Raw genomic sequence first — 72,089 nt, forward strand, 5'->3', positions numbered from 1 at the left:
CTCTCTCTCTCCCTCTCTCTCTCTATATATATATACACACACACACACAAACACACACACAATGGAATACCACTCAGCCATAAAAAAGAATGAAATAATGCCTTTTGCGGCAACATGGATAGAACTGGAGGCCGTCATCCTAAGTGAAGTAACTCAGGAATAGAAAACTAAACACTGCATGTTCTCACTTATAAATGGAAGCTAAGCATAGGGCACACACAGGCATACAGAGTGGCATAGTGAACATTGGAGATGCAGAAGTGGGGAGGGTGGGAGGAGTGTGAAGGATTAAAAAAATCACCTATTGGCTACAACGTACACTATTCAGGTGATGGGTACAATAGAAGCCCAGACTTCACACTATACAATTTGTCCATGTAAACAAAAACCGCTTGTACCCCTAAAGCTACTGAATTTTTTTAAAAGAAAAGACAAGACGGGAGAGGGTAAATACAATTGCTCTGGGAGCATTTGTACAAAAAAATTATGTAGAGACCTACATACAAACAGGTTGTATAATCATCCTGACCCTGAAAGGCTCTGTTCAAATAATTTATAAAGATTTAAGTCAAAGAAGTTAACACCTAAGACCCAATAGGATATTCAGAATAAGAACATTCCATTATTAAACCCATATTTATCAAATTGCTAACAGGCACTGAATACTATAGTTTATAGGAAGACTAAACAGCTTACAGACATACAGGTATCCTCAAAGTTAGTTTCTTAATTGCTGTTTCTAGTTATGCTAAGGTTTTCTGCAGAGTTATGATGAAGAATATGAATTAAAGCATAAATCAGACACCCCAAGGAGCTTGCCTGGTTGGCCAAATACAGATATCATGCACATAAAAGTTGAGCTATAGAATGTGTTTTATTGTGATTATTGTCAAAAAAATCCTCATTAACCAGAATAGAATATATGTTTCCTAATAATCTCAACACAATGCATAACATTTATTGAGCAATTACTAAGAGAAAGGCAGTGCTAATTGCTTTAGCTGCATAATGTAATTCACTCCTCACAAGATATTTGCTACAGAGGTGGAAACAGGACAGGAACTACTTGAATGTCTGTCAATTCCACTAGAAAGAATGAAATAAAACCAATCAATTTCCAATTTTGCATAACCCCATTGTTTCACCAGAATGAGATTCTGATTAGCCAAGCCTAGGGGTATATTCCTGTTCCTTGACTATGCTCTGGTGGGGAGAAGGATCTGGTAGGAGCCTCCAGGGACACAGTTGTCTTCCTAGCAAGAGGGCTATGCCATTGATCTGTTTCACAAAAGCTTCTCTCAGAGTAAAAAGGGAACTCCCTTGCAGCAACTCAGAGCACCATTGAAAAGGCAAAATGCTGGGTGCTTAGGAAAAATGCGAAACACACCCAGAGAGGTTAAATAAGTTATTATCCAAGTTCACATAACTACAAAATGTTCATCTGTAGACAAGAAGACAGGATGCCTCAAGCTCAGTGTATGTTCTGTTACAACTTGAACTACTGTGCAGAAACCAAAAGACACACACACAAGGTCAATGTGTTTTAAGATGTGAACTGGGCTGGGCGCGGTGGCTCTTGCCTGTAATCCCAGCGCTTTGGGTGGCTGAGGTGGGCGGATCACCTGAGGTCAGGAGTTCAAGACCAGCCTGGTCAACATGATGAAACCCCGTCTCTACTAAAAATACAAAATTAGCCAGGCATGGTGGCACACACCTGTAATCCCAGGGACTTGGGAGGCTGAGGCAGGAGAACCGCTTGAATCCAAGAGGTGGAGGTTGCGTGAGCTGAGATTGCGCCATTGCACTCCAGCCTGGGCAACAGGAACCGGACTCCATCTCAAAAAAAAAAAAAAAAAAGATGTGAACTGATCAGTTTTATCCTTCCTTCTCCCCACTAAGCCAGAAAGTACTTCAGAGAAGCCAGGACTTCAAAATGACAAACTTGTGTCAAGAGAGTATTAAGTAAATAAATAACAAATGGTAAAGATTTTAACGGACTCATACAGGTCTGGTTTTAAACCCCCTCCTTCTGCTACATAGAACCTGTGAGGACTGAATTATACTATGCAGCCAAAGCAACTAGCTTGGTGCTTTTCCCTTAGTAATTGCTCAATAAATGTTATGCATTATAATGTGATTATTAGGAAACATTCTGTTTTGATGGATGGGTTTTTCTTTTGAAAATATAGCAATTGAAGATAACTTTTTCAATTGAAGCAATTGAAGACAAAGACTCTAGAATAAGGAAGGGTTTCTTAAAATTTCTTAAACAGATAACATCAGCACTTACCATAAAACAAAACCATAATAAATTGAAATACATCAAAAAGTAAGAACTTTTGTTTATTAAAGAAATCAAGAATGGGAAGGAAAGCCAAGAGTGGGGGAAGATATTTGCAAGACATATAAATGCCAAAGGACTCTTATCCAGCATCTACAAAGAACACCTCATCTATTGCTTGCTGTAGGACAAGTTATCCCAACATTTAGGGGCTTAAAACAACAAATATGTATTATCTCACAGTTTCTGTGGGTCAGGAACCTGAGCATGACTTAGTTGAGTGCCTATGACTTAGAGTCTCCCGTGAGATTGGAGTTGAGCTGTCAGCGGGGGCTCTGGTCATCTCAAGGCCTCACTCAGAGAGGAGCTGCTGTGGGCAGGAACCAGGTGCTTTCTGGCTCTTGGCTGGAGACATCAGTTTCTTGCCATGTGGCCCACTCCATAGGTCAGCTCACAAGGCAGTTGGCTTCTCCTAGAGCAAAGGATCCAAGATAGATAGATAGATAGATAGACAGATAGGTGATAGAGAATAGATAAATAGATAATAGATAGGTAGATAATAGATGATAGACAGACAAATGATAGATAATAGATAGATAGATGATAGATTATAGATGACTGATTGATAAAGATAGCTAGACAGACAGAGAACCAGCAAGACAGAAGTCACCACCTTCTTGTAACTGGATGTCAGAAGTGATGTCTTTCTCACCTTTGCTGTATTCTACTCATCAGAAGTGAATCATAGTTGGGCATGGTGGCTCACCCCTGTAATCCCAGCACTTTGGGAGGCCAAGGGCAGATTGCATGAGGTCATGAGTTCGAGACCAGCCTGGCCAACATGGTGAAACTCCATCTCTACTAAAAATACAAAAATTAGCTGGGTGTGGTGGTGGGCGCCTGTAATCCCAGCTAAGCAGGAGGCTGAGGCACGAGAATACGAGAATTGCTTAAACTGGACGTGGGTTGGGGTGCAGAGGTTGCAGTGAGCTGAGCTCACACCACTCACTCGAGCCTGGGCAACAGAGCAAGACTCCATCTCAAAAAAAAAAAAAAAAAGAAAGAAAAAAAAAAGAAAGAAGTGAGTCATTAGATTTGGTCCACACTCAAGGGAGAGGTACACAAGGGTGTGAAAACAACAGGGGACGGTCCCTGGAAGCCGTTTTAGAGGCTTCCTACCACATTCTCACAAATCAATGAGAAGAAACAAACAGCACAATAGAAAAACAGGCAAATAATTCAGCCCACACTTTATGAAATAAAATATCGCAATTGTCAATAAACAGAGGAAATAGTACTCATTAGTCATGGTGGAAATAAAAATGAAAACCAAGATGAAATACTTCCAAGTAACAAACAGACTAGCTAACAATAAAAAGGCAAAACGTACACCAAGTGTGGGCAAGGATGTGGGACAACTGGAATTCTCATACACAGCTGGTGGGAGTATAAATTTGTATGATCTCCTTATAAAACAATTTGGCAGTATTTATTAAAGCTAAACACATATATTCTATGACCCAGCACTTCCATTCCTAGAAAAGTGCCTAACAAAATTGCATGTATGTGTACACTCAAAAGGTGTGTGTAAGAAGATTCATAGCAGCTTTACTTATAATAACCAAAAACCTGAAAACCTCCCAAATGTCTGTCAACAATAGAATAGATGAATAAATTGCAAATAATCATGCAATCAATTACAATAAGGCAACAAAAAGCGATAAACTACTGCTATATGTTAATAATATGAATGGATCTCATGAAATAACATTAAATAAAGAAATGAGCCAGAAAAATACACATCCTGTACAATTGTATTTATATAAAACTCAGGAACTGGCCAAACTAATCCATGATGAGGGGAGTGAGCAGAGCGGTCTCTTTTTGTAGGACTCAATGACTGTGAGGGATCAAGGTGGAAGGGACTAGGGACCCGGTAATGTCCTGTTTACTTGATACATTGATATGGGCCATTAACTTTGTGAAAATTCAATGTGCTATATACACTTATGATTCATGCACTCTTCTGTATGCATATATTTCAATAAAATTTTTCCTAAAAAAAAAACTTTGTGACAAACTTTCTTCTGCTGTGCTATTCAGAATGTCACCTGTGAATAAACTTACTAATAAATAAATTTATTTAAAACTGAAAATCTATCCATTGATGCTATGTCCTAAGTTCTAGTTCCTAAGGCCCTAAGTATCAAGATTTATCTTTTAACTGAATTCTTGGAAAGAAAAATTCACCGATTTTTTTTTAACCTTTTGGTTTTCTTTTCTCCCCCAAAGGAGCATTAGAAATGTTCTCCACTTTGGGCCAGGCACGGTGACTCACGTCTGTAATCCCAGCACTTTGGGAGGCTGAGGCTGGTGGATCACCTGAGGTCAGGAGTTCGAGACCAGCCTGGCCAACATGGTGAAACCCTGTCTCTACTAAAAACACAAAAATTAGTCGGGCGTGGGTGTGCGTGCCTGTAGTCCCAGCTACTCAGGAGGCTGAGGCAGGAGAACTGCTAGAACCCGGGAGACAGAGGTTGCAGTGAGCTGAGATTACGCTCCAGCCTGGGCAACAGAGTGAGACTCCGTCTCAAAAAAAAAACAAGTTCTCCACATTGGAGGACACCAAAAGTTGATCTGTCGTTCCCATCTTTAATGAGCCCACAGATTCTTCTTGCTAAAACATCTCAGTCTTAATATGAGAAAAAAGGTTTATAAAAGATTTAGATGTTTTATTTTCTCCATTGACATTTATTACGTACAAATTTTTTGACACCCAATAGTTTGTAGCTCTTTATCCAGGACCCATATTCTCAAATCTGCAGAATCAGGACACCGGTGTTTTGCATGGTGGTATCATGAGATATCACCATGTGTGTGTATGTGTGTAGATGTGTGTATATATGTATGTGTACATGTGTGTATGTGTGAATACATGTGTGTATGTGTATGTGCATGTGTATGTGTGTGTGTGTTGATGGGGTTCAGAAGAAACTGGTGCTGGGAGGGTTTTATGGAAATAGGTACAGATGGGGAAAAAGACAAGGAGACCCAGAAAAGGAGAGATTTAGGAGAGAAGGAAGACTTGAGAGATTTCTTAGCCATATATTGAAATTTCAAATACACTATCATGTTGGTACTCGCATGCAAAACGCATGTCCTGATTCTGCAGGTTTGGGAATATGGGTCCTGGATAAGGAGCTACAAACTATTCGGTGTCACATAACTTGTAGGTAATAAATATTAATGGAGAAAATAAAACATCTAAATCTTTTATAAACCTTTTTTTTTCTGTGAAAAAGTGAGAGGGGCATAAAAGGACTATGGCAGCAAGAAGTATAACCAAAATGTGGCCACAAGCATCATTTTTGTGGCTTCATAGAACCTTGGGTTTGAAACAGATCTTTTTTTTTTTTTTTTTGAGTTAGGGTCTTGCTCTGTTGCCCAGACTGGAGTGCATTGGCACAATCTCGGCTCGCTGCAACCTCCGCCTCCCAGGTTCAAGCGATTCTCCTGCCTCAGCCTCCTGAGTAGCTGAAATGATAGGCACGTGCCACCACGACCGGCTAATTTTTGTATTTTTGGTAGAGATGAGGTTTCACCATGTTGGTCAGGCTAGTCTCAAATGTGTGACCTCATGATCCACCCACCTCGGTCACCCAAAGTGCTGGGATTACAGGCTTGAGCCACCGCACCCGGCCCTGAAATGGATCTTAAGAGTCGTGTAATCTTACTCCAAAGTTGAATCTTAAATTCCTCTTTCATAAACTTCTGAAAGGGAGGTTTTATGAAGAAACAATGAGAGTAATAGACGGCATAGATTCATACATGTGTGATAGGACACTTGGTCCCTCAAGAGTCCCTAATTTAACCATTTGCATCCACTCTCTTTTTTCTCTAACATGGTATTAGACTGGTTTTTCCACGAGATTTGAGGGTCCATATTGTTTTATAACCTCAGCACTGAAGAACTGTAAACAAATGTGCATGCATACTGAATAGCTGTATTCAATACTTTAGGAGCAGTAAATCTTGTGTTTTTAAGCACTTTAAGTTATAGCTACTGAACAGCAAACACCCCATTGGCCATGCCAGGGAAGCTAGCGCTCTTCCAGAAAGCAAACTTTGAAAAGGCCTTCTTACTCTATACCACCACCAACTCTCTGCTAACCTCCTAGCCTCCTTTTCATACTAAATGTGTATCCCTCTCTCCAAAGCCATGGTGACACACAAATGATGAGAGTTGCTAAGTGGATATCTTCATCTTTGTTCTTCTTTTTCCAACTTCACTGAAAACTCTGCTTCAGAATGAAAGCTTTCTACATGCATCCAATATAGAAATCTGAAAAAAAAAAAAAAACCTACTCTTTCTTTGTGCGTCACTTAAAGATCTATGTAAATGCCTCCTAGTGAGGAATACCTACTTTTGTTTAAGATTTGAAATCATTAGTTTTAAATTAGAATTAATGTTTGACATCAAGCAGTAGGCATTGATGGTAGAAAATTGATCAGTCTCAGGAAACTACTAAATGGTGGATTAAATACATACATGGTACAGAGTATATCCTGTGTACTGTCTAGTACATTAAATGTATGTTTCTTGGGCATTGCACATAGATATTTAAAAACAATGATTTTCTCATAAACTCTCCTATACCGGGACTTGCTTTCTTCAAAGGTGAAAAATAGATGCATGAGTGCCATATTTGAATGCAAACCTCATAGACTAGTAGACTGTGATGGAGTCACAGTGTCATATCCAGTTGGATAGACCTTTTCTAATAGTTTCCATTTTTATCAAAAGCAAAATGAAAGCTATTTTCTATGCAGAGGCAAATTCTAAACAACACCCACCAGAATTAGCGAAGCAACATTTCATCAGAAAATCACCTGCAGAATTTAGAATGCAATTTAGAATGACTAATTAGTGTGTTAAATTGATATATTCAGAAAGTGTGGAGGGGATGAGTCAACACTTCAGAAAGAACCTTAATTTCAGAATTTCCTGAGTGAGCGCCCCAAATTATAAGCCTACCCACACATTAGTACATGGGTTAGAGAAGTCGGCTCACCCAGACATTTGTTTTGTGCATAATTTTAAAAAGAATAAATACTACTTTGGAAACTGCTCTGCTTCATTTTGCCAAAAGTAACACCCTTTCTGGGCACAATGCCACTAGATACTCACCCTACTTTCTTTGTGTCTGCGGGACCCTGAAACATTGTTTGCAATTTTATCAAAGGATTCATTGGATCAGAGGAAAATCAGAGCGAACGTATTGTCCATTAAAATGTAGAAAGGTGGGCCTAAGATGCCTTAGAAGAAAGCAAGCTTTTATCATAACACATTGTTTACCTTTTCGTTATTTTAAACTTGAATCCTATTATTTCACCATCTCTACTGTCACCCAGCCATCATTTCTTATCAACTCTTAACTGGGCTATTGTAGTAGCTCCTTCCATGGCCTCCTGGTCTTTAACCTGGCTCAATACAGCCCAGTTTCCATTCAACAGCCTGCATGAGCTTTCTAGAGCTGCCTGGACAGCTGAGGCTCTGCAAGTGGGAGAGGTGATCCCATACCCAGAGGAGGTGCCCATCCCTATGAGGACAAACCTCCAGCCCCTCCAAGACGGGAAGAACCAATAGAATCAACTCACTGCTACAGCATCTGTTGGTCCCCTTGGGGAACGGTGCTCAGTGGTAAGGGCTCAGTGCTGGTGTCTGTTGCCGACAAGCTGGGCATTCCCTCCGAAACAGCAGTAGTGAAACAGACCTTGGTGAGTGAAGCACATGCTGCTGGGCTCATTGGTAACCTCTGTCTTTGCCACCAAGGCCATGATGCTCATGGGCTTATCATGGCAGCTCTGGGTGGCTGGTGATAAAGCTGACGAATGTCAACCAGTCAAGTCATTTTATCTACATGGTTACTCAGTGCCGTTTCCATGGTGGGTGGATGCTTTCTGGGCATTCATACATGATACCAACATCTTCATGCTTTGTGCCCACTCCCATTTTCTCATGCATATGTCCCTCCTCCAGAACCCCTTGTCCCAATCATTTAGCGCACTTCCTTCTGTGCCACCGTCCAGAGATCTGAATGTATTCTCACCTCTGGGAACTTCAGGTGTGCTGCTGAAAGCTTTGCCCATTGGGAGAACATTTTTTTTCCACCATCCAATCACCCATGAATGTGGCTATAATGCAACTCCTGTTCATTTTTGGCTTGCCCCCACATAGTGAACCAAGTCATCTATAGACCAGCTTTGAAATTTTCTCTTTTCTTTCTTTCTTACTTTTCTTTTCTTTTTTTTTTTTTCTTTTTTTTTTTTTTTTGATGGAGTCTCACTCTGTCGCCAGGCTGGAGTGCAGTGGCATGATCTCAGCTTACTGCAACCTCTGCCTCCCGGGTTGAAGTGATTCTCCTGACTCAGCTTCCCAAGTAGCTGGGACTGCAGGTGCATGCCCCCACACCCAGCTAATTTTTGTATTTTTAGTAGCGACTGGGTTTCACCATGTTGGCCAGGATGGTCTCCATCACTTGACATTGTGATCCACTGGCCTCGGCCCCCAAAGTCCTGGGATTACAGGTGTGAGCCACCGCGCCCAGCTGAAACTTTCTCTTTTCTTAAGAGACAGAGTCTCTCTGTTGCCCAGACTAAAGTGCAGAAATGCAATCACAGCTCACTGCAGCCTCCAACTCCTGGGCTCAGGCAATCTTCGCTCCTCAGCCTCCTGAGTAGCTAGGACTGTAGATATGCACCACCATGCCCAGTTAATTAAAAAAAAATTATTTTTTTGTAGAGATCGGGTCTTGCTATGTTGCTCAGGCTGGTCATCAACCTTGAAAGTTTAAACATTTTCCTCCTCCTCGAGCTGGTCATAGGGAGTAAGTGCACTAGTGCAACTGCAGTGAGTGACATGGGGGTTTGGGCTACCTGTTCGTGCAACTGACATGTGCCTGCTGGCCCTGCTCTAGTTTGATCCCAAATGCCCTGTTTTCATCTTAGAGTGGACTTTCTGAGCTCATTGGCTTTAGGACTTGGAAGGTTCAATGGAACGCAGTTCATAAATGGAAGTTCTAAACACATGGTCACCCGCTGTCCCATAGCTAAGTGTTCCAATTCTATCAGGGCCCAGTGATGCACAGGGACTGTTTCCCAAGGCACGTCACTCTCTGCTGAGGATGACCTGGCTTCACTTTAGAATCACAGGGGCCTGTGTTGTGATTCTCCTACCAGAGCTTGTCATAAGTTTCATACTGCATCATGCCTTCCCCACTGTCACTTCCCAAACCATAGGATCTGCCTGATCAGATGATTCCAAAAGCAGGGCTGATTGCTTCACGGCCCGGACCCGATGCAGTGCTCTTTTCCACTCTGAGTGCTGCGCAAACTGGCAGCCTTCTTTGTTACCTGGTACATGGGCTGGAGCAGTTTTCCCAGGGTGGAATATGTGGCCACCGGATTCTAAAGCGGCTCACTAGGTACCACACTTCTTTTCCTGCGTGAAGAAATCAAGATGTTGAAATGTGCTTTTTTTTTTTTTGAAAAGTATATCCCAGCATGACCCTGACCAGAGGACCCCCTAAAAACTTCACTGAATTGTCCAGTGATCTTCATAGGATTTCTCTCCCACCGTCTAGAGCACAGGTGACTTTTCAAGGCCTCCAGGGCACTGCTGTTTCTTGCTCATCCTGTCCAAGCAGCATGATGTTGATAAGATGGTTTGTGTGACTGGGGAATGGTCCATACCTCTTCACCCTGTGTTATGACAGAGCAGGAGGACTAATACAGCCCTCGGGAAAAACTATAAGTGAACGTTGTCCTTTTCACATCAACATTAAGTGTTTCTCATCCTTTTTCTCTTCTTCTCTTCTCTTCTTCCTCTTCTTCTCTTTCTTCTTCTTCTTGTTTTTGTTGTTGTTGTTGTTGTTTTTGATTTTTTTGTGACAGGGTGTCACTCTGAAGTGCAGTGGCTCAATCATACCTCACTGCAGCCTCAACCTCCTGGACTCAAGCAATCCTCTCACCTCAGCCTCCCCATTAGCTGGGACTACAGGTGGGTGCCACAACTCCCGGCTATTTTTTTTGTAAATTTTTTGTAGAGACAGGGTCCCACTATGTTGTCCAGGCTGGTCTCGAACTCCTGGGCTCCAGCAATCCTCCCAACTCAACCTCCCAAAGTGTTGGGATTACAGGCATGAACCACTGCACCTAGCCTCTGATACTTTTTCCTAATTGAAGTGAAGAAGAATACACTTTGCCAACTGATGACTTTATCCCATGTAGCTGAGATTAATCTGCTTTTTCAGTAACACCAGAATTGGCAAGCAACTTCCAGGATGGCTATAGCTTGGTTAAGCCTGTGGTACTCTTAAGTCATTCCCCAGGACCAATATGGTTTCTCCAGGGACAAGCCTGGTAAATTAAACTGAGACATGACAGAAACCAATGCTCCTACATCTTTCAGGTCACTAATCTGTGTCATCTGCTCACGGTATTGGTGAATTCCATTTAGCCTTCTTAATTATAAAAAAATCTTACTCTACAGACCAGGGACACAACGTGGGATTACTCCAATAGTCAAATGTATCGATTACACTTATATGCTTAGGAATTGGAAAATGGCAACAGGCAAGTCCATGGACCTAGGGGCCCACTGTGAGCTGAACTTTAGCCAGGACCGTGGTTATTACTACCTAGTTCCTGCAGGCCCCATGCTGACCAACAGCCACAATGATGCCTTGGGTCTCTGAGTACCAATGTCAACTCAGACTCTGTAGCCAATTAGTTCTTCAAATATCTCCTTTTTTCTCCCTTTCCACAGGGTATGGTCACCTAAATAAATGGCTATAGGTCACTTTGCAGAAGAACTAGAGAAGTGTCACAGGATCTACTTGTCATGATGTTACAGGATCCTGTAGGACCTGGCTACCTCTTAGTCAAAGGGCTCCAGGTCTGAAAATTGGCTCCGGCATGGGGACCAACCACCAAATGGTAACTTGTTATTGGGGCAACTGCTTTCAGACTTTGACTCCTCCATTCTAACTTTGTTCTTCTTTTTAAATTAGAGATATCAGGTGGCACCTTGGTTGGCTGCTGTCAAGGGCAGTGTTCAGTAAACTACAGTCGGATCCAGCCCATCGTGAGTTTTTGCAAATAATGTTTTATTGGAACACATTCATGCTTATTAGGCTCTTCATTCTTTCCCTTGCTGTCTATGAAGGAAGCTTAGACATCTCTCCTTTGCTGAGGCTTGCCCATCATTTTTTCCTGGCTTGTAGGAGCCACTCCCATCAAATTAGTTTGTCCTATCCCCTGGGGCTTTGCTGGAGTGATAAAAACTATATCCTGAGAAAATGCTCCCAAATCAATGAATTCTTGGTTATCCAGCTTAACATTCTAGCATCCTCAACCAAAAACCCTCAAGTCTAACCCCAGGAGTATTTCCATGGTACTGCCAGTACATACCGGATAGTTGTCGCCTTTCTTTTTTCTTTTTCAACAGGGTGTCACTCTATTGCCCAGGCTGGAGTGCAGTGGCATGATCAGAACTCACTGCAGCCTCTACTTCCTGACAGAGCAGGAGTATCACCATCTTGGACAAGCATTGTCATTTTTAAATTCACCTGAATCAAAAACCGCCTAAATCCAAAGGCATCAACCTAATAGCTAAGGTCAGCATGACCATAAACCACAAACAACATCTCTGACCAGAAACATTCCAAACTCCTCCCCAACCAGAAACATGCTAGCCCTAAGATAACTCACCTCCGGCTGGGAAGATGCTAGCCCTGAGATAACCCACTTCCTGCTGGAAAGATGTCAGCCCCAAGATAACCTCCCCTCCACCCAGAGACATTCCAACCCTGTCATAAACATCTTCCCCACACAGAAACATTCCAAGCTTGTAATAAGCCCCTCACCCTAAAACCAATATATACTCTTAGTCTGTAAGAGAAAGCGCTCCTGACCAAAATTGTCCAGAAGCCCCTCTCGGGTTTTTCTCTAAAATAAACCTCTCTTTGACTGTTAAGCTGCATTCTGTGTTTCTTTCCTCTTTCTTTAACTCTTACACTTCCCAGGCTCAAATGAACCTCCTGCCTCAACCCCCAAGTAGCTGCACCATCATGCCCAGCTAATTTTTTTGAATTTTAGTAGAGACGAGGTCTCCCTATGTTGCCCAGGATTATCTCAAACTCCTGAGCTCAAGGGATCCTCCTGCCTCAGTCTCCCAAATTGCTGCAATTACAGGCATGAGCCACCATGCCCCACCACGTCTTATTTCTTTCTGTGTAGATCTCTTTCTTGCCTTACAGGGCACACCCTGACTATATATGTGTTATCTTAGAATTTCACTCTATCAGTCTGGGAGCAGGAATGGAGATGGAGACAGGTCTCAAGGGCTGTGTCTGTGTCTTTTGGTGAGGAAGATTCTGCAGCATCTTTCAGCATGGTCAAAGTGCTAGCTCTTACTAGGGAAAGATGGGCCACCCATCCATGCCCAGAGGATGGGGGTGGGAATGTTGTAGAGTCAACATCACTCAGGACATCTCTCCAGATTTCCTGCTCAAAGGAGTGTTTAATGTCTCTGGTGCTCTGAGATCCTCATAATTAGGTCTTGAGCTTGCCTTTTATTGTGCCTGCCCTTCAGCTATAGGTGGTAAAGAGTTCTTTATATGCAACCACCATTACCACTGGAGTCTCTATGTTTCCCACACTTAGCTATTAAGTGCATAATGATGGCTCTCAGTCTCTCATTGCCCACTAACATGCAGTCAATGCACTTAGCCTTAGCCAGCCAATTGTGCTATATACATATATATGTATATATATAATATATATATATATATATATTTTTTGAGACGGAGTCTTGCTCTGTTGCCAGGCTAGAGTACAGTGGTGCAAACTCAGCTCACTGCAATTTCCACCTCCCGGGCTCAAGCAATTCCCCTGCCTCAGCCTCCTGAGTAGCTAAGATTACAGGCGCACACCACCGCACCAGCTAATTTTGTGTATTTAGTAGAGACAGGGTTTCACCATGTTGGCCAGGATGGTCTCAATCTCTTGACCTCGTAATCCACCCACCTTGGCCTCCCAAAGTGCTGGGATTACAGGCATGAGCCACTGTACCTGGCCCAATTGTGCTGTACTTATAAGAAGTTTCCCTCGTATTTCCAAATGCAGATATCATCACACCCATCTCAGAATTTGCCCTGACAGGAACATTTTCAAGGGCCCCTACCAGTGAAATATTAGCAGTTGGACTGAATCTTGTTCCCAGGACCATACATGTGCTTCTGATCTGCCAAGTAGGTGAGTTAATTTTACAACTCCACCTTGCTGTCTGTGTTTTCAAACCACTCTTGGTACCACTTGTGTTAACCCAGATCCTCTGAGAAGCCGATATTGACAGGAGTAATATGCAAGGGTTTTATTAAGGAAGATGCTTGTGAAAAGAAAATGAGGGTGAGAGCTGGAAAAGGCTGGGAAAGATGTCAGGCTAGGAGGCAAGTGTGAATCTAAGTGAAGATGAGAGGGAGAGAATGTCGGGTGGAACTGTCCTAGACTGTCATGCAGTCTAAGGAAGCTTCAACAAAGCCAGCAGGGATTCCTTGAGTTTACATTGCCAAAAGAGGAGTTTAATGTCTCCCAGAAATGAGTCTGCTTTTGTAGCCCCGCCACACTCAGTCCTTGACAAGGGAGCAGTCTTGTCCAAGTAAGGTGTGGCCCCGGCCAAAATAAAGCAATGTATTTCAAAGCATAGCATCTGGGGCACTGGTTGCACTCCTTATAGTGGGAGCTCTGCAAGCCACAATTTTATGGCTACCATAGAAAGTCAATGTAAGTTCAATCAAAATCCTCTGTGGATTTTTTTTTTTTTTTTTTGAAATTGACAAGCTAATTCTGAAATGTAAACAGAAAAGTAAAGGACCTAGCATACCTAAAAAGATTCAGAAAAGGAACAAAGCTGAAGGACTTAGACAACCTAATTTCAAGACTACAGCAATCACATATAGGGTCAGTATTGCTTAATGATGAGGATATGTTCAGAAATGTGTAGGTGATTTTGTTGTTGATTTTGTATGTGTGACCATCATAGAGTGCACTTATCAAACCTAGACAGTAGAGCCTCTTATATACCTGGGCTATAAGGTCTAGCTTATTGCTCCTAGACTACAAATCTGTTCATCATGTTACTGTACTGGATACTGTAGGCAACAGGAACACAATGGTAAGTATTTGTTTGTCTACACATACCTAAACATAGAAGAAAGTATAGTAAAAACATGGTATTATAATCTTATGGGAACACCATCCAGTATGCAGTCTATCATTGGCCAAAATGTCATACAGTGCATAACTGTACACATAAATTAATGAAATCAGCCTGACAGTACAGAATCTAGGAATAGACCCCTGTCTGCATGGTCTATTGCAGGGGTATCCAAACTTTTGGCTTCCCTGGGCCACATTGGCAGAATGTGGCAGAATTGTCTTCGGTTGCACATAAAATACACTAACTCTAATGATAACTGATGAGCTAAAAAAAAAAAATCACATAATGTTTATGAATTTTTATTGGGCTACATTCAAAGCCATCCTGGGCTGCATGCAGCCCATGGGCCATGGCTTGAACAAGTGTGATCTGTTGGTTTTCAAAACAGTGCAAAGATTACTCAATAGGGAGAGATATTCCTTTCAACAAATGATGCTGGAACAATTGGATATCGAGGTGCAAAAAATGAACTTTGATTCTTACCTCACACTACATACAAAAATTAACTCTAAATGGACATAGATCTAAATAACAAATCAAAACTATAAAATTTCCAGATGAGGACATGAGCTCATCTTTGTTGTTACCTTGGGTTAGGCAAAGATTTCTAAGAACATAAAAATCATGAAGGAAAATTTTGATAAATTAAACTTTATTGAAATTTAAGCAGCTGGGCACAGTGGCTCATGCCTGTAATACCAACACTTTGGGAGGCTGAGGCGGGCAGATTGCTTGAGCTCAAGAATTTAAGAGCAGCCTGGGCAATGTGGTGAAACCTCATCTCTACAAAAAGTTAAAAAAAAAAAATTAGCTGGCACACACCTGTAGTCCCAGCTACTTGGGAGCCTGAGGTGGAAGGATCACTTGAGCCCAGGAGGCAGAGTTTGCAGTGAGCCGAGATTGCACCACTGCACTCCAGCCTGGGTGACAGAGCCAGACCCTGTCTGGGAAAAAAAAAAAAAGAAGAAAGAAATTTAAAATTTTTGCTCTTGAAAATACACTGAGAAGACAATGAAAAGAAAATTCACAGACAGGGAGAAAATATTTGCAAAACATATATCCAGAATATATGCAGAATAGATAAAGAACTCTTACAAATCAGTAATATGAAGACCACAGCCCAATTTCATTTTTTTTTAAAAAAACAGAAGGGCAAAAATTTTGAACTGATATTTCACCAAAGAAAATATATGAATGGCAAATAACATGAAAATATGTTTGATATTGATAGCCATTGGGAAATACTAATTAGAACCACAATAAAATCCTACTACATATGCACTGGAATATCTAAAATTAAAAAGTCTAACAATACCAAGTATTGCCAAGGATGTGAAGCCACTGGAATGCTTGTGTATTGCTGGTAAATGCAAAATGGTGCAACCACTTTGGAAAACAATTTGGTTGTTTCATATAAAGTTAAACATACAGGTGCCATTTAATCCAGCAATCTCACACCTAGGCATTTACCCAAAATAAAGGAAAATATATATTCACACAGACTAGTGAATTCATGTTCATAGCAGCTTTATTTATAATAGCCCCAAATTAGAATCAACCTAAATTTTGGCATATCTGCATATTCACACAATGGAATTACTTCTCAGCAATAAAAAGGAATGAACTACCAATATACCCAACAACATAGATAAATCTCACAACAATTATTCTAACTGAAAGAGTTCAGACACTAAAGACTATATGATTTTATTTATGTGAAATTCTAGAAAGGACAAAACACATGAGCACTGGGAAATGGGGGCATGATGGAAATGTTCTGTATATCATGAGGGTGGTGGTATAGGTGTTAAAGAAAAAGGAAAGAACACAAAAAGCAGCTCAACAGTCAAAGACAGGTTTATTTTAGGGAATAAACCTGAGAGGGGCTTCTGGCCAATTTCCGTCAGGAGCGCTATCTCTTACAGACTAACAGTATATATATTGGTTTTAGGGTGAGGGGGCTTATCACAAGCTTGGAATGTTTCTGTGTTGGGCAGAAGTTTTTGACAGGGTTGGAATGTCTCTGGGTGGAGGGTAGGTTATCTTGGGGCTGACATCTTTCCGGCCAGAAGGGAGGTTATCTCAGGGCTGGCATGTCTCTGGTAGGGGATGTTATTTGTGGTTTATGGTCATGCTGATCTTAGCCATTAGGCTGATGCCCTTTGGATTTAGGCAGTTTTTGATCAAGGTGAAGCTTAAAATGGCAGTGCTTGTCCAAAATGGCGATGCTCCTGCTCTGACAGGTAGTAGTTACCCAACTTTATACATTTGTCAAAACTCACTGAATTTTACGCTTCAAATTGGTGAATTTTGTTGTCTATATATTATACACCAATAGACTAATTTTTTTAAGTAAGAGAAAATAAAATAATGGTGGAGACATAAAATGGAACTTGTAGTAATAATCTTAAGGTTATTAAATAATTTTATTTAAAATTGACTTGTATTTAATGGACTGTGCATTTGTTTCTCAGGTTTCTAAGTGCTATCTTGAAAACAGAAGTCTAATAATTTATAAAATTGACTTCTCAATTCCAGGATGAAGTAAGAATTTTCTTCTGTGCATAAAGTGGACATCATTTGAAACAGCAACAATGTTTTCATAGTAGACCCAACAAAGACTTTCACTGGACTGTCTCTCATACAGACCCATTACACAGGTCCATAATTCAGTGAAGCTATTTGGGGATAGTCATTACAATTCTACATAAATCAGCAGTTCTTTACCAAGCTGCCATAATCCATGGTTAGATTTTAGAACACCTGAGAACATGGAATACTGTATGATCTCCAATTATTTTTTGCTAAATATTAATTCTCTCAATAAGGCTTTTGACAAACATTTTGGGAATTAGCTCATGGTTGCATTTCTTGGCATGGGCAGTGCTAGAAACTACTCAATGGTGCACATGACCACAGACCCCTAAAATCTCGAACTCATCATTGTGCTGGAGGTAGAAATAACCTATTTGTGGAAGTCAAGGTCTCTAACAAGGGAGGAGTTGGCTAGCTTTACCCTTTACCATTCATTCTCCTTTCGTATTTTCAATAGGAGAAATACAGAGAAGTTAATGGCATTTAGCAGTTCCATTGTCTACTGCCTTTCAGAGATTGAGAAGCTTGAGCCAGTTGTATTTTTTTTGAGATTCAAATGTATTAAATAAGAAAGATATGCCAAAACAAGTCTCTAAATATTGTGATAAATTTAAGTGTTAATAATTAATAACATTATGAATCAATAATTCATAAATCTACTGTATATTTACCTTCACTTGGATATAAGTCAGAAGACTACATTTGAAGCCCCTTTCGTGCATGATGTCCTGGGAAAATGTCCCTCTTGCAGCCACTCACCCCATCCCAAATAGGTTCTATTCTTCTAGGGTAACCTATTTAATTGGGGTCAGCAAAGTCCTATGAAAAGAGAATGAATAATTATTTCTATATGCCAAGAATGCTTTTAAATGCATTACTTGTATTAACTCATTCACTTTTTACAAATGTTGTGAGAACAGAATTAATACTATGAGATAAATCCTATTAGGTCAGGGAATGAAGATAGAATAGTTAGTAACTTGCCCATGATCATGGCTGGTAAGTGGCAGAGCTGACTCCAAAGTCTGTGCTCTTAACTGTCATGTTGGAGGTTGGATCATGTAAAGTAGCCAATTGTCAATCATGTGTGACTAACAAAATTGGCAATTTCTTATGGTTCAACTTGATGTAATGCTCAGATTGGCTGAAGCTATGTTTTTATGAGCATGAATATATGGGACACATTAGTTTCTATTGCCAGTCGAGAATACATATCAAACTTTTATCTCAATTTGACAAATCCAGTATTTATATCTGAGTTCTTTTTGCTCCAGGGCAAAGACATTTTAAAATTCATGTCTGTTTTGAGAAGGGGTGGGGGGCACAGCTAGCTGATCAGAGCTTAACAAAAAGAGGGACTGTCTAATGACTAGAGCTGTCAAAGCTGGGCTGATGGTCACTATGGACAGTGGTGGGAGCTTCTGTCCTGGGAGGCGCCCTCAGAGATGGGATATGCTATTACTCAATAAGTCTACCAAGGGTTCCTGCCTCATTACAACTCAGCCAGTGCAGGAGTTGGACATCCATCAGACTCCTGCATACCCAGAATGTGGCAAGCTTGCACTGCTGGACTTTTTACTATGGGTACTCTGTTTTTCTTCCCAGATGTCAACATTTAGAAATCATAGTGTTACCAGGGGGTCCTTGCTCCCAGAGCTCCCAAGATGGTGGTGGGCCGTTTCCAAGATGGTGGCAAGCCTCGTGATCTCTGACCTGGGGTTCTTGGCCTCACGGATTCCAAGGAATGGAATCTTGGACCGTGCAGTGAGTGTTATAGCTCTATTAGAAGCCGTGGGTCACAGAAGAGAACCGTGGAACCCAGCGACTGTGTTCAGCTCAATTAGGACGAACCCACACACTTAGCAGTGCAAGAACAATGGCAAGCCTTTAGCTCAATCGGGACCAGCAATGGGTGCCTCGCTGGATCAGGAGCACAGCGGACACCCTGCTGGATCCAGAGGGATGGAAGTCAGTGGCGGGTCTGTGATGGCAGCAGACAGCAGTGGTGGATGGTGAGCGAAAGCTCAGCTCGAGCGGTAACAAACACAGAACGAAAAGTGGGCAGTTGCAAGATTTAATAGAGTGAAAACAGAGCTCCCATACAAAGGGAGGGGACCCAAAGTGGGTATCAGTTGCCGGCTCCAATGCCTGGGTTTATATCCCGATCATTGTCCCTCCCACTGTGCTCTCAGGCAATAGATGATTGGCTATTTCTTTACCTCCTGTTTTTGTCTAATTAGCATTTTAGTGAGCTCCCTTTACTACCTGATTGGTCGAGTGTGAGCTAAGTTGCAAGCCCCGTGTCTAAAGGTGATGCGGTCACCTTCCCAGCTAGGCTTAGGGATTCTTGGTCAGCCTAGGAAATCCAGCTAGTCCTGTCTCTCAATAGTCAAGGGGATTCTATTGAAAAATGGGCAGGTTCCTTTTGCTCTGGTTGAATATTTTTGTAATTTCATGAAGGATTCAGAGCAAAATAGTGCTCTGTCTTTCAGAAGCACATTGAGGGTCCTTAAATTTCGTAGTCTAATTTTACAAAATCCCTTTCTTGTTTCCATAGGTTACTAGAAACTATTTATTTCTTTCCTCTGGGCAGAGCCCACAGAATTCATAAGATCTTCACCACTGGGATTTAGCAGCCTTGCATTTGCTGGAAATTGACTCTGGAATGGTAACCAGATCAAGACCACTCCCTTTATTTGCTTTTTTTTTTTTTTTTTTTTTTTTTTGAGACAGAGTCACTCAGTTGCCCAGGCAAGAGGTATGATCTTGGCTCACTGCAACCTCTGCCTCCTAGGTTGAAGCAATTCTCTGCCTCAGCACTCCCAAGCAGCTGGGATTACAGGCATGCACCACCTCACCTGGCTGAATTTTTTATTTTTAGTAGAGATGGGGTTTCACCATGTTGGCCAGGCTGGTCTCGAACTCCTTTCCTCAAGAGATCCCCCGGCCTCAGCGTCCCAAAGTGCTGGGATTACAGGCGTTACCCACCACGCCTGGCACTTTACTTGCATTTTATTGATTTACATTGCTTATCTGTGTAAACCCTGATAACAGAGATATACCCAGACTGCCTCTCAGCAGCCAGCCAAATCTGCAGATCCCCAACTTTAGCTGGAAGCCAAGGCTACTGCCAAGATTCCATAAATCAGTTCATTTGGCTCAGCCTGACTAGCAGGACCACGAAGATAAACAATGCCTCCAAAAACAAAATCAAACTGTCCTGGAGGCTGCACAGAAAGAGATGGAGAATTGTCTCGGTCAAGTCTGGGGCAGCATTTTTGCAGGTAGAATTTTTTTTTCTTTCAGGATAGCCAATGTCCCGTTTACTGTGAAATTTGGTATTGCTGATTACAGCTTGTAATGATCATTCGGCTCAGTGGATCATATCTGACTTTTCCAAAAGCCATTTTATGTGGGCACTAATGTGTTTGTCCCACGCTTATTCTGGTCAGTGGGGCATGCAGTTATGAGGATCAGATGGAAAGTAATTTCTTGGATTTCCCTTTGATGTTTCCAAAGGGAGGAAGATTCTCTGTATCCCTCTGGGTGCTCCCTGACAGTGTGGAGAGCCCTGTGATGGCTTGAGGCGGGAGATCCTATTTTCCACCCCCAGTCACTTGACTGGTCCACCAGGAAGCTCTGCATTCCCAGGTTTTTGAGACATGTCTCAGCCACAAGTCATGAGGCTTACCTCTCAGCAAAGTCATCTCAAGAAAAACAACCAGAAGGCTGTTCTTGGATATCTGGGGCTGAGATAGGGATGCAATGCCCATCACTGCTTCCCTAGTCCACTCCTATGAGAAGCTGATACCCTTTCCACCTTTCACTCATCACCTTTTCTCGCTGTGCTTATTGATCCTGAACAAAAACGGCAGCTCAGAAGCTCTCATCCAGCAGAAGTGACTGAGAGCAGGACAGCAGGCCCGTCCACCCTGGCCTTCTCCCACCAGGCAGTCTGCGTGGTTCCTGCTGAGCAGACTTATCCCTAATGGCCGGAAGTGCTCCTCTCCTTGCCCACCAACCCTAGCCCCGAGGCAGATGCAAGTGTCTCCATTTCCCTGGTCTCACTTTACTCCTCTGCTTCCTGGGATCAGACTAATAATTTCTAGTTCTCTGGATTGGCTCTGCTTGCAATACATGACTCACTCTCTTTTCCTTCAAGCTTTCCCTTAATGTAGTCCACACTCAAGGATGCTGGCTGGGTCTTTATCACAGGAGAATTTTCAGGTATTCAGCAACTGAAGAAAAAAAAAGACCTATTGAAAACTCCTTTCCCTGCTCTCAGTCAGGTCACACAGAGTTCTTGAGAGAAGAAAAACAGCAAACGTGAAACTGATGCCAGTCATATCCTTAGAATAAAGGCCAAGAAGTAGGAGTGATTTTTTTGTGTGTTGGTGCATGTATGTATTTTAGTGGAATGAAAGAAACAGCCGTGCCCTCAAACACCTCACTCTTGTGTTTACGCAGCTGGCCCCCACTGGAGGATGCATCTGAGACTGCATTCCATGATATTACACCAATACCTTCAATAACCACATCTTCTTTTCACATCCAGATCACATTGGAAACCCATTTACTCTATTCATAAAAGTGTAACATATTCAGCCCTGAGTCTCCAGTTATTATCAGTATTTTCACATGACCGAGCATAGTCACTGAAGCCTCTGCTCTTGCCATCACACATTTCTGAGCATTTTGAACTGTGATTTTTACTCTTTAACCTGGGGGCTCTTCAACTTTCCTAAAGAGGGGAAATCCAGATGAGAGCACCAGATCTTACGCTATCATATTAGCTAGATGGAGGAAGCAAGAATAAGTGCAATAACAAGAGCCAGGTGAGATAATTAAAACCATCTTAATCCCTACACACCGAGAGGAGGATGTCAGCCCATTTCTTTTCCTTTCTCTTTCTTCTTTCTTTCTTTCTTTTTTTTTTAAACTGTGTAAGCTTTAGTTCTGATTTCATCTCAAACAGCCCTTCCCATCAGTGCTTGTTCTACAGATGTGAATCAGTGGAATGAATTAAGTTTTGCTCAAGGCATTTAGTAGAGTAATAATCTGCTTCTCAGAGGAGGGGAAATAAAGATGAAAAAATTTAGCAAAGAGCATCTACCCTACAATGCTAGGTCGGTAATAAAACATAAAGATGCTTAGAGAAAAGCACTCCCCAACCAAAGCGGGTCTATTAGAAGCAAGTTTTGCCATGATTGCTGAACCCTTCTGGAAAGGGTAAGGAAAAAAAAAGCACTGTCAAAAATCATTTGAGTATAAAAGTGAAATGAAAGTCGTATTTTTAAAATGTGGTATTCAATGTGGACCTAGAGTGGAAGGATGCAGTACAGTCATTAAGGGAGACAAATAGAGGATGTGCCCAAAGGGCAGTGAGATCCCTGTCATGTGATGGTGTGGAAGACCTACTGTGAACAAAGACCCCGCAAAGCCCAGAAAGCCAGGTGGGAAATCATTCCTTTATCTTTCCTGGCCCTATGCTGTGGCGGAACAACCAAAATGAGAGTCTATTGGATTGAGCCCTGGCTTCACCCCCTTGGGGCATTCTGTTTCCCCATTCAGAGAATGAGTGAGAATAGTGAAACCTGCCTCAGCCATCCCAGAGGCTTGTCCCAACGGTCCAAAGAGATCAAGATTAGGAGTTGTCTTTGCAAAGAGTGAGGAGAGCCAGGTGCGGTGGCGTCTGCCTGGAGTCCCGCACCTGGGAGGACTACTGGGCCCAGATCCACCTATGGGAGGATCTACTGGGCCCAGGAGTTTGACACTGCAGTGTGTGATAATCACGCCTGTGAATAGCTACTGGGCTATATATAGCCTGGGCAATATAGAGAGACCTCATCTCTCTCTTTAAAAAAAATTGCCTGGGTGCAGTGGCTCATGCCTGTGATCCCAGCATTTTGGGAGGGTGAGGTGGGAGGATTGTTCGAGGCAAGGACTTTGAGACAAGCCTGGGCACCATAGCGAGATCTCATCTCTACAAAAAAATTGTAAAAATTAGCCAGCTATAGTAGTGTGCCTGGAGTCTCAGCTACTCAAGAGGCTGAGGTGGGAGGATCATTTGAGCCCAGGAGTTTGAGGCTGCAGTGAGCTATGATCACACCCCTGCACTCCAGCCTGGGTGACAGAGAAAGACCTTGCCTCAAACAAACAAACAAACAAACAAAAAAACAAAAAAACTTAATTGAATTTTAAAAGCTTTTTAAAAGGATGAACATAGCTCTAAGCTAACCTGAAGTTGCACCCAAGCAACTATAATTTTTCAGTATTCTCATTAATTTTAGAAAATCTTTCTGGGCAAACTCTTTAAAAGTGGGAAATATTTAAAATATGTAAAAGTGGGAGATAAAGGAAGATAGAAAACTTCACTCTATTGGAGAGTAATGAGAGGGTGGGGAAAAGAGATTTTATTCTTGTTTTTGTTCCCAGCAATTTCAGCACACTGTGATCAATTTAGTCTTATGAAAATGAAAATTTCAAAAAGAAGCGGCCAGAGTCATGTTCCTAAGAGCACATCTGGTCATGCTGTTCCTCTTTGTACAATCCCACAGTGGTGTCCTGATACCTTCAGGAAAAGATTCAATGTCCTTAGAATGGCATTCATGGCTCTTGATGGTGTGCCTTAGTGTGACTTCCCCATGCCACTTCCCATGCCTGGAGCATCCTGCTCTGCCCCCGTATCCCCCACACCTTCCCACATCCCCTCTGTGGTCTCCACCACCAGGAAGCTGCCACGGGACATTCATCAGCAGGAATGAGTGGCCTCCGGGGTGTTCATGCTGGATGGTGAATGGTGACCTTTTCCCCTCTATTTGTGAGCACTTTCAGAATAGCAAATATATCTTTCTTCTGGCTGTCTTTGGTATCAGAAGCAATGCCTGGAAAATCAGGGGGCACAGAATAAATGTCCTTTTATCTAAAGAAGAAAGGAAAGAAATTAATGTTGATTCTATAACTTACCTATAGTTCTTCAATTTTAATTATATAAATGCCATTTTTATTGTTTTTGTCATATTTGTGAACTACCTCTTGTAATAGCATTTGCTTAATTATTTTGCTTCAATTAACAGCTTACTTTTAAAAACTTAAATGTAATTTAAGAGAAAATGTTTTATCACTTTATCATACATTCCATGAAAGGAAGAGCCCTGCTTTGTTAAGCACTGAATCCCTAGTACCTTAAACTGAGCCTAACACAAAGCAGGTATCCTACTCTGGTTAGATGACTAACAGGAAAATTAGTACCACTGGCCACTAATACAAGGTAACATGAATAATAGATATAAAAAATGAAAGAATACTAATAATACAGTAATTGACCCCAAACCTAAGACTCGCCCCTTCTTATGGTTTGGATCTTTGTCTCCACCCAAATCTCATGTCAAATTTTAATCCCCAGTGTTGGAGGCGAGGCCTGGTGAGAGGTGATTGGATCATGAGTGTAGTCTTTCATAAATAGTTTAGCAACATCCCCTTGGTGCTGTTCTTATGGAAGTGAGTGAGTTCTCATGAGATTTGATTGTTTAAGATTGTGTAGCACCTCCCCTATCTCTATCTTCCTCCTGCTCCCGCCATGTGAACTACTCGCTCCCCCTTCACTTTCCACCATGATTGTAAGTTTCCTGGGGCCTCCCCACAAGCAGAAGCTGCTATGCTTCCTGTACAGCCTTCAGAACTATGAGCCAATTAAATCTCTTTTCTTTATAAATTACCCAGTCTCAAGTATTTCTTTAGAATAGTGCGGGAAAACTGACTAATACACCTCTCTTTGTTTAAAGGGGATGCCAGGATTACAGCAATGTTAGGACCCTCCAGAACTCAAGTGCAAATTTCTCCTTGATTAATTAAAAGGATTGAAAGATAATTGAAATGACTAGCTGCACACTGAGTAGTCTAGTGTCATTTCACACACAGTCATTCCATAATCATCAAGCACCTGTACCATGGGTCTTTCCCTCAGTTTGGGAAACATCACCTATGTTATTACTTCAAGTTCCTACTCCTCTTCTACAAAAGCTGACCAATGAGGAGTTCCAACCCATCAGGAGACTAAAACTATTTTGATAAACTCATTTAAATAGAAGTACAGACCCCAAGAGGACTGTAACTGTTAAAAAAATCCTGGAGTTTCTTATATGTTAGTTTTATATCATTCCTGCCTCAATTTGCTTCCCCTGTGGTTAACAACACAAGAGCAAAAACCTTGCGTATGAAAAATATGTGCTTCTATTCATAATGTATGTCACTTTTTTTTTTAAAGACAGTTAGGGTCTCACTCTGGTTCTCAGGCTGGAGTGCAGTGGTGTGACCTTGGCTCACTGCAGCCTCAACCTCCTGGGCTCAAATGAACCTTCCATCTCAGCCTCCCTAGTAGTTGGGACCACAGGTCTGTGCCACCGTGCCTGTCTAATTTTTGTATTTTTTGTAGAGACAAGGTTTCACCATGTTGTTCAGGCTCGTCTTGATCTACTGGGCTCAAGCCGTCCTCCTGTCTTGGCCTCCCAAAGTGCTGCGATTACAGGTGTGAGCCACCACGCCCTGCTATGTCACCTCTTACCATATTAAAATACAGACACTTGGAGGAAGAATCACTAGATGGTGTGCAGTGGTGAGTGGCTTGTTAAGGAGCCCTGACTGTCCACAGAAATGTCACCTTCCCTTCAAGGTTATATCTTCCTCCTGTTGTTCCTTACCCTGTAACCTAGTGCCTTGAGCACAGGCACAAAAACTTTCTCTTAGCTTTCCTTTATGTAGTTGAAGAAGGCAGGACTATGCTAAGTGAAGAAAATAAGTATTTGTAATATAAGAATACCATATATGAAGCCTAAAAACATTCCAACACATAAAGCATGTAAAATAGCTACGCAGGAAGATACAAACTTCTGGTAGAATGAATCTACCAGAATATAGCAGGGAGTAGGGAGTATTATAGTTACACCAAATGCATATGTCTGTTTACAAAACAACAGGAACAAAAACTTTGGGAAATACTGCTCTATCCCCAAAAGACTACCTTTACTTTCTTACACCAGGACATGGAAAGAGCTCTTTTGCTAAAAAATAAAGCAAAGCAATAACAAGAAAAGCAAATTTAAAAAAAGAAACAGAAATCCATTTGCAGTGAGATCTTAAAGCTTATTCTCCAACAATAAGCAGACATGAATTTGGGGTTGCCCTTCTCACATTCTCCCAAACTCCCTCTTGATCAATATTTGCTTTACTCTTTCTCAATGTTTCTCTGTTTATTTTTCCTTTCCAGACAATGGAACCTGTTACAAATGTTGTGTAGAGAGGAGCTACAGTGTGATCTGCACCAGACCTTCTCTAGTCAAAACTGAATTTATGGCTGGGCAGACAAAGTGGCTGCCTAGAAAGTGTATGACTTGAAGGCAGAATGAAAAGGTCCCAACCTGTATTAGTCTATTTTTATACTGCTATAAAGAACTGCCCAAGACTGGGTAATTTATTTATTTATTTTTTAAAAAGAGGTTTAATTGATTCACAGTTCAGGATGGCTGGGGAGGCCTCAGGAAACTTACAATCATAGCAGAAGGTGAAGGGAAAGCAAGGCACCTTCTTTACAAGCCGGCAGGAAGGAGAAGTGCTGAACAAAGTGGGAGGAGCCCCTTATAAGACCATCAGATCTTGTGAGAACTCACTCACTATCATGAGAAAAGCATGGAGGAAACCACCCCAAGATTCAGTGATCTCCACCTGGCCTCACCCTTGACATGTAGGGATTATTACAAATTAGGGTGAGATTTGGGTGGGGACACAGCCAAACCATATCACTGCCATTCTCAGATGTATCTCTTCCTTGGTCTCCTTGGAATCCCTAAATGATGGACTGACTGACTGCTTTAGACTGAAGCACCGGCTGCCCTGTTGAAGTACAGGTAAAAGCTGAGAGAGTGGGTCACTGCCAGGGGGGTGCTCTGGCCTTTGGTTGTTAAATGCCAAAGCTGCATCTCACCTTAAGCCAACTGCCTGAACTCTCTTTTCACCTTTTCCATAGTTCTTAGGTAGTCACAATTCATTTTTATTCATTCATCCATTAATTCATTCATTTATTCAGCACATTTATATTGAGGATCATTTACTTAGCATTATGCCCCAAAGATGCACTGTTGAAAATGACAGATGTTCCTGCCCTTATGGAGATAAAATGGACATTAAACAGCCAATTACACACAAATGCAATTACTATTGATTTACTGATTCAGTAATTATATATTAAGCAACTACTCTGTGGTAAGTACTGTGCTTGGTGCTGGAAACTTAATAGTTAACAAAAATGTCACATTCTGTGCTTTCATGAAACATGGAACTCATAGTCTAATCAAATATGACATAAGAGAATATAAAATTGCATATGAGGTAAGTACTACAAAGGAGACACAGCTCTATGAGTATATATTACAATAAATATAACTACAATAACTTAATAGATGTGCAATATAAAAAGATGTAAATTATGACATCAATGACATAAAATGTCAGGGGGGAGTAAAATTGTAGTTTTTATATGTGATCAAAGTTAAGTGGTTATCAGCTTAAAACAAGCTGTTATAAGATTGTTATTTAAAACTCATGGTAATCAGAAAGCAAAAATCTCTAGTAGAAAAACAAAAGATAAAGAGAAAGGAATCTAAGCATACCACTATAAAAAAAAAAAAAAATCAGGCCAGGCACTGTGGCTCATGCCTGTAATCCTAGCACTTTGGGAGGCCAAGGCAGGTGGATCATGAAGTCAGGAAGTTTGAGACCAGCCTGGCCAAGATGGTGAAACCCCATCGCTACTAAAAATACAATAATTAGCCAGGCGCAGTGGCAGGCACCTGTGTAAAAAGTAAAGTAGAGGTTCCTCTTCAAAGAGACTTTCCTCCCCATCTAATTAGGAATAAATAGTAACTTCTCTTAGAAGCAAAATTTATTCAAAGATCTGTGCTAACATTCTTCAATATCTGCTAACCGTAATAAAGAAATCAGTGTGCTTTATGTTCTTAGCTCCCACTATTTAGCCTAAATATTTGCCCTGACATGCTTATACTGGTTCAAGCAAGCATTAGGTCATAGCCTGTTCCTCTTCATTATTTGAAGGTGTTTTTACCTTTCTCAGCATTCCACAAGTTACTTGCTCCTTCCTTTGTTCTCCTCTGCCTTTGTCTTTTTTAAGAAATTCTAAGTTGCTAGCCAGTCGGGACAAATACAGAATGTGAGGTCCCGTTCCAGCCAATGGAAACCGGACACAGCAGTAGGGGGGATGTGTCAGGTTATAAATGATCCTGTCTCCTTTGTTTGGTGTACTCTTCGTGGCAAAACCGCTGGCGAGTGTACACTTTCTGCAGAAACTAAAAATGGCCTTGCTGAGGAAATTAAATGTATGTTCAAGTGCTATATCTTTATGGCATCAGGGAACAAGCATTTCTAACAGCCTGTAATCCCAGCTACTCAGGAGGCTGAGGCAGGAGAATCGCTTGAACCTGGGAGGCAGAGGTTGCAGTGAGCTGAGATTACACCACTGCACTCCAACCTGGTGACAAAGTGAGATTCCGTCTCAAAAAAGCAAACAAACAAACAAACAAAAAATTAAATCATAAAGGAGAACTAGAGAGAAACAATGGAACAAACTACAAAACAAGCAGAAAACAATCAACAAAATGGCAATGATAAGGCCTTACCTATCAATAATTACTTTAAATACAAATAGATTAAATTATTCAATCATAAAACACAGAAAGACTGAAGAGATTTAAGAAACAAAATTCAGCAATATACTGACTACAGAAGATTCACTTTAGCTTTAAGAATATACATAGGCTGAAAGTAAAGGAATAGAAAAATACATTCTATGCAAATTGTAACCGAAAGAGAGCAGAGGTGGCTATGCCTATATCAGACAAACTAGATTTTAAGTCAAAAACTGTAAAAGAGATAAAGTCATCATATAATGATCAAAGGGCCAGTTCATCAAGAGGATACAATTATTGTAAATATATATGTACCCAACTTCAGAGCATCTAAATAATATATAAAACAAATATTAACAGAACTGAAGAGAGAAATAGGCAGCAACACAGTAATAGTAGGGGACTTTAATACCACACTTTCAACAATGACTAGATCATTCAGAAAGAAAATCAATAAGGAAACAGTGGACTTGAACAACACATTAGACCAAATGGATCTGAAAGACATATATAGAACATTCTATCCAACAACAGCAGAGTACACATTCTTCTAAAGAGCACACAGAATATACTCCAAAATAGAATATATGTTAGGCCACGAAACGAGTCTTAACAAATTGAAGAAGATTGAAATCATATCAAGTATCCTTTCCAACCACAGTGGTATGAAACTAGAAATCAATAACAAAATGAAGACTAAAAAATTCACAAATATGTGGAAAAGAAACAACACACTCTTGAACAACTAATTAATTAGTCAACGAAAAAATCAAAAGGGAAATATGAAAATACCTTGAGGTAAACAAAAGCGGAAATACAGCATACCAAGATTTATGGGATACAGTAAAAACATTTCTAAGAGGGAAGTTTATAGCTATAAATGCCTCCATTAAGAGAAAAGAAATATGGCAAATAAAAAACTTAACTTTACAAGGAAGTAGAAAAAGAACAATAAACTAAGCCCAAAGTTAGCAGGAGGAAGGAAATAATAAAGATCAGGGCATAAATAAATAAAATGGGGACTAGAAAAACAGTAGAAAAGATCAATAAAATTAACAGTTGGTTTTTTGAAAAGATACACAAAATTGGCTCTCTTAGCTAAACTAACTTAAAGAGATAGAGAAGACTCAAATAAATAAAATTGTAAATGAAAAAGGAGGCATTACACCTGATATCACAAAATGCAAAGGATCGTAAAAGACTACCATGAACGATTATATGACAACAAATTGAATAACCTAGAAGAAATGGAATTTCTAGAAACATACAACCGACTGTAGGGGCCAAGGGAAAACTTTCCCTTTGCCCTCTGAAGGTTCACTGAAGATGAACTGAAAAGGGCGGATTAATAAGAGAAAAAGCATACAAATTTATCTATGTGCAAAGAGAGGGAAATCACAAAGTGCAATGAAGTACAGATGGTTCTATACCCTTCTTCTTAGAGGACAGGGAGATAGGGAAGTGTGGAGGAGTAGTAAACAATTTTTAGGGGAATTCAATGGGCTTGAAGAATGTACAATGGCCTAGAAAAAAAGTCTGTTGGGCCCACAGAGCAGACATAATGGTTTGTGAGAAAAGTCTCTCCAGGTGTGTTGACAGACTTCAGTCTTTCTTTCTGCCATGAGTTCAGTTCATGAAAACTTAAGAAAGGGAGCAGAGGTGACTGTTTTTTTCTTGAATGGGTCCAAACTTCTGGCAGATAAGGGAACTTCACAGAACAACTTCATCCTTTGCTTTGAGAGAGACAAAGAAATGAGAGGCAGGAGAAGGAGGAAGGTCCAAGAGACCTTGAAGCTTCTTCAGTTCATCACGTCAAAGTGCCATATTTTGGGGTATCAGTTTCTGAGCCCCAACAGGGGTAAACATAAAGCTTGCTTTCTCAAATAAGCATTCCAACATCCAACAGCTCTATTAATTTCCAAGAGTACTGTAAAATATATTTTTTCAACCAAATTATATGAATGATCCGATTAAAAAAGACTTTAAAATAAATACATAATATGCTTTTAGTACAAATAAAACCAAGAAAGACTGCTTAAAATAAATACATAATATGCTTATACTACTATTTAAAAAAAAGAAAGACTGCTTACACAAAGGAATTAAATTCTACCAAATTTAACAAGATGCACACACCCTCACTTCTAAGGTAATACCTGAAAAATATTCTCGATTAATGAAATTAAAAGGCATAAACATGATCAGCAAAAAGTAATAGGATTTCAATCCTAATAATTAATATGTTAACTAATTCCAGAAGCAGATCAAGTGATACTAAAAAGCTTCTGCATTCCAAAAGGAACAAGCAACAAAGTTAAATGGAAGCCTATAGAATGGGAGAAAATGTTTGCAAACCTCAGATCTAATAAGGGGTTAATATCCGAAGTATAGGCTGGGTGGGGTAGCTCACGCCTGTAATCCCAGCACTTTGGGATGCCAAGGAGGGCGGATCACCTGAGGTCAGGAGTTTGAGACCAGCCTGGAGAACATGATGAAACCCTGTCTGTACTAAAAATACAAAAATTAGCCGGGCATGGTGTTGTGTGCCTGTAATCCCAGCTACTCGGGAGGCTGAGCCAGGAGAATTGCTTGAACCCAGGAGGCGGAGGTTACAGTTAACCAAGGTGGCGCCACTGCACTAGTCTAGCCTGGGTGACAGAGCAAGGCTCCATCTCAAAAAAAAAAAAAAAAATCCAAAGTATACAGGGAACTCCTGCCAGTCAATAGCAATAATCATCATCATCATCATCCAATTTTTAAAATGGGCAAAAAGTGGAATAGATATTTCTCGAGAGAAGACATACAAATGGCCCACAGGTAACTGAAAAAGTGCTCAACATCACGAATTCTTATACATAAATCAAAATCACAATGAGATATCACCTCATACCTGTTAGGGTCCTTATTATTGAAAAAGCAATATATAACAAGTGTTTGGGAGAATATGGGGAAAAGGAACCTTGGTACACTGTTGGTGGGAATGTAAATTGTTACAGTCATTAAGGAATACAATAAAGGTTCCTAAAAAAATTGAAAGTAGAACCACCATGTGATCCAGCAATCCCACTTCTATATATTTATCTAAAAGAATTGAAATCAGTATCTTGAAGTCACAGCTGCACCACCAGGTTCACTGCAGCGTTATTCATAACAGCAAAGATTTGGAAACAACCTAGATGTCCACTAACATGCAAATGAATAAAGAAAGTGTGATGTATATATGCATGGCACACTATTTAACCTTTGAAAAGAAGGAAATCTTGTCATTTTTAACAACAATTGATGGACCTAGGGAACAATATGCTAAGTGAAATAAGCCAGACACAGAAAGACAAATTCTGTATGATCTCATTTATTCATTTATATGTGGAATCTAAAATAGTCAAACTTTTAGAAGCAGAGAGCGAATGCTGGTTACCAGCAGGGTGGGGAAGGAGAAATCAGGAGGTTATGGCCAAAAGGTACAATGTTATACAGGATAAATAAGTTCTAGAGATCTACTATGCAGTATAGTGCCTGTAACTAACAATACTGTATTTTGTACTTACTATTTACTGAGAGGGTAGATGTTATGTTAAATGTTCATACCACACACATACACACACACACACACATAAAATAATAATAAAGGGAGTGGGCAGGAACTTCAGGAGTTAATGGATTGATGAATACATTTATGAACTTTATGGTGGTTATGGTTTCAGGAGTGTATACTTATCTCCAAACTTGTCAAGTCGTGTACATTAAACACGTATAACTTTCAACCTGTCAATCATATTTCAATAAAGTGATTTTTCTAAAAAGAAGATATTCTCTCATGTTTTCTTCCAGAAGATTCATTATTTAATCATTTATATATAAGTCTATAAATCCACCTCTAATTTGTTTTGGTGTATGTTATGAATAGCAGTCAGATTTCATTTTTTTCTCCTGGACAGATATCCAATGGACCTATCACTGCTTATTGGAAAAGACCATTCTTCCATTTACAGAATTGTAGCAGTATAAAATTAATCAGGTGGCCATATAAAAAGTGGTATGTTTCTGGGCCTCCTTCCATTGATGTATTTATATACCTTTGGTCCATACCATGTGTGTTTTTTTGTTTGTTTAGACACGGTCTCACTCTATCACCCAGACTGGAATGCAGTGGCATGGTCATGGTTCACTGCAGCCTCAAACTCCTGGGCTCAAGCAATCCTCCCACCTCAGCCTCCTGAGTTAGCTAGGACAACAGGCATGTGCCACCACATTCAATTAATTTTTTATATTTTTTGTAGAGACTAGGTCTCACTGTTGCCCAGGCTGGTCTCAAATTCCTGGGCTCAAGCAACCCTCCCACCTCAATTTCCCAGAATGTTGGGGATTATAGGAATGAGCCACCACCCCTGGCTCATACTATATCTTAATTACTATAGCTTTGTAGTAATTCATAAACTTGCTGGTGTAAATCCTCCAACTTTGTTTTCCTTCAAGACTGTCATGGCTATTCTAAGTGCTTTGCATTTCCAGATAAAGTTAGAATATCTTGCCAATTACTAAAATTAAAAAGCTTCCTAGGGCTTTGATTTGGATATCATTGAATCTTTAGACCAAACTGGACAGAAATAACATCTTCAAAACACTGAGTCTTCCAATTTGTAAAGATGGTAAACCTCTCTATTTAGGTCTTTAACGTCTCTCAGCAATGTTTTGTAGTAAAAACCAAAAAGTGTAGACGCCTTGTATCTTTTTTGGGAGAATTTATTTCTGGTTATTTGATGGGGTTTGTTAGTGCTATTTTAAGTGCTATCATTTACTTTCCATTTCAAATTGTTCATTGTTAATATATAGCAATAAAACAGATTTTTACATATTGACATTATATCTAGGGATATAATAAATTCAGTCTTCAAGTGGAATAAGGATCCTTTTGGATTTTTTACACACACAAAACATGTCTTCTTTATAGAAGATAATTTACTTCTTTCTTTATAATCTTTAAATTTTGTGTCTATTTTTCTGTCCTACTGACTCACTAGAATATCTAGTGCAATGTTGAATTGAAATGATGATAGTAGACATCCTTACTATTAATGTAGTAAACGATGTTGTTTGTTTGTTTGATTTCTAACAGCAAATTGATTAAAATTCTAAAGTATATATTGTATATTGATTTATTTTATTTACTATGTTTTTGTTTAAGATTTCTGCATCTATGGTCATGAAGGATATTGGCCTATAATCTCCCTCCCTTCTTCCTTCCTTCCTTCTTTCCTTCCTTCCTTCCTTCCTTCCTTCCTTCCTTCCTTCCTTCCTTCCTTCCTTCCTTCCTTCCTTCCTTCTCTCATTCTCTCTTTCTTTTTTGCATCTTGTTAGGTTTTAATATCAAGGCTATGCTGACCTAGTATAAATGTTTGGTAGTTGTATTAGTCTGTTTTCATACTGTCATAAAGAAGTACCTCAGACTGAATAATTTATGAAGAAAAGAGGTTTACTTGACTCACAATTCTGCAGGCTTAACAGGAAGCATGGCTAGGAGGCCTGAGGAAACTTATAATCGTGGTGGAAGGTGAAGGGGAAGCAAGTGCATCTTACCATGGTGGAGAAGGAGAGAGAGGGAGACCAAGGGAAGTGCTACACTTTTAAACCATGAGATCTTGTGAAAACTCGCTCACTACCATGAGAATAGCTTGCGGGAAATCTGCCTCCATGATCCAATCACCTCCCAACAGTTCCCTCCCCTGACATGCGGGGATTACAATTCTACATGAGGTTTGGATGGAGACACAGATCTAAACCATATCAGTAGTATTCAGTTTTTTTTCTATTCTCTGGATATGTTTGTTTAAATTTGGTATGGCTTCTTTTCTTAATATTTGTAAAATTTTATCAGTGAAACAACCTGACCTGGAGTTTTCTTTGTGTGAAGGTTTTTAATTACAGACTCGATATGAGACTATTCTGTTTTTTTACATTTCTTCTTCTGTCACTTTTGATGCATTTTCTTGGGAATAGTGTGTTCTATCTAATTTTTTAAAGCTTTGACATAAAATTATTCATAATATCCCTATATTATTCCTAATGTCTCTAGAAGATGTATTTTTGTCCCTCTTTTCTGTCTTAATGTTACTAATTTGTGGGGTTTTCCAGCCATCTTCTAAATTGGCCTTACTAGCAATTTGTTAATTCTATTAATGCTTTCAAAGAACTATTTTTAAGGCTTCTACTCATATCTATTTTCTTTGGATATAATACACAAGTCTTTTTCTAGCTTGTTGGTATAGAAATTTAGATTTTTAAGCTTTCTTTATTTCCAACAAGTGAATTTAGAGCTCAAAAACTTCTCTGAGCACCTCTTCAGCTGCATTCTGCAAGTTTTCATGTTTTATTAGCTCATTAGCATTCAGTTCAAAATACTCTCTAATTTCCATCATGATTTCTTCATTGCCCATGAGTTATTTAGAAATGTTTTACTTAATTTCTGAACATTTGATAATCTTTAACATATCTCTTATTTATTTTTAATTCATTTTTTCTGAGGTCTAAGACATAAATTTGTATGATATCAATTCTGAGATATTTTGAAGAGCTTTCTTTATGGTCAAGCATATGATCTCTGCTTATTTGATCAATTACAGAAAAAATAAATAAATCTTCAACACAATGATTGAGAATTGGTCTACTTAAAAACAATTCTATCACTATTAGTTTTATATGTTTTGGAGTTTTGTTTTTGGGCAGAAAAGAATTGTTCTATTTTCTTCTTGAATTATCTTTTAATCAGTACCTCAAATAAAATACCCTGTCTTATGCCTTACCTGATATGAATATAGGTACAAGGTTCTGATATGAATATAGGTATGGGATCTTTTGGTTGATATCAGTACAGTATATCTTTTACCCATCTTTTTTTACTTTTAACCTTTCTATGTCTTTATATTTATACATGCTCTTCAACTTACAATGGGGTTACCTCTCAATAAATTCATCATAGGTTGAAAATATTCTATGTTGAAAATGCAATGAGTACATCTAACCTGACAAACATCGTAGTTTAACTTAGCCTATCTCAGATGGGCTCCAAACACTTACTTTGGTCTAGATGTAGGTAAATGTAAAATGGGGCAAAATTGTGTAACACAAAGCCTACTGTGGTGACTACTATACACAGATGGGCATTTTGTAGACATGAAGGTGTCAGAGGTATGTGAACCAGAGCAACTCCATCTTAAATAGGACCTGGGTAAAATAAGGCTGAGACCTACTGGGCTGCAATCCCAGACAGTTAAGGCATTGTAAGTCACAGGATGAGACAGGAGGTCAGCACAAGATACAGGTCATAAAGACCTTGCTGATAAAACAGGTTGCAGTAAAGAAGCTGGCTAAAACCCATCAAAACCAAGATGGTCACAAGAGTGACCTCTGGTCATGCTCACTGCTACACTTCCACCAGTGCCATGAGTGGCAATATCAGGAAGTTATGGTCTAAAAAGGGGAGGCATAAAAAAATCCAACCCTTGTATAGCCTATTATCAAGAAATAACCATAAAAATGGGCAACCAGCAGCCCTCAGCACTGCTCTGTCTATGGAGTAGCCATTCTTTTATTCCTTTACTTTCTTAATAAACTTGCTTTCACTTTACTCTATGGACTCGCTCTGAATTCTTTCTTCCATGAGATCCAAGAACCCTGTCTTGCAGTCTGGATCGGGACCCCTTTCTTGTAACAAAGGGATGCAAAAATATAAAACACAATATCAAAAAAAATCCTGGAAACACAGTACACTGTAAAGTATTCATTATTTACCCTTTGTGATTGCACAGCTAACTGGGAGCTGTGGCTTGCTACCTGCCCAGCATCGCAAGAGAGCATCTTATCACCTACTGCTAGCCCAGAAAAAAATTGAAATTCTAAATTGAAGTAAAGTTTCTACCAAATGTGCCTCACTTTTGCACCATCCTAAAGTCAAAAAGTCATAAAGCAAACCAGTGGAAGTTGAGGAACTGTCTGTAAAGTGTTGTGTTACAAAGAGCACATAGTTGCTTTTCTTATTCTGCTTGGCAATCTTTAATATAATTACTGATATAGTTGGACTTCAGTTTACCTTTTTTAAAAAAGTTTGTGTTGTGATATCACTCTGACTGCATGCTGGGTGTGCTCCTCCCTCCCCCTTTTAAGGTGTTAAATGTCAATACATACCATACCAAAGAGAGCAGTCATGGTAATCTAAATGTCTATTATTTACTTAGGTCTATGCAAAGCAAAGGTGTTTCCTTGAGCAAAGAATGGAGTCCAGCAGCAACAGAGATCTCTGAAGACTGATTGAGGGAAAGACAGAGAGAGCATACAGTCTGGGGGACAAATATTTCTAGAAAAAGACCCTCACAGTGGGATTTTTAAAAGATGCTAGAGGAGGTCTATTTCAGGCAGTCTTGGGAGATCCAACTAGGCAGGGTAGGGTGCTGTGCATGAAGCTTATTGAGGTACAGCTAAAGTCAGTGCAGTTCGTATTTCCTGGTCCTCACCCAGTAAATTCAAATGAGCGTCTACCAGTTTTCACCCTGTGGATACAACTGAGTAGACCATCAAGTTCATTTGACAGGTATTCAATGGTTTAATCAAAGGGCTTGATTTAATGGCTTAAGTGTGAATTTTCTGGGGATGAATCAATTGTATTTCTCCACAATTGTACCCTCTGTTTTAATTCTTTTATTCCTTCTTTTGTTCATTCTTTTAGATTAATCAAATACATTTTTAAAGTTTCCTCCTTTCTTTTTAATTATTTAGGGTAATATTATTGTATAATCTGCAGCCTTAACTAATTACTATCTGCCTTATTAAAAATTAATATTTGTATTATGTCTCAAATAATGCAAGAATTGTACGATTCATCTGCATTTACTTTACTTGTCATTAACCAACAAGATATTCTTAATTTTCTTATAAACCGTCAATATTATTTGATATTTACTCCCATATTCACAGTTTCTAGTGTTTTTCATTCTTCTTCCAGTTCTATGCTTCTATCTTAAATTATTTTCCTTCAGCTCAAAGATCTTTTGAAAATGTTCCTTACAGTTTCAGTCGTCTGGAGAAAAAGTTCTCAACCTTTGATTGTCTGAATATGCCTTTGTTTTTGCTTTCAATTTTGATCTTTATTTTATCCCATTTTCTCATAGAATTTTAACTGGGTTTTTTGTTTGTTTGTTTGTTTGCTTTGTTTACTTTCAGCACTTCCAATGTGCCATTCTATTGTCTTCTGGCTTTTACAGTTTCTGTTGAAGTCAACCATCAGTCTTATTTTAAGCTCCTACTTTGAAAATAGTATTTCTTCTTTCTCAGGCTAATCTCTAAAGATTTTTTGTTTGTTTGTTGGTTGGTTTTTTTTGTATTTAGAAGTTTTAGTGTGATGTGCCTATGGGTGGTTTCTTTGTATTTATTCTATCAAGGGCCCACTGAGTTTTGTGACTCTGTTGGTTTGTGTCTTTAATCATCCTAGACAACCTTAGCAATTATCACTTCAAATATTTTTTGAACCTGTTCTCTATCTCCTCCTGGAATTCCATTCAGACATGTTAGATCTTTATCTGTCTTTCATTTTATTTTATAGTTTATCTGTTTTCTTCATTCTTTTTCCTTTTTCTCTGTGCTTCACTTTATTTCTTATTGATCTATCTTTGAGTTCATTAATTTTGCCTTTTGATGTTTCTGGTCTGATTTTAAGGCCATAAATGATATGTTAATTTTGAACACTGTGTTTAATATCTCTAGACCATTCATTTGATTCTCTTTTATGGATTACAGTTCTCTGTTGAAACACTTTATTTTTACCCATTTTTGCACATCTTTCCTATGTTCTCTTTAACATGTTAACCAAAATGACTTTGAAGCTCTTGTCTCTATGCCCATGTCTTATCTTCTATTGCTTTATATTTTTGCCTGAATATAGATTGCATATTCTTGCATCTTCAGTAGTCTGGTAAGTTTTGATAATATGCTAGACAGTGTCCCCAAAAAAGTCATAAAATCTCCAGATGATATTTTTCACCAGTAACAATTTTCTCTTGCTTTCCTGTTAGGTAGGTAAGGCAATTATCTAATCACCTCAACCCATTCATAGATTGAGCCAAAACAAGACTTGTTAGGAGTCTTAGTATGACAAACTTCATCCTTTATACAACCCTTATTTTGGGGGATAGAGTGAGTGGCCCTTCTCGGCATTTTTCTCAAGTGCCTGATGGACTTTTGTCTCCTCATCCTTGGGACACTGCAGGGAATTCAATTCTGTACTTCAGAAGTTTTGGACTTAACTCTTTTGCCTCTTGCTCCCCCCTGCAATAACTCACCTCTTCAACTCTCCCCACCAGCTCAGAAATCTAGGAAATTTCTTGAAGAGGAGGCAAGTTGGGTATTTGAATCAGGCTAACTCCCTCTGGTAGAACTCTTTTTCCTAAGCCTCCTAAGATTATGGAAGATTTTACTGAGCCTTTGAGAAGCATTTGACGTTTTTAAAGTCTTCTATGCTTTTCAGTTATCTAGTGCTGTCGAACAAACCACCCTGAAACTCAGTAGCTTAAGGCAATAATAGCCATTTATTTTGATCATGAATCTGCAATTTGGGAAAGGTTTGATGTGGATGCTTCACTTCTTTGCTGTGGAGCATTGGCTGGAGTGGTTCAACTGGGTTTGGAAGAATCCAGTTCTACGATGGCTTACTCACATGTCTGGCAAGTTGGTACTGGCTGTTGGCTGGGAGCTTAGCTGAGGCTATTGGCTAAGATTCCTCTCCACATGGGCAGGTGCATGTAGCTGTTTGGATATTCTCACAGCATGACTTTTGGGTTCTAGGAGGTAGGAAACGGAAGCTGCCAATTTTTTAAAGCCTGGGCTTAGAATTTGTTTCAGCATCACTTCTGTAGTATTTTATTTGTCAGAGCAGTCACTGAGCCTGCCTAGATTCAAGGGTGAGGGACATAAATCTCAACTCTCAATGGAAGAAGGGTGAAAGAATTTATGACCATCTTTAATTCACCACACACACGCCATCCCAAAGTTCAATAAATGTCCTATGAGAAAAACAGGGCGCACTTTTGGGTTTCCTTAAGATTCCGACATGTCATTTCAGCCTTTCACAATCATTGAGAGCCTTGTTTGTTTCAGTTTCCTTTAGTAGTGTGCCTCTGAGTTAGTTACTCAAGATAATCCTCAGTTCAGGCCCAGAGTCTGAAAATGTTCCCAGTGATGAAACCACTGGGATTGATTATTCACCTCTGAATGGCATCCCCTGTCTGGAATTCAAATTTATCCATGTTGTTTCTATAGCTCTTCAACAACTTGAAGCCATGGTAATTATTGAGACTTCTCAGTAAGGATGCAAAAAGTAAGAAGAGAAGAGTGCCCAAGAGAGAATCTCAGGAACCTCTAAAGTTAAAGAAACAGAGATGAAGGTTAGATCAACAAACAACAGGCAAAGGGGTAGGAAGAAAATCAAGAGAGTGCAGTGTAATGGAAGCTAAGTTTAAGTGTTGACTAGCTGGGAGTGCTCTACAGTGTCAGTTGTTACAGAGAGGATATAAGATAAAGAGGAAAGCTTGCACTAGATTTCCTGACAGGCAGACAAGGTTCAAGAGGTGGTTAGGTGCAAAGATGGGTACAGCAGCTAGCAGGCCATGGATTAAGGAGCGAGTGGGAGGTGATTGATTAAGTGAACACAATGTGAGTGAAAAACTCTTTCAGCGAATATGTTACAGGAAAGGGGCCCCAGTCCAGACCCTAAGAGATGGTTCTTGGACCTCACCCAAGAAAGAATTCAGAGTGAGTCCTGAAATTCTTGTCTGCTATTTAATCAGGAAGGAAGAATGAATGCCTGTGTAGCTAAGTTTTAGGGAGCAGACAATGAAGGTGAAGGTGGTTTCTTTCTTTTTTTTTTGAGACAGAATCTCTCTCTGTCACCCAGGCTGGAGTGCAGTGGTGCGATCTCAGCTCACTGCAACCTCTGCCTACCAGGTTCAAGCAATTCTCCTGCTTCCACCTCCTGAGTAGCTGGGATTATAGGCATGTGCCACCATGCTCAGCTATTTTGTATTTTTTTAGTAGAGACGGGATTTCATCAAGTTGGCCAGGCTGGTCTCAAACTCCTGATCTCAGGTGACCCACCTGACTCGGCCTCCCAAAATGCTGGGATTGCAATGGAAGTGGTTTCTATAGAATGGACTTCATTTATAAATAGAAATTTAGTTCCCTGCTAAACACATGAGAAAGCATGCAGGGGTAGAATATTTGAGAAGAAATGATGTTTGAAATAACCTGTGTGGGGAATAAAAAAGACAAATATAAAATAATTATGGGGCAACTCTGAGTCCAATCTTAGTCTCACTAGTCAGAGATGTTTGTAATGTAAGAAAACACAGAAATCAAACAGCTGATCTGGAGTTAGGTTTTTATGGGGCACGTGTAACAGAAGGACAACAGATCAAAGGAACTGAGGAGTTTGGCAAATGAGCGGATAAAGCAATAGATGATGAAGTCTAGGCTGTAAGGATGTAAAGTTAGGATACAGTGATAGGATGGAATAAATTAGAGCAATCAGAGATATTTGGATGAGGTCAAAGAACAGTGATAAGACAAAAGGGAGAAATGTGAGACCAGAGAGTAAGATGTGAAAGTTAAGCTCTCAGAGGTGGAAGAGTTCTAAGTGATGGCAAGGTGAACGTAGCAGCCACCTGAGTAGAGGGCTGAAGTGAAGAGCTAGTGAAAAGCCATCGATGCTGGGGAAGTCAGTCAAAGAGCAGCAAAGTCCAGAGGCTGAACTTGCAGCCCAAATAAAATCAGAAAAAATGTCAACGGGATTAGAGGTGTCAATGAAGACAATGAAGCTGATTTCCAAGTGTATGAATGACAGACCCTGACCAGGGTATGGGTGAGTGACAGCAATAGAGAGAGCAAGTGAATGTTGGCCAAGATGGGGCATGACCTTCCAAGGAGCAGGAGCAAGGACTGGTATAGATTTGGAAGTGGCATTGGGCCTCCAGAAAGATGAGGACTACTCCATCTCTCAAGACTCAGGTCTGTGAAGTGTGGGCCAATGAGTGCCACCTTTTTAAGAAGGCCACAGACAATAGGAATTCTCAGAAGGGAAGCCTGGTCTCTTCTGCTGTAAAGAGAAGCTGCTCCTGATACTGTCATCTGCCTCCTGCTCTCACGGGGCATAGACCAACCTCTGTTGAGACAATGGGCTGTTTTTAGATGTGTGCTGGTAACCATTCACCTGACCAAGAAGAAGCATGTCTGCTACCACACTCTCCATCCACACAACTCCTTCTGAAGATGGTGAAACTGTCTTTGCAAAACTTATAACAGTGAGAAAATTATGGCAGTGAAAGACATCTGATCTAATGAATCCCCTTCTTGCCTTTGGCCTTCAAACTGTCCTTAATCATTCCTGGACCTGGGCCAGGCTAACTTTGGGGGACATTTATTTTATAGTTTAAATGATAACAGCCCTTCCCCCAAACTAAGCTGCCTTTGTAAAGCTAATAAGAGGCCATCAGGCTAGGAGGATGAAAGGAGTCTAAATTCTGTTAAGGTGTACACATAAGCAATTGCCAGCCACTATTCCAGAGGTTACAAAATGTTGATGAAAAGAGTCAAACTCTGTACAATATTTTAAGAGATTTATTCTGAACCATATATGAGTGACCATGGCCCCTGACACAGACCTCAGGGGGTTCTGAGAATGTGTGCCTAAGTTGGTTGAGGTGCAGCTTGGTTTTGTACATTTTAGGGAGGCATAAGACATCAATCAAGTACATTTAAGGAATACATTGGTTTGTTTCAGAAAGGCGGGACTACTTGATGTTGTGGGGGGGTGTGCTTCGAGGCTATAGATAAATTTAAACATTTTCTGGTTGACAATTGGTTGAGTTTGTCTAAAGACCTGGGATTGATAGAAAGGAAATGTTCAGGTTAAGATAAAAGACTGGAGACCAAGGTTCTTTTGAAGTCTTATAGTGGCTGCCCTTAGAGACAATAGATGACAAATGTTTCCTATTCAGGTCTATAAAAGGTGTTAGATTCTTAGGTAATCTCTTTAGGATTGGGAGGGCCTGGAAGAAAAAGATCTAGCTACGTTAATAGAGATTCTGTACAAATGCAAATTTTCCCCCAGAAAGGATGGCTTGCAGGGCCATTTCAAGATATGTCAAAGAAACATGTTTTGGGGTAAAATAGTTTGATTTTCATCCTTGCCTTGTAATGTTATGCCAGAGACCATTTGGAAAATAAGTCATGATATATAGGGTTAAGTAAAACCCATCTGATGAGGATTTACATTTTGTAGGGCATGACTCCCCAGATCCCTTAGACAGGAATTTGGGCAAGATAAAAACATCAGAGCTTAGTCCTCAAAGATATGCAATTTCCCCCAATTTCTCCTGCAGATAACATCACTATTGTAGAACCCCAATTTGGCCTTTTGCGATGTCTTTTTAGGTTTTTTGCATGTCTGACAATGATGATTCACCTGGACCCACCAACTGCTCCTGTGGCCCCACGCAGAAGTGATTCAGCACATATGAGGACCATTTCCTACACCCTTATGACTGCACCCCAACCAATCAGCAGCAAGTGCCCATTGCCTAGCTACCCATCCTCTTCCCCCAAATTATCTTTGAAAAACCCTAACCTCTGAATTTTCAGGGAGGCAGATTTGAGTACAAATAAAATTCTGATCTCCTGTTTAGCCGGCTCCGCATGTATAAAACTTTATTGCAATTCCCTCCCTTGATAAACCAGCTTTATCTAGGCAGGGGCCAAGAAGAACCCATGGGATGGTTACAATGGCATGGAACTCCCAAACTCTGGAACCTAGAGCTCATTCACAAAGGCAGGGCTACTAACTGGGCATGGTCCCCTTGCCTGTGCAACCAACAGCTTCTCCCACTACTGTTCTCTCTTTCCCCAGCTCTCTCTCTCCCAAAGCATCATGACATTAACTGCCACAGGTTAGTGCAAGAAAACAGAGGCAGACTTTATACACAAATGGACGTTGACGTTCTGAAAGACCAATGGCTCAGTGTGCTATAGACCTAAAAATTCACTTTGATTTTGACACAGAAAAGTGAGGCAAGAACTGAGCCACCGTGTGCTCCTCTGTTAGCCGAGACAGGGCCGACTGACCAGAACACATGCGGCAGCGGCTCTTACCAATGCATAGGTAAGTTTCTGCAAAACAAAATCAGGCATCTCTTTAAATTAATGGTGCTAATTTGAATGTCACTGGCTTTATAGGCTTGTTTCCATGTTATTTGTGAATGCATTTAGTTTTTTTGAAGCTATAAGTGTTTTTATGTTTGTATAAATTTAAGTAACATTGTAATTCAACACTGTAATCTGTGGATTATTTCCTGGGAAGAGGTTATATGTATACATTATTCTATTTTGAGAAACCCTAATACAAAGGGAGCCAAATAGCAGAGAAGTCTCAGCTGAAGTCGGATGACAGCAATTGCACTGGGCCAAGCCTTGCAGTTCCTCTAGGATGCCTGTGAGGTTTGAGGATGAGATCATAGGTCTTTAGAGTGTTTGCTCCAAATGCCCATGAAGGAAGAGTTCAGCTTTGCAAACACTGTGTTGTTCAGCCTCTGCTTTAGCTCACTAAAGAAGGGGGTGGGGGAGGGAGGGAAGAGATACTTTTGTCTGTGCCTGGGGGTACCATAGGGAACATGTGTATGGAATTACACTGCCTCTTACAAGCACTTTTAGTTTGCTATGCCTGCAATTCAAGGATGGCAGAATGCAAGATAGCCTATACTATCAAGATGGCCCTGACTCAGAGCTGCTTGGAAATGCCACCTGTAATCTTAAAACAAAACCCACCTTCCCTCTTCAAGAACAGTCAGTAGTTTAATTATGCTAAGTACTTTTCAACGTAGGAAGCTTTGGGTTGCTGAATTAAGCAACAGAACAGCACTCTTTTAAGGCTTAAGACTATACATTTAGAAAGCTGATAACATGTCTCATGCAGAAAGCCTAAAGTCTATTAGGCAGTTTCCAAGGATTACATTTCACAGACTCTCTTTCCAATCCAAGTACAGATATACTCAAACACCCTCACTCTTACAAGTGACCCTTGGCCTCGCTAAGCCTTCCTAGATAAATGTAGATGGAGACTTTTAGAATTAACAAAGACCAACATTTGGTTGAACATGTAAATGCAATTGTTCAAGCTGTAAATTAAATTCAATTACGTACAGAGAGTAGTATCTTAAGCCTCCTGCTAATTATACTTGTGAGTTTCAACTCATTAAACTCGGATAATGTCCAGAAAGACAGAATCTGGCAGCAGCAAGCCATGCATCCCGCCGGCCTGTCCCCTCTGTGGCTTTCATCACTGTGGTTTTGTATGTTGGTAAACCCAATTGACATCCAAAGAGTCTTTAAGAAAAAAGGGGAGAGAGACATCCAGGGTGTGACCATAGAAAATGTAGCCAAGAGCAGAGGCCCAGTGTGCACCCTCCCAAGTTATCTACAAAATGCTGGTTTGGGGGTACAAGGGAGAACGTAAGGCTTTCCAAGAGAAATGCTAATACTTGGAGGTGATGAATCTTACCCTACACCCACCCACATACGCCCCCAGGGCAAGAATCCACAGAGCAGGCAGATTCCATTTCTCCTCTCCTTCAAGTGGGCAGTTCAGCCTTTAGGTGGGTTCTTGGGAAGCAGAGCTGATTCAGCAACACTGGGAAGCATGTTCAGCACCCTGTGTGGTCGCAGGGGCCCTTTTCACCCCTTTCAGCATTACTTCTCCTTTTTGCTGTTTCTCTTACCCCAACTTTGACCCCTTGGTGACCAGGACATCTGATAAGTCCATTGGCAGGAAAGGGATGGCAGTGTGCTAACTAAGCCAGGAATGTGTGCATTTTTTAAAAGGCCCCATGGGAGACACAACTTCAGCACAGGAAACAAATTGCTGATGTGGAAATTTTAAGTATTAATCAAGGGGATGCATGGAGAGAGGAAGCTTTTCCTACAACCTTCAAGTCACAGTCAGTGGGCCATTCCAGCCACAAGGCCAACCCTGATCACAGGCTAATTAGATTGATTCAAAAGATGGTGATTGAGAGGCTCCTATAAACCAGGCCTTGTACTAGGTTCCTGCTCTGGAAACACTTTTAAGAGGGCGTGGGGGTAAGCCTTAAAGAACACAAGAGTTCAAATTCACTTTGAGTGAATGGATTTTGTTATATCATAACCATGTTTTTATGGATGTTAGATAACCTTACACATTCTTCACAAAATTTTGGAGACCAGAAGTTATGTCACTGTATTGGTTATCTACAGCTGTGTAACAAACCACCACAAAACATGGTCATTCAAAGCAGCAACCACTCGTTTAGCTCATTATTCTCCTGGGCAGTTCTTGCATGGGCCCTCAGGGTCTCTGCTGGGCTTGGTCCTGTGTCTGTGCTGATCTGGTAAGCTGGCAGGATGCTGGCTGGTCCCAATGGCCACACTCACATTGCTGGTGCTTAGCTGGCTGTTGGCTGGCACAAGTGGGTGACTGGGCCACGCTCTTCTCATCATCCATCGGGCCAGCCAGGGCTCCTTGGCATGACAGAGGCAGTGTTCCAGGAATACTTAGAGGGTAATATGGTTTGGCTCTGTGTCCCCACCCAAATCTCATCTCAAATTATAGTCCCCATAATCCCCACATGTTGACGGAGAAGCCCAGTGAGAGATGATTGGATCATGGGGACAGTTTTCCCCATGCTGTTCTCATGGTAGTGAGTGAGTTCTCATGAGATCTGATGGTTTTATAAGGAGCTCTTCTTCATTTGCTTCTCACTCTTCTCTCTCCTGCTGCCTTGTGAAGAGGGTGTCTGCTTCCCTTTCTGCCATGATTGTAAGTTTCCTGAGGCCTCCCCAGCCATGCAGAACTGTGAGTCAATTAAACCCCTTTCCCTTATAAATTACCTGAGTCTCAGGTGGCATCTTCATAGCAGTGTGAAAGTGGACTAACACAGAGGGCAAACCCAACCTGCAAGCTCTTTTCAGATATCTGCTTGTGTCAGATTTGTTGCTGTCCCATTGGTTCAAGCAAATCACATGGCCCAGCCCAGACTCACTGTCCAGAGGGGTTTACCCAAAAGTGTAGATGCTTGTGCATTTCTTCTTGTAAAGTTCAGCTGATGCTAGAAGGAAGAAATCAGGCAGCAGCATTGTGGACCATTACTGAAAAAATCAACCCAAGTTACCTATTATAATACATGGCTTTAAAAACACAAACAAAAACCAAGAGTCCTGCCCTCTGAAGTGACACTTCCTAGACTTCTGAGTTATTTGGATGTATTAGTCTGTTCTCACGCTGCTGAGACAGTGTGAGACATACCTGAGACTGGGTAATTTATAAAGGAAAGAGGTTTAATTGACTCACAGCTCCACATGGCTACGGAGGCCTCACAATCATGGCAGAAGGTGAATGAGGAGCATAGTCGTGTCTTACATGGCAGCAGGCAAGAGGGCTTGTGCAGGGGAACTCCCGTTTATAAAACCATCAGATCTCATGAGACTTATTGACTATCATGAGCACAGTATGGAGGAAATTGCCCCCACGATTCAATTATCTCCACCTGGCTTCACCCTTGGCACATGGGAATTATGGTAAGTCAAGATGAGATTTGGATGGGGACATAGCCAAACCATATCATCAGTGGACTAATAATATTTAAGAAGAAATAAGGAAGGTAGGAGTGAAACATAGGCTTGCTAAAATGTTTATGTTGTCAACTAAGAATATTAAATAACAAATAGGTAATTATCATCTACTGCCATGAGTATTTTAATTTAGAAAAAGGCCATTTCAATACCAAAGTCGAAGCAAGACCTGAGTTTAGAATAAACATTAGTTCTTTAATTAGAATAAATTTGGTGTTATGAAAAGCTATCTTCATTGTCCTTATTTTTCTCATTTCGCTGAAGATCAGTGGAAAGTCTGATTTAAATGGCCCTGTTCTGGAGGCTGACATATTAGAACAACTGGCCTAGAGAAAGATAACAGGGTAAGGCAGGCTTTGCTGATTAAGTAATTAAGTTAACTACTACTAAGTTAGTTGTTATTTAAGCCTGTATTGCATGTGCTTGCTAGCACTGCCCTACTTTATTTAAGGTGATAGAAGGTAAAAGAGCAATCTTCCTCAAGCCTTCCATAGTCTAGCCTGGAAGTGAAGACTCGGCATTAATATAGATGGTCAAAAATCTAGAAAACAGAAGTCCCAAAGCAGAGCTCAGAAGTGAATTGCAAAAACAATAGAGGTGAGGCTGAAATAGGACTGTGAAACCAGCTCACAAGCAAGAAAGAACAAGGTTGCTAATTCATTTTACATTTAGCGCATTAATCCTGGCTTGAATAGAAGCTTCCTGGAGCCACATGGAAGACTATTTTCTTACATATCTCTGGGATTCTGTCTTGTCAGCTTAGATCATAACTCTACCAGGCAAGAATAGTGTCTACTTCTGAGCTGTGAACATTAGCCAAGACTACACTGGTTGCATGAGTACGACATCCCTCCAAACGTGTCACTTTTACATATTTGAATTTACTGATCACACTGAAAAGAGAAGTGAGAAAATGGAGTTTCCAAGTCCAATGCTTTCTAAGATTCTTGGAAACTTTTTGCAGAAGAGGTGCCAGTTGAAATGACACACATGCCAGGAACTTGCCATTCTTCCTCTTTTTGGAACTCGATAGCTACATTCTCCATATATATAGAGGGTAGGTGAGCCCACAGTGGTTTTGCCTACGTGGGGAGGTTTTTACTAGTTTCTTGCCTGTGTTCCTGTTACTCAGCACAGCAGATGGGGGTGGCTCTCACTTGAATATCAGCCCGCCAGAAGCTGAAGAGGAACCTCTGCCAAATTTTGATCACTAAATTGTTATCCAGTGTCATCCCACATTCAAATAAGAGCCTTCTTTAAGAAACCACCTTTTGAGAGAAAGCTAATTTTAGAATGACTAGAACACAAAAACGCTCAACACAGAAATAAAGCCCCAGATCCCATGGTGTTGTTCCTTTTCCCAAGTATCCTTCTCTTTCGAGGCTTGTTTCAGCCAAAATAAAAGACTCAGCCACTCACTCCCTTCAATATTTCTAAGCAAGAGATTCTTCGTGGATTGGGTAGTTCAGAAAGATTGAGCAAATTTCAAAGCATGCCTCTTTCATTCTCATCAATGATAGAAAAATCTATCTATCTATCTATCTATCTATCTATCTATCTATCTATCCACCTATCTATCTATTTGAACTGTGACAGTCTAATTCAAGTTTGACATTTTTTGATTAGGAAACTGAGTACCTCATATCTAATGCAAGGATTAGAACCCAGTACTTCAAACCATCAGTGCATTATTCATTGAAATCTCCTCCCTATACTAGGAGGACAAGGCCCTGGCAGAGGTTACATAATATGTTTCAATGTGTTCTGAAAGCCTCAGAAAACATGCCCCAAATGTGGAACCATTTTTCTCCTTCAACTGCCACTTTTTGTTTGCCTCTTTTAGTCCATTGACAGAGAAATGAGTTTTTCCCACAATCAGAGATGATCAAACACTGACTTCTAGTAGCACCATTTCCAATGCATAAACTCAAGGTGCTATTAGGAAGACAGTCATGAATTTAACCAAGACATGGCCGTAGTCGTTTGAAAACCTAATCAAAGGGATATCCCTTTCAAATCACCCTATTCCAGGTTTTTCATGTTTGGCCTGATACGTATGCCACCACCCATGGGTGAAGTCACCCACCCAAGTGACTGCTTTAGACCACTGCCATACACCATTTTCAGATATGCAGAGAATAGTCACTGGTAGAAGTTTGAATTAGACATCCAAAGATTACTTATCCCCTGTCTGACTTTAGCAGGGACAGAGTAGACATGAAAAGATGGCCTTCAGAAGTGTGTAACTTTCCATCGAGGTCACCATGATCAGAAGGTACAAAAACAGTCTCCATCACATGATTACAGACCTTCGCTCCTTTGCTGGACTCCTATAGTACTCAAATCACATTTCAATTTTAACCCTTTGCAAACTATACATTGTGTCTTTGCATGAGCACTTTTTTGAATGAAGATGGATCAGAATCCAAATTTCTCATTACATACAATTTTCAAAACAGTAACCAAGTTTTTAAAAAATTACCCTCAATTCTGGAACAACTGTCTGGTTTTTCCATATTTGCCTATAATTATTACATCAAAACGTGGGTGCATGTCAAGCCACGTACAGATCGGTGGGACCCAAGCACTGCACAAAGCATCACTGTGCATTGAAAGAAAGTGATAACGTGAGTTGTCTTTTTAACGCTTGTAAGAAACATTAGCCACTGCTTTCTGTGAGTCTATTACCACTCTATCTTGTGTGAGATCTGGCAATGGTTCAAGGGAACTTCAAACTCTCATGGGAGATTTGCCTATCAGTTTAAAACCCAGAATAATCCTAAGACTCCCTTTTGAAAATGAATCCAAATTCACTACATTCTGATGTAAAACAAGTCTTACTATAAAATTGCATTTTAAACCAATCTTGCTGATATTCAGGTCACATGACTCACCTGCAATGGATGCCATGGGTCTTCCACGTGGTTGGGGAAGATGGAAGGCAGAGAACCATTTCACCCCATTATTAGGTTCCTGCTAGGTTGCCAGTTGTCTCCCCGACCCCTTCACCATGTCTGCTCCCAAGATGAACTGCCTTAGGTAGATTACAGAGGAGACACATTTCACCTCTTAATAAAATGTCCCATTGGCCATTGTGAACAGATATCTTCAATTATTCTGTGTCTGGAAATCCAGAGATGATTTCTTGGCATTTTAAGAGATCACCCAATAACAGTGAGAAAGCACACAGACATTGTAACTCTGGGTGAGAGTATGAACCCACCATTTGCAATGATGGCAACTGTTGAGAAGAGGGAAGAACGTAGATAAAACACTGAAGTGAGCTTATTCATAAACAGATAAGAAGTGCATAAAGGCACAGGTGGTGTGGTACATGGGGATGAGACTGTTAATCTGAAGATCTGAATGAAAATTTTCCAAAGTAGGGAAATATAATTGGTAAAATAATATGAATGGAAAGTGTGCCTTGAAAGAGATTCTGTCTGTGTCCTTAGAGTTCTGTTTGTGGTTCACGCGCTTTGCTAGTAGAAATAGAATGTATTGAATAAGTAAAATTAGGCAAACATGTTTCTGTCAGCAAAAAATACATGTCTCAGTCAGCAAGACACTCAGAGATACAGGAATAGTAAAGAGGAAGAAACCATAGGGTTTTGATGCTTTTGTAGCCATGAGGAGTGGAACTAGGGTGAGGTTTGCTAGGGAATTTGTACACTGGACATAAAATGAATTTATGGGAGGATAGTGTGAACAGTGGACAAAAGGGATAGACAGAGCCTGCCTCCTAGAAGGTGTCTACTACCTGCTGAGTGGTCCTGAATGGTATGTTTGCCACCATCACAAATTAACCTGTGAACTTAATAAACTCAATCTCTGAATTTATTCAGAGCTTGACCCTCTGAAGGGTCAAGACCCTTCTGAAGGTCTTGAAGGGTCTGAAGACCCTCATTGGCTCAACTGTCCACCTGGTGGGTCCCATGAGTGAGGGATTGGGGAGCTCATTTCCAGGAAGCTTCCAGAGTTGGCCTGAGCTGCTAAAGAGCCAGAGAGAGCAGCTTGCTCACTTTACTCACTGGTTTTCCTTCCCCACTCTTCATGCAGAGGTTTGGAGCCTGCCTTACATGAAAGGGAATCAGCAGCTTGGTGTATCCTTGGTTTTTGCCAAAGACCCAGTGCTCTCTCTACCCATATCTCATACCAAACCATGTAAAGACACAAAATAACAAATCCAGCCACTCCAAGGAATGAATACCTGACAAGTGATTAATTCTCAGATATATTTCTGATATTCTAAGGGCCTGTTGGTGCCTCAGTCATGTTCTTGGCTAGCTCAGAGTCTGTATTTGAGGCAAGAAATCAGACTGAGAAACTCCAATGTCAACCCCCTGCAGTTGCTAAGCTTGGAGATGAAGAAGACACCCGGCCCCAGATCTGGAGGGTTGTGTGGCTGAGCCCCTGCCTTTGCTCTTTACAGTGGCTACACCTCTATTTTAAGGAAGCCCTCCTGTTTTCTGGAATATAAATTTCAGGTTAAGGCCTTGTCTTAGTACTTTTGTGTTGCTGTAAAGGAATACCTGAGGCTGGGCCATTTATAAGAAACAGAGGCTTATTTGGCTCATGGTTCTACAGGCCACATAAGAAGCATGGTGCCAGCGCCTACTTCTGGTGAAGGCTTTAGGAAGCTCCACGCATGGTAGAAGGTGAAGGGGAGCAGGTGTGCAGAGATCACATGGTGGGAATTAAGAGAGAGGGGAGGAAGGTGCCCACCTTGCTAACAATCACTTCTTGCAGGAACTAATAGAGCAAGAGCTCACTCGTTACTGTGAGGATGGCACTAAGCTACTCATGAGGGATCTACCCCCATGACCCAAACACCTCCCACCAGGGCCCACCTCCAACACGGGATCAAATTTCAACATGAGATTTGGAGGAGACAAACATCCAAACCATATTATGACTTTTCCCCTTTTTGTTTGCCTTAAGTCAAATGCTTGCCTTAAGCATGGCAGAGTGAGAGTGCTCACAGGTGGGGCTTTCTAGAGAGGTTAGAAAGGTTGCATGTGAAGCAGGATTCTCCTCAAGTCTATATTGGTGCCTACAATGCCTCCACTAGAGTCATCCACTGGGCAGTTATTTACCGTGAGAAGATACTGCCAGGAGGCAGATATGTCACTCAGGAGGAATAAATACTGATCCACAACTATGAGCTATTTGTGCTGGCCTAGAATTCTCAAATTAGTTGGCAAGGCTGAAGGGGACTATTCAAAATAATTTTTTATGTTTGGGTTTCTTTCTTAGTTTACATACATTTTCACAAATATTATTTTAGCCAATCTCCACAACAACCTATGGGAAAAGCACATTTGATTCCTTTTTGCTGATGAGAAATCTAATACGCAAAAAAGTAAAAAAAAAGGCAGCCCAGGCTGCCTCAACAAAATGCTGTGGCCTCTGTGGCTTAAACAACAGAAACTTATTTTCTTGCAGTTCTGAAGACTGGAAGTCCCAGATCAATGTGCCAGCAGGGTTAGCGTCAGATGAGGGCTCTCTCTTTGGGCTGCAGAAAGCCACCTTCTTGTTATGACCTTTCTTCTATTTGTGTACATTGAGAGAGAAAGAGGGAGAGAGAGATCTCTGGTGTCTCTTCCTCTTTTTATAAATTCACCAGTTCTATAAATTAGGGTCTCACCCTCATGGAAGGTAATTTAACATAATTACCTTCCTAAATGCCCTATACCCAAATAAAGTCACATTGGGGGTTTAGGCTTCAACATACAGAGTGTGCGGAGGGACACAGTTTAGTCCATAGCAGCTAGTATGTGTCAGAGTCAGGATCAGAACCCAGTCTCCTAACTCCATATGCCCTTCCTTATATGTCATTTACAGTTAAGTGTGGATAGAGGTAGAAGGCAACAGAGAGGAGCAAGAGGGTGTGAGGAGGAGAGGAAGTCTCAGTGGGACACTGAGGAGGTGGTGGGATCAGAAGGAGGAATCCTGGATGCTGAATCTGCAGATGATGGGAGGGTGAGGAGGAGAGAGGGAAGTGAAACCAGATGATGGAAGGCATAAACTACAGATGAAGGAGGGAGTCAAGGTCCATGCTAGGATCCACATGAAAGACTTCCATAGACTGAAATGTAAATCACCAAGAGAATTTGGCAAAAACCTGTTGTATTTGGGACTTGAAGTAATATGGTATAGGAAAGGGAACATGGCACTGGGGATAAGAGAACCAGCCCTGGCCTGGCTTTAGATGTGTGACTCAACATCTCTGACCTCAGTGTCTTCACTGGACTCTCTCAAGACAAAGGCCGAGACTCAGATCATCTCGAATGTCCTGGGAGGGTCTCAAAGAGCTGTGATGCTGAATCGTGTGCATGTATGAGGTGGTGATGAGAGGGGTGGAGGAATAACATGGAAACCCAAACAAATCTTCACCAGTTACCTATTTCATGATTTGCTTTAAGCCAAGCTGGGTAGAACTGACCTCTGAGCTGTAGGACCTGGGGACAAGATCCCAGTCATAGTACTTGAATGACATCAGTGATGGGAAGAGACACTTTGACCAAACAGGACTAAATTTAAACCATTTTCTCAAAGTGTAGTGTCTTTATTGGCCTCTTCCGGATGCTTTAAGGAACAAGAAAAGGATAAAGGGAATTCTGAGAACATGAATTAGGAGCAGCCTTGAAGCCCTGGGGAATTTGTCCGTCTGGGCCTCTGCTGTGGGGCACACTTCAACATTTATCCACCCTTCCATCAGCCACCTTTGACCAACACTAAAAGCCCGTTACCAAGAAGACAGAGAGAATAATTTCTCTCCTATTAGTCCTTTCTCCTTCCCAAATGTAGTATTAGCCACTGGGAGCTATAATTGCAGGCATCACCCAAGGACTATGGATATAAATTTCACAAAGGGCAAGACCTTCCATTATGAGTGGGAAGATGGCTTTAATTAAAAAAAAAAAATCAATATATTGTTTCCAATCATTAGAATCCCATGTCAGTGGCAAAATCAATCCTTTTCATATTAAAATGCTTACATTCACACTAAGATGTTATATTACACATGAGTCACTGAGGGATGTGGGGAAGGGGGCTGCCTGAGGACCAGCAGGGGCCCCAGCCATGCTGGGCCATCCTTCGAGTCATGGGTTTCTTGAAGGCCAGTCTTCAGCAATGCTGTGAGCTGAGAAATTCTACACGCACCAGAGAGATTTGAAATTCTGTGCACTAGAGAAAGTGTCTCGTCTTGACAGATTCTTTCCTCATTCTTCCCAATCCTCAAATGAAAGCAAGAAGAAAAAGAAAAGCTGAAATCACATTTTAAAGAACAGGAGTGGTTTTCACTCTACAGCAGTTTCTCCCTATGCTGTGATGGTGAATTTTTTCCACAGGGTTCAACCAACAAGCACCAGGGAATTCCGATGTTAAAAAGGGGCTCTGTTTTTAAAAGATAATTTATTTATTCACGTAAGAAAGTGCCTTTGATTTTAATCAGTGGCAAGAGGTTGATTCTCCCCTCCAGTTTCCTGAGAAGCATCAGAGAATAGAGATGGTGTGGATCTTGCTGGAGAACGTCACATATTACTGAAATCAACTCTTGACAGCATTAAATTCCCAGAGGTGCTATTCCATTTCCCACACAACATAATAGTAATGATCTTATGAAGAAACTTTGCTTTTATGGAAACTGTTTATTTCTAAGAACATTCTAACGTCAGGCTAAGTGTGAAGCTTCCCTAATAAAGAAGTAAAAGAAAACAAGAGTCCTAATTAAAAACATTGTTTAAGGAGACACTTGTACAATAAAAGAAAATCACACTTTACATGGAAAACTTAATCATGTATATTGCTAGAAAGCACTGCAGATTATTCAAGCCAATCTCCCAGAATCCATGCCTTGTCATTCTTTATGCTCTTCAAGCCCAATTCTTCTGGGTACCGTTTTCCTTAACTCCAGTTCAGCAGACACTCCCTTTGAAGTTAATGTGAACCTCCTGCCCAAAGGGGAGAGAGATGCTTGAGGAATATCCGCTGATTTTTTTTTTTTCTTATTTCACTGGGTATTGAAAAGGATAAAACAGTCTTGCTGTCTGTCAAATGCTGCCCAGTTTGATTTCCTGCCTGTGTGAATAGAGCAGATACGTCTGGTTGATGCTCAGGCACTCAACAATTAGGACTGTGAAAATGATTTTATTAGCATGTTGAAGAAATCGTGGGGCTGGCTTTACATGCTTACATATTTACTATGCCGTGGTGTTTTTCCTGCCTTTGAGAAGCAGACTCTACTAAGTTTGTGCTGATGTGAGCCTGGAGTAAGCCAGGAAGGACTCGAATGCTGGCTTTGTCCTGTTCTGTGACTTTGGGAAGTGACTTTACCTCTAAGTGCATTATCGCTTCTTCTGTATAACTTGGGGAAAATACTACTGCTTTTCTTTTTTTGTTTGTTTTTTTTGAGACAGTCTCGCTCTGTTGCCCAGACTGGAGCACAGTGGCACAATCGCAACTCACTGCAACCTCCACCTCCTGGGTTCAAGCAATTCTCCTGCCCCAGCCTCCTGAGTAGCTGGGATTGCATGTGTGCACAACCATACCTGGCTAATTTGTGTATTTTTAGTAGAGATGGGGTTTCACCATGTTGGCCAGGCTGGTCTGGAACTCCTGACCTCAAGTGATCTGCCCAGCATGGCCTTCCAAAGTGCTGGGATTACAGGCGTGAGCCACGGTGCCTGGCCATACTAGTACCTTTCTGACAGGGCTTTTTGTATCGGGTTATCAAATTCATAAAAAAAAAAAAAGCCTTTATCAGCTAGGTGCTAGTGTTATTCCCATGTTATAGAGGAGGAAACTGAGGCTCAGAGAGATACATGCTGAACACACTGCCTATATGAGGGTTATGCATAAACTTGGCCTATAGTATAATGCCTGTTACCTAGAAAGAGTGCAATGCCTATTAACTATCATAATAATAGCTTCAGATCATTCCAGTGATCCTTTAAAATAGTGAGCAGAAGAGTGGCTACAGGTAGAAACTTGCAGAGCATCAACAATTAGGAGATGGGTGGAAGAGAGGAGAGAATCAACAATGATAAGGACACAACCCAATCAATAATGACATTGCCCAGCATTTATGGCTTCTATACTGTGTGCCAGGCACTATTCTAAGGGCATCCCATGTTTTAACCCAGGGATGTCCAATCTTTTGGCTTCCCTGGGGCACATTGGAAAAAGAAGAATTGTCTTGAGCCTCACATAAAATACATTAACACTAACAATAGCTGATGAACTAAAAACAAAAAGGAATATCGCTAAAAAATCTCATAATGTTTTAAGAAAGTTTATGAATTTGTGATGGGCTGCCTTCAAAGCCATCCTGGGACACATGTGGCCCACAAGCCAGGGGTTGGACAGGCTTGCTTTAACCAATTTCATCTTCATTACAACACTCTGAGACAGGGAAGCATTGTATCCGCTATTTATAGATGAAGAGACTGAGGTATAGAGAGGTTTGGTGAATGCCTCAAGGTTGCATAGCTGGTCAGTGGCAGAGCCATCCCTGCAGCCTGACTTCGGAGCACTCTTCTTTAAGCTCTCACTTTGCTGCTGTCCCAGGGCACTGACAGGCAGAACTGGAGAATTAGGAGAACAAGAGACTGTATCATAAGACCAGGGAGAGATTGAAAGGCTGGCGGTGTTAAATTACCTTACATAGGTTATGGTCCCAGCAGGAAAGAGATGGCATCCCCGAAATTGAGAAATTTGAGGAGAGTTTAGTAAAGGGACTATTTACAAAGGTATGGTCAGGTGTAGGCTATTTGACTCCTGCAATTCAGAGTGTTAAAGATAATAATGGGCTACACAGTGGCAGGTAACAGTGGAGGGTAGAGAGTGAGGTTAGCACCTGTTGGCTTGAATGGCTGAGAGGAGAAAGTATATGCTGGGGCAAGAAGCAGTGGTTCACTCCTGTAATTCCAGCACTTTGGGAGGCCGAGGCAGGAGGATCACCTGAGGTCAGGAGTTCAAGAGCAGCCTGGGCAACATGGTGAAACCCCATCTTTACTGAAAACAGAAAAATTAGCTGACTGTGGTGCTGCACGCTTGTAATCCCAGCTACTTGGGAGGCTGATGTGGGAGGATCGCTTGAACCCAGGAAGTAGAGGCTATAGTGAGATCCTGCCACTGCACTCCAGCCTGGGCAACAGAGTAAGCCCTGTGGAAAGAAAGAAAGAAAGAAAGAAAGAAAGAAAGAAAGAAAGAAAGAAAGAAAGAAAGAAAGAAAGAAAGAAAGAAAGAAAGAAAGAAAGAAAGAAAGAAAGAAAGAAAGAAAGAAAGAAAGAAAGAAAGAAAGAAAGAAAGAAAGAAAGAAAGAAAGAAAGAAAGAAAGAAAGAAAGAAAGAAAGAAAGAAAGAAAGAAAGAAAGAAAGAAAGAAAGAAAGAAAGAAAGAAAGAAAGAAAGAAAGAAAGAAAGAAAGAAAGAAAGAAAGGAAGGAAGGAAGGAAGAAAGAAAGGAAAGAAAGGAAAGAAAGGAAAGAAAGAAAGAGAAAGAAAGAAAGAAAGGAAGGAAAGAGAGAGAGAGAGAGAAAGAGAGAAAGAGAGAAAGAGAGAAAGGAAGAAAGAAAGAAAGAAAGAAAGAAAAAGAAAGAAAGAAAGAAAGGAAGGAAGGAAGGAAGAGAGAAAGAAAGAAAGAAAGAAAGAAAGAAAGAAAGAAAGAAAGAAAGAAAGAAAGAAAGAAAAAGAAAGAAAGAAAGAAAGAAAAAAAAGAAAGAAAGAAAGAGAAAGAAAGAAAGGAGGGAAGGAAATACTGGAACCCTAAGAAAATGAAGGAGGGTGGGAAGGAGAGGCAGGAAGAGAGAGAGAAAGAGAGTGAGAGAGAGAGAACTCATTAGAAAGGACAGCCTAACAGGAGCTATGACTTCTGACAAGAGTAGCAGGCAGCCTACCCTTAGTATGTCCACTGGAAGGAAAATAACTGCCCATCTCTGATGCTTCTTTCTCTTTCCTATCATCTCTAGGACTTTCCATTGGCCAGACTCACTGGTAGCCAAAGGACAAGGACACCACTGATGCAACTGTTGGAGTTCAGTTTCCCCGTGCACAAAGCATGGTGCAGAAGACAGAATAGATTTAAAAGAGCACACAGGAGACATCCAGTCATGACTTAAACACATTAAATAAAATACTACTGGGTTTAGCAACTCAAATATTACTGATGACTTTGTCGAGAACATATTTCAGTAGAGTCATGGGGTGCTGGAAAAGCCAGAGGGCCAGTTAGCTGAATATTGAATGGTCAGCGACAGTGTGGAGGCAGTGAACAGAGACTGTTTTCAAGAACTGTGGTTAGGCAGGGAAGGAAAGAGAAAGCAAATGAGGGCAACGGAGAAAATATTTATCAACCCAGAGAAGAAAAAAGAAGTGGTTGAAATATAGACAATGGAATGAAATCCTTGGGAAGCTGAAGGAGCCAAGATCAAGATGCCTCTTCCAGTGAAGCAGGAAGAAAGGAAGGAAAGAAGGGAAAGAGCAAAGGGTTCACTGTGTAAGAAAATAACCTGTGGCATGGCAACAGTGATGCCATCTTGGAGGGAAACCACCTCCATGATGACCAATGTTTGACTCCTGCAAACCAGTGTGTTCTCCAGCAAGGTCTTTAAACAACACCCACAACCTAAATAAGCCCTCATAAAGAAACAATGCCTGTAGCATGGATAACCCCTCTCAAAGATGCTTATCTAACCTCCCCAGTGGTCCTGAGTTTCATAGGAAATCCTGAGACATGGCCAGCTGCACCTCTTTTACCCTAAAACCTTGCTTCTAGAGGTTGGATGTGGCGATCCACCTTCTCATGGCTGCCCAAGACATCACTTCTGTTTTCGAGTTCCTATTTAACATGTCTTTCCTAGAAACTGCAACCTCTGCCTCCCGAGTTCCATCAGGTTTATTTTAATCTAGGTTCATCAGCTGATTCACACTGTAGATGAAGACTGAGTGAAGAATGGCACCACGAAGATCAAGGTGGGGAGGAGGAGAAGGTCCCAGTGTGATCCTCCCAGGGCACTGCAGTCTGGGGAAGGCATCGGGTTCACACCACTTAGAAATCCTTCACTGAGTCCACAAAGCATTTCACAGTGGCTGAGAGTAGTGGTCACCACTGGGAGTGAGGGAGCCAACTGCTCAGGAGGGGAACTCAGACAAGGGGAGACAGGCAGCCTGGGGGCATAGATGTACTGAGGTGTTTTGGGGAGGCACTAACTCTGCTGCAATACCTTCCAGATGATGGAATTTCAGCCAGAGGCTGTGCACTATGGCAGATCCCCAGTAACATGCCCTCAGAGGAGGCAACGCCTCACCATCAGCTCCCTAAGAGTGGATGCTGTAGAGACCCAGGCAAGACAAGAAGACCTCCTGGCCCACTGCCTGGGCTTGCATGTGTAGTGTGCGGACTCTGGGCAGCAGAACTGTACTTGGAAGTAGGGTCTGAACATTCTTGGAAGCTGCTTAACCACTTCAATCTGGATTTTCATCCCTAAAAAAAAGAAAGAAAGAAAGAAAAAGACTTTTGCATGACACCAGGGATAGTATTTGACCATCTCTCAACTCTGAACTTGCAAAGAAGAATTTACACCCAAGTATCTGGTACATCACCACTTAGCTGAAAGTTTCTTTCTCTTTTGAAGGATTAGTGGAGGAAGTCATCAAAACATTTGTGTAGTTAGAAGCAGCCTAAAATAAAGGAGGAGGATTAAGGTTTAATTGCCATATTTTTTGTTTTGCAAAATGTGTACCCAATTAAATGCAGTTGGGCAGTTCTGGGAAGAAATTAATAAACAGAGGGTGGGGGAGATGTGGCTGCAGAGAGAAGAGACTGTTCCCAAGCTGAAATTTTGTTTGCCAAGTTTCAACAAAGAGCAAAGCTTAACTCTGAAGGAGAAACCCTTGAGAGACAGGGCTTAGAATAGTAAAGCAAAAAGAAGCCCCAAACGGGGTGGGTTGAGGAGACATTTTTCTAATGCAGTTTATCCTCAACAGGTGCTGGCAACATCTGTAATGAGACTATCCATGATAAAAAGCTCCCTATACCTTAATCCACACTATATTACATTCATAAACACATTCCCTTCTATTCTCCTCCCCCTGAGGTGCAGGAATAAATAATGTGTGTGCTATTAAACTCACATCTCTGCTTTCTGCCTAACATTAAAAGTAAAATGAAAAAAATAGCTTCCACCATTACAGTATTCCCAGGGGGATGAAAATGGGAAATACCAAGAAACATTTGGGGTGAGCCAATAGAGGAAGCTCTCATATCACCATCAGCACCATCAATTAAGAAACCCCGGGCGTGGTGGCAGGTGCCTGTAGTCCCAGCTACTCAGGAGGCTGAGGCAGGAGAATGGCGTGACCCCGGGAGGCGGAGCTTGCAGTGAGCTGAGATTGTGCCACTGCGCTCCAGCCTGGGCATCAGAGCAAGACTCTGTTTCAAAACACAAACAAAAAAAAGAAACCTGAAGACTATATACATTGAGTGGGTCCTTTGAAAGATACAAATAAATGAGGAATCTTAATTTAATTCAAATATTATCAAAATAATATGAGTGCCCAAGTTTTACAAATGGAATCAATTCTTTTTATTTATTCATTTATTTATTCATTTGTCCTACAACAATATGTACTAAGCATTTGCTATGTGCAAAACACAATGGTACAGAAATTCAAAATACAGAAAAACCGTAGGAAGTACTGTATGGCACTTGGCTTTATGGTCTGTGGCAAAGGTGGCTAGTAGTTTGATATGGTCCTGTCTTCCCACCTTAATTTGGCTACCTTTAATAGGAGCCTACTGTGCAATCCCACTAGGCCAGTACACAGTGTAACTGAAGGCAGAGCTTTCTATCCTGGTACACAACCGATGTTCATAAAAAATAATCCAAGATGATTAAATTGCATGATGTTGTTCCTTCTGGTCTGTAGGAGACATACATGACCTTGCATACACGTACCTCACCTCCAATTCATTCATTCATGTATTCATCAAATGTATAGCCCTCATCTATTAAGCAGCAGAAAATGCTTGGTGCTGGAGATACAAAGATGACTCCAATTGTCTTTTCTTTTTTTTGTTTGTTTGTTTTTTGTTTTTTAGATGGAGTTTCACTCTTGTCCCCCAGGCTGGAGTACAATGGCGCCATCTCAGCGCACTTCAACCTCCACCTACAGGGTTCAAGCGATTCTCCCCCCTCAGCCTCCTGAGTAGCTGGGATTACAGGCACCCACCACCATGCCCAGCTAACTTTTGTATTTTTAGTTGAGATGGGGTTTCACCACGTTGGCGAGGCTGGTCTCAAATTCCTGACCTCAGGTGATCCACCGGCCTCCGCCTCCCAAAGTGCTGAGATTATGGGCATGAGCCACTGCGCCTGGCCCCAATCATCTTTTCTTTAAAGGGACTTATGATCTAGTGGGATGCCAAGATAAGAGATGCATCTCTGTACAAACTGTCACAGTTGCTGGGACAGTCTGGGCAGAGTGAGACCCAGGAAAAAAAGACCATAGGAAGGATTGATGATAGCTTTATCAAGTTCATGACTTTTGCACCGTATTTGAATGACAAGTCAGCATGTGAGGTGAGAAAGGAGGAAGATATTTAGGTGAAGGGAGTCATGAACCATGGCTAGAAATGTGAAGAAGCACCCAGGAGTGTTTGGGGAATGGTAAGTGCCTGTTCAGCCAAGGAGATGGGTCCAGAGTTGGTGGAGGCCTGGAAAAACATGAGAGAGGAAGACCCTCTGTGGTGAAGGATTCCTTTCCCCACAGTGGCAATGTTGTGTGCATCATGGAAGAAAGACCTGCGAGATGAATGTGGCGGTAGGAGGCAATTCTTGTCCACTCAAAGCTCTTCTCTGCTACAATAGCTAGGGCTTTCTTTACTTATGACATAATCCAAGCTTATCTTTCTTGGAGGCTTTAAAAAAAATAGTCTAGATTCAGGAGGACCTGAGAGATAATTCTAAGATTGATACTTAAAGTGATTCTACAGTTTATTGATTGAATGCATTGGAACATTTCAAGAAATTGCAAAAATAAGAAATAAAAAACCAGTTTCTAACTAATCAACTGAACAATTTTATTCTGCAAAATAGAATTTATTGTAATTTACCAAGTCAACTTGGATTTTTCAAAAAATTAGGGGTTGATTGCTGTGTAACACATCATGTAGAAAACATTTTTGAATGCTGAAATAGAGGATTCTAATAAATGTATACAAAAGAATAAACAAAACAATATCAATCTCATATATCTCCATGAAAGAGACTTAGATACTTGGTGTATATACATATCAGGCTACTTTTTATACTCACTGGTTCTCTTTTAAAACTAATAATGCTACTCAAACCAACAAAACAAGCAAGCTTTAGAATATAATCTCTGTTTACAGAAAAAAAAAATATATTCAACATGAATTAAGCAAGGCTTGTTTATGATACACAGAAAGAACAGGCCAGGCCCCTATCTCCAGCGCACAAACACACATTTAATGATACATCTATAGGCTAGCATCACTTTGGATGTTTTCACATTCAAATTTGCTGGAAACATTTAGTCTGGGTATGTACAATAAGTACAGTGGTTCCCCCTTATTCGAGGTTTTGCTTTCTGTAGTTTCAGTTACTCATAGTCAACTACCATTCAAAAATTGGTGAGTCCAGTAGAGTAAGATAATTAGAGAGAGGGAGAGAGGGGGGCCACATTCATTATCTGTTATTACAGTATATTTTTATAATCGTTTTATTTCATTACTAGTTATTATTGCTAATCTCTTACTGCACCTAATTTATAAATTGAACTCTGCCACAGGTATGCATGCTTAGAAAAAAGCACAGTCTATGCAGGTTTGGTACTCTCTGTGGTTTCAGGCCTCCAGTGGGGGTTTTGGAAGTATCCCCTGCGGATAAAGGGGGACCACTGTATGCATGCCACAGTAGTGCCAACAAGAATAACTCAGATTTTATCTGCCATTTTGTTCCATTACGGCTTTCCACGTGAGTCTCTGCTGAAGGAAAGTCAGGAGTGTTTCAGACCAAAATCTGTTTGTATGTTTTGTGGGACATGCACTTTTTTGCATTTACATTTTTTTTGAAATGTCCCTTATGCCTTTTTCAAATATGCATCTTCTATGTCACCAGCCAGACTGCAAGCTCCAAGCATAGCATCTGGAGCTACGACTATCCATGGCTATCATCAACTAGCCAGCTGACGTGTTGTCAGGTCTGAGCCTAAATCTTTATGCTTAGTGAATTGAGGACAAAGGATAACTTAATGTTGTTTCTGTTAAACCGAAATTGCTGTTTATGGCAGACTTTTTCCAAAGTACTAAACAACTCCATCTAGCAGATCAATTTGCTTAGGCAACCTGAGGGAACATTTTGTAGTTAATTCATTTGAACAGACCTGCTGGTAGGCAGTGCTGATCAAAATCAGATGTACAATAGGATAAACGCTCTAGTTCTTCATCAGAAAGACAGAAGACTGGAGATCTCTGCCAAAAAACTTTCCAAGCTGCAGTCACATTTGCTTAGTTTTAGCAACATCTCTGGGATCATTTGTATTAGATTTACCTGGAAATTGGTTGAAAAAATATGCAAATTCCTGAGCACAAACCTGGACTCCCTCAATAGAATCTCTGTGGGTGGAGTCTCAGAATCTAGATTTATAGAAACTTTTCCAGAAAATTTATTTGCACACTAAAGTTTGAGGATGGTTGTTGTATGGAATCCAAAGAATGTTTCTCTAGACATAAGGACAGACTGATTTTCTAGGGGGAAAAATGGCATCTCTGCTGTAGAAACTACTGTAGCTCATTTTACTGGAAGTGCGGGTTCCCATGTTAGAGCACAGACAAACCCGCCAATCACTCTGCTTAATCAGATGTCTTATACCATGTCAGCAGTGGTCCCTGGAGAAGAATTAAGTTCTCCCAAATATTTTAGCATCTAGCCTTTTATGTCAAAAAGCTGAACATTTCACTTCTGTAACCACATTGAAAATACATTGCATTATTGATCTCATTCCACCCAAATGAACCATCCTCAACTTTTCAATAATCACGAATGACTCACTAAAATGAGGGTGGTGCATTGACCAAGGTGCTATGGTCTGAATGTTTGTGTCCCCCAGCCCATTTCATATGTTGAAACCTAACACCCCATGTGATAGTGATACAGAATGGCTGGGCTCCTGGCTAAACCCCACCCTTAAGTCTGGAACTGCAGCCCTAGATGAAAACAGCTGCCCCCATTTTTCTGGCCAAATGTTGCTTTTTTGACCTGCCCTGCCCCTATCCTATGCCCATAAAAATACTTCAGCTAGCAGAGCAATACAAGCAGTTGAGCACTGGGGATACAAGCAGCTGAGCGGCAAGCAGAGAAGCAACTGACCATTGGAGACTACAGAAAGATGTGATTAACTTCAGATGGGGCAGTTTCAGGAAAAAATCACCTTCTTCCCGCACCATCCCCTTTCCAACTCCCCATTCCACTGAGAGCCATTTCCACTTCCATTGCCTAATAAAATCCTCCATGTATACTACCCTTCAATTTGTTCATGTGACCTGATTCTTCCTGGACACAGGACAAGAATCTGGGTGGCTCACACCTGTAATCTCAGCACTTTGGGAAGTTGAGGCAGGTGAATCACCTGAGGTCAGGAGTTCAAGACCAGCCTGGCCAACATGGTGAAACCCCATCTCTACAAAAAATGCAAAAAATTAGCCAGGCATGGTTGTGCATGCCTGTAATCCCAGCTACTCAGGAGGCTGAGGTAGGAGAATTGCTTGAACCGGGAGGCAGAGGTTGCTGTGAGCCAAGATCATGCCATTGCACTCCAGCCTGGACAACAAGAGCAAGAATAAATAAATAAATAAAACAAAAATACAAAACAAAACCTGAGTGCCGAGAGGGCAGGAGCTTGGACATTGCTGTGGGGCCTGCACAGAGCCTGCTCCAGCCAGAGAGGAGTGACCAGCTGGTTCCAACGTTTATTTGCTCCAGTTCCCGCACTTGCTTGCTCATGCACTCCCTCTCTCAAGGAGTGGCCAGCAGTGGGCCGAGTGAAATGAGCCAGTTCCCACCCATGAAAGGGGTCAAGGTCAAGGGAATAATCCAGTCTCAATAGTATTAAAAGGTGGGCTCTGTCTGGAGGTGATTGAGTCATGAGGGTGGAACCCTCATGGATGTGATTGGAGTCCTTATCATAGAGACCCAAGGGAGTTTGTCCCTTCCACCACTTGAGGACACAGGCAGAAGACATCATCTATAAGGAACATACCCTCACCCAACACCAAATCTGCTGGCGTCTTGATCTTGTACTTTCTCAGCCTCCAAAACTTCAGGAAATAAATATCTGTTGTTTATACGTCACCCAGTTGATGTATTTTGTTATAGCAGCCCAAATGGACTAAGACACAAGGTGACAGAATGGTTGTGTGATCTAATTAATTAAGGCTTGGAGAGTGACTGGAGAAGGGTTTAGTATCAGCATTCAATATTATTTATTTGTAATGCAATTTGAGAACTTTCTCCATAATGAGGAAAAATTACACACAGCCATTTAATTCCTCAGGGTACTTGAGAGTAAAAAGCTGGCTTCAGGAGAGCAGAGAATTACTGCAGCCTTTACTATAATAACCACCAGCATGGAAATGAAATAAGAATCTGTTAGCTCCAGGTGGAAGGTTATCTGAGGAACCTAAATGGGCCTGTTGCTGATATACTCATGGTTGGCACAGGCAGAAAACAGACATTCAAACCCCTCTGCTGAACCCCTCACAGTCAGCAGCACTAAAGCCCAGAAGCACAAAATGAGTGAAGATATTGGTGGCGATAAATTTTTTTTTGAGTTAATGGACTTCATGAATACGTATATTTTTTAAGTTCGGGCTATTATCTAATTTCAAATCACCCCTTGCTAACATACTAATTTATTAACTTACAGAAATGACCATCCTACATGATACTGGCCTCCCAACAACAGAGCTCGGTTTTGGCAGGGATTTATTTTCAGCAACACTGGGGAGAAAAAGCATGAGAAACTTTTGAAGAATAATAAAAAATGGATTAAAGGGAATAGAAATAATTTATCATGTGCAGATGTACAGAAAGAAAAGATGGTGGCTTTGCAGCTTGGTTTTCTAAAAATCAAATTGTGGTGAAGGTATCTTGCCCAATCACCAATTTGTGAAAACAGGGACCTAGATGTCTCATGAGCTCTCAGGTGTACTAGCTTTCATAAAAATCGCATGATCAAATGAGTAGTCAGGAAATTCCTCTTCCTCTGACTAACCAAACCCAGACCTTGCAACCTTAATGAGAAGAGAAGGCCAGGAAAATCTGGCAGGTTCTTTGTTGAAAGACAAAGGCTGTGTGCATGTCAGCGGCTCTCTAAGGAGGTTCAAGGCTGCCGAATGACTTGAAAGTCCTCTGCAACTTTCTGTAGGAAAGGATAAAAAGGTAAACTTAGGAAAGGAAGGAAACATGGATTAAGGTATGACTTGCAGCTTCTAGAATCTTCCAAGGAGGAAAGCATTTCCAAAAAATGCTTAGAGGTTTCTTTTATGTCTGAAAAGTAAATGAATTGCTCAATGAGTTCCCCTTTCATAGACGGCTACTTTAAAAAAATTAAACTTTATTACTTTATATTATGCTTCTATATTTTTACTTTTTTATTAAAAAAACAGGAAAATGTGTCATGGATTCTAGGAAGATTTACAATTAAAATAGTTACAGTTTTTTTCTGTTTTGTGACTTTGCTTTTCACACTCTTACAGGTGTCCTTTGATGAATACATTACTAATTTTAGCATAGTCCAATTTGTTCATCTTTTTCTTTATAGTTAGTTCTTCTTCTGTCCTATTCAAAAAATAGTTCCATACTTCATGGTCATGAAAATTTCCTCCCATATTATCTTCTGAAAACTCTACCATTTTGGCATTTAAACTTAGATCAAGAATCCACTTGGAACTGATTTTTTCCAATATATATATCGATTTTTTCCAACACTGTTTATTAAGATGATGGTTCTTTCTTTATAGTTCTACTGGGTCACATTGAGTCTCCCTGTGGGTCTGTTTTGGATTTTCAGTTTTGCCCCACTGATCTGTTTATCCCTGCACTGACACCACCATGCCTTATTGCTATAGTTTCCAATGAGTTTTGATATCCGGTAGAGCAAGTCCTCTGTTCTCTATCTTCTCCTCTTCCTCCTGGTCCTCCTCTTGCCTCTTCAAGAGTATCTTAGCTATTTTTGCCTTCTACTTCTCCACATACATTTTATAATCACTTTGCCCAAATTCTATTAGAAAGAAAACTATTGATATTTTAGCTAGGATTGTATTGCATCTATAGAACAATTTGGGAAAGAATTTACGTCTTTGCAGTATTACTTTTCCAACACATGAATGCCTCGTATCTCTCTTATTTAGGACTTCTTTAATTCTTTCCAATTCTGCATTATGGTTTTCTACACAGAAGCACTGCATATTTTTGTCAGACAGATTCCTATGTTTTGGATAATTTTTGATACTATTGTGAAAGAAACACATATAAGCAACAAAATATATCTTATATAGTCAGAATATATATTTTTAAACATCCAAAGTTAAAATCATAGAGATGAAAGTCCAATAGAAAAGTAGCCAAGCTGAGTGTGGTGACTCGCGCCTGTGATCCCAGCACTTTGGGAGGCCAAGGCAGGAGCACTGCTTGAGCCCAGGAGTTTGAGACCAGCCTGGACAACATGGTGAAACCCCGTCGCTACAAAAAATACAAAAATTAGCTGGGAGTGGTGGCACAAGCCTGTGGTCACAGCTGCTCCAAAGGATGACATGGGAGGTCGCTTGAGCCCCAGAGGTTGAATCTGTAGTGAGCCGAGATCATGCCACTACACTTCAGCCTGGGTAACAGAGTGAGATCCTGTCTCAAGAAAAAAAAAAATAAAGAAGAAAAAACGTAGCCAAGACTACCTGAAGAATACTTCATCAGAGAAGATACTCAAATGGTGAATAAAATGATAGAAGGCACTCAAATCTCATTAGTCTCCAGGGAAATGCAAACTAAAATTACAGTCTTTCCTTGGTATCCAAAGGGGATTTGTTACAGGACCTCCCATGGATACCAAAATCTGCACATGCTCAAGACCCAGATATAAAATAATGTATAATAGATGGCCAGGCACAGTGACTCATGCCTGTAATCCCAGCACTTTGGGAGGCCAAGGTGGATAGATCACTTGTGTCTAGGAGTTGGAGACCAGCCTAGCCAACATAGAGACCCCAAAAAATTAGCCGGGCTCAGTGCCTGTGGTCCCAGCTACTCAGTAGGCTGATGTGCAAGAATCACTTGAACCTGAGAGGAGGAGGTCACGGTAAGCCAAGATCACACCACTGCACTCCAGCCTGGGTGACAGAGTGAAACTCTGTCTCAAAAATAAACAAAATAAAATAAATAAAATAAAATAATGTAGTGTTTGCATATAACCTACAAACATCCACCTATAAATCATCTGTAGATTGCTTATAATATCTAATGCAATGTAAATGCTATGTGAATACTTGACATGCTGTATTGTTTAGGGAATAATAACAAGAAGAAACAGTCTGTATATGTTCAAAACAGATGCAACTTTATCTTTGAACATTTTTCATCTGCAGTTAGTTGAATCCAGGGTTGCAGAACCCACAGATACAGAGGGCTGACTATACAATGAAATACCACCTCTCACCCCCATATGGCTAAAATTAAGACTGACAATAGCAAATGTTGATGAGGATATGAAGCAAAGGAGAACTTTTATACACTGCTGGTAGGGGTGTAAAACTACTTTGGAAAACAGTTTGGTATTGTTTACTAAGTTGATGATACACCCTGTGACCAAGCCATTATACCCTCAAGAATATCCCAGAGAAATGTATTTGTCCTCCTGACTATGTATATAGAAATATTCACAGAAACATTTTTTATTATAACCAAATACTGGAAAAAGCTCAAAAGTCTATGGACAGGAGAACGGATAAATAATGGCGGTAAATTGATACAATGGAATATTATATAAGAATTAAAATGAACAGTATACAAGTACACATAAAAGCCAGATAGATCTCACAAACGTAATGTCAAGTTTGGGAGCCACACAGAAAGGAATAAACGTTGTGTAATTCCATTTATATCAAATTTTAAAACAGGTGAAAACTAAACTATGATGTTTAGTGATACATACTCTGATTGTAACAGCATAAAGGAAGCGAAGGAGATAATTACCATAGAAGCAGGAGAGAACTGTGACTAGAAGGAGGACCTGGGGGCATCCAGGGATGTCGGCAACGTTTTCTTTTTTGAACTGGGTGCTAGTTACAAGGGTGTTTACTTTATAATAATTGATTAAGCTAGGAATCACCTGGATAGAAATTATTTTATTTCTTCAGTAGCTAAAATAAGATTTCTTCTGGCCTTCATAAATAACTAAAAAAATGATTAAACAGAGTGGGTCTTCGTTAGAAATACATGATGCCCTTTATGTCATTTTCTATATGTATATTATACAATATTGATGATAAATAAGATTTTTACAATTTCAATTTTTTACAATTACAATAATTGTAATTATTTTAATTGTAAAAAATTGTACAAATTCAATTTTTTACAATTGAAATTTTAAAAATTTGGAAAATCATGCACACACATTTTACCTCATTCCATAAAGTTTGTGGATTGTGTCTGTGTGACTGTAAACACAATATGGTGATTGTATGTTGACAAATTATTTCAAACCCTCCATTGCTAATTTACCAATTCACTAACTTGAATAAAGAACAACCATAATGATGTGAACCTCCTGATTGTAATGCTCAGTTTTAAACATTTTTATTTTATCACTATATTTTATATATATATAATGTATATAAAATTTTTATGGGTATATATTTGTAATTAAACATTTTGATATATATATTTATATATAAGTACACATAAAACTAAAAATAAAAGTACACACATATATGTGTGTGTGTTTGTGTGTATATATACACATATGTTTAATAACAAATATATACCTATAAAAATATTCAAGGAGTCACACTTTTTGCAGAAAGGTTATTTAATAGATACTTTCAATAATGAGATTTTTCTCCTGGGAGAAAACATGTTCCAATTACATTTTGTTTTGCATTTTCAGTTTCATACTTTTCTGGTTTTTGGATTTATAAACATTTAAATGATATGAGTTTACACTCCCATAAAGCTGGTTAGTAACTCTTATACAGCTAGGAATCACCAGAAATTATTTTGTTTCTTCAGTGGCTAAAATAAGACTTCTTATGGCTTTCATAAATAACAAAAATGATTAAACAGAGTGGATATCTATTAGAAATATGTGCTGCTGCCTGAATTGGGGATATATATATATATATATATATATATATATATATACATATTTCTCCTTTTACAGTGTGTGGGGCCCACACTGTTTTTCACCCTCACAGATCTCTTGTAATGTATCTCTGATTCACAGAAGGGATTACTCACTAAGCAGTGTTATTTCGAGTAATGATATATTGCTGGCTGTTATTTTAGTAGATTCTTAGTAACCAGTCATTGAAGAAAGAGAGGAGAGAGAGGACTAAAAGGAGTAAAGAAGTAAAAAAGAAAGAAAGGTAGGAAGATTTTTTTTAAATGACTGTAAGCCAAAATTAAAGCATAAAGAATAAATGAATGAAACACTAAATGAATAAAAGAAAATGAATGAATCAATAAAAAATTAATGAGTGGATGAAAAATGAGTAGATGAATAAAAGAATTAGTAACTGAAAATCAATGGATAAGTGGTGAAATGCATGAAAAATATATAACAATAGAAATAAATGAATGAACAAATGGATGAATGGATGAATAAATTAAAATGAGTGAATTACAGAGAGATGGAGTTAATGGATAAATAAATGAAGAATAAAAATGAATGAGCGAATGAAACAATACCTAAACGCATGCAGGAAAAACGAGTGGATAAGTGAATACATGAAAGAATGAGGATCAAAGGCATCAGCCTAATGTCTTCATTTTGCAGAAGTGAAAACAAAGGATATGTGATTAAATGATTTGTCTTTGATGGGGAAACTAGGACCTAGTTTTGCTGAAGATGAATTCATACCATAATTTATCTTGAGTTTCCCTGAACATCAAGCCTGAGACAAAGACTTTGCTCAGGTACTTGATTTGGGAAGCCACTCCAAGGATTAGAAGTAAACATGCAAGAGGAATAAGACAGGAAAGTAGAAAATGCCAATATAAGAGTGTGCTGTTGAGGTCATCTCTGTAGGCAATGGAGGTAGAGGAAAATCACTGGGAACTCCCCTCTCAGAACTGTCCGCCCTAAGGATGGGAGGCAGGAGCATGTATCCACCAGTGCCCCCTGGGGTTGAGGGAGACCCCTAGGGGTGTTAACTCCAGGTTGTGCATGTGCAGCAGGCAGACTGATCTCCTCCAGTGTCAGAGGAGCCTGGAGACCAAATGAAGATGGAAGCCTGTGCTTGAGG

At 40.4% G+C, this 72,089-nt stretch overlaps 1 long non-coding RNA gene across 1 annotated transcript; it reads right to left on the bottom strand.

Moving 5' to 3' along the window:
- Positions 1-6,266: 6,266 nt before the first annotated feature.
- Positions 6,267-28,320, bottom strand: LOC134762003 (uncharacterized). Its single transcript, XR_010141440.1, has 4 exons — positions 28,273-28,320; positions 21,303-21,394; positions 17,828-17,975; positions 6,267-6,623 (listed from the first exon to the last, which is right to left on the bottom strand). It is a non-coding gene; the product is annotated as an uncharacterized LOC134762003 (long non-coding RNA).
- Positions 28,321-72,089: the final 43,769 nt, after the last annotated feature.

Source organism: Pongo abelii, chromosome 8, assembly GCF_028885655.2.
Source record: "Pongo abelii isolate AG06213 chromosome 8, NHGRI_mPonAbe1-v2.0_pri, whole genome shotgun sequence".
In the NCBI taxonomy this organism is placed as follows: domain Eukaryota; kingdom Metazoa; phylum Chordata; class Mammalia; order Primates; family Hominidae; genus Pongo; species Pongo abelii.